The 62,049-nt window shown below is 37.6% G+C and overlaps 1 protein-coding gene across 1 annotated transcript; it reads left to right on the top strand.

Annotated features, from left to right (window-relative positions):
- Window positions 1-7,720: 7,720 nt before the first annotated feature.
- On the top strand, window positions 7,721-51,291 carry BMP5 (bone morphogenetic protein 5). Its single transcript, XM_015819889.1, has 7 exons — window positions 7,721-8,207; window positions 30,365-30,557; window positions 35,141-35,289; window positions 43,720-43,917; window positions 47,448-47,524; window positions 49,776-49,886; window positions 51,111-51,291. The coding sequence occupies exons 1-7, from the start codon at window positions 7,721-7,723 to the stop codon at window positions 51,258-51,260; spliced, it is 1,365 nt and encodes a 454-aa protein (XP_015675375.1). The 3' UTR covers window positions 51,261-51,291.
- The last annotated feature ends 10,758 nt before the right edge of the window (window positions 51,292-62,049 follow it).

Here is a 62,049-nt window from a genome sequence, read left to right as displayed (position 1 = left end):
GTTTTCTGTGTGATGGCTGCTACCAAAAAAGAGCACCTCTGAGTTGTGCAGCAAGCTTGGATCATTGATTCAATCTATTGCCTCTCCAAGCTGTCATGGGAAAAAATACAGTAATGCAACATTCCACTAAGGAAAATTTCAGGCAAAAGATAGCTGATAATGTGCTGACAAAGCACTTAATTAGCTGTCCAAGCCAGAATGGTTTCTGAAGGCAATGTTTTCTTTTTATGAAAAGCATAATAGTCAATTATGACAGAATCCAGGTTTCCAAATTATAATTCAAACTCTGGGCTCTCTCTACTGCAGAGCCTGTAATGAGTTAGGTTACCAGAAGCCTGTAATTACCTTGGTGCCTGCTAGTACTGCCATAGCAGAGTCTTTCCCCAATTCCATTACATTGGTCATTTTAAAAGCAATTTATAATGTAATTGCTTTTAACAAGCACATTGGACTGAAGCTTGGGAGAAAAACAATATGAAATTAAGGAAACCATGTTGGTTTCTGGGTATGGACTTGGTGTGCCATCACTTTGAAGAACCAGATGAATTTCAGTGTAAAGAAATACTTTTAAGTAGAAAAGGTAACATATTTTACTGTCAGCAACTAGCCACAGAATAACTATAGGTAGTCCCTGACCTACAACCACAACTGAGCTCAAAATTTCCATTGTTAAGAAAGACAGTTGTTAAGTGAGTTTTATCCTATTTTACACCTTTCTTGCCACAATTGTTAAGTTAGTAACATAGTTGTTAAGTGAATCTGGCTTCCTATTGACTTTGCTTGTCAGTAGGTCACAAAAGATGATCACATGACCCCAGGCAATGCAACCGTCATAAATACATGCCAGTTGCCAAATTTTAATCACGTGACTATGGGAACGCTGCAAAGGTTGTAAGTGTGAAAAACAAAGTCACTTCAGTCTCGTAACTTCGGATGGTCACTAAACAAATAGTTGCAAGTCTAGGACTACCTGTAATTGCTTTGAGCAGTGCAGGAAAAAATGAAGGATAGATCCAGTCTGTTAAATGGGGCCCAGATTAGTCTCACTGTAAGATGCCACCCTGTATGTATTCTAGTTCTCATTTGCTTGACGGGAACAAATCTGTTTTTAAAATTTTATTGGCCCCGATAAAGGGCATGTTTAACAAAAGGTACTTGCGCTCATTCATGAATTTCATATTCTTCCACTTGTAAAACCACTGTAAAAAGATATACTGTAATGAAATGGTTGCACTTTTTTTTGGTTGAGCATTTTGAGCTCTGTGCTGTAATTGGCCTTAGGGTTTATTACTGCATTTTAAATTCTGCATAGAAATATGAGAATGTATTCAATCAAAACACATTTACAACACACTCTACAAATAGCTAACCATAAACACACATATATACAAACAGAAGACTACCCACTCTCTTAATAATTTAGTTCTATCCTTGTGTTATTGTTTCTCATGTAGGACAAAATCCTCAGTCTAGTTCTATGTGGGGGATAAATGATTCTTTCACTGGGTTTTCGGTTCCAACCCAGGCCCAGACAAAAATATCCAGTTGAAATGAAAATGCTATAAAAAGTAGTTCTTGGTCAAGGTAGTAAGCTGTGTTGATGCAGTGGTTTGTGTGCATAGATGAATGCTGAAATGTTCAAAGTAGAATATCTTGTGCAGTGATCACGTCCCTTTATTGCACAAGACAATTAAATAATTAGGACATTTTGTGCAAAATTCAATGAACAGCTCCAATGTTTTCATTCTCTATTGCCTGGCAAACCACATTAAAGCCTCGAACTGTTCAGAAAACCAGGGAATGACTCTTTGAAACAGAAATCAAGACAGTAACAGACCAATTGATATGGCTAATAGAAACAGAAACAGCATTGCTACAAAATGATGAGTTTCACAGCTACTATTTTATTCTTGGGAGCTCAGTGAAAAGCTTTATTGGCTAAAGCAACTATTGACATTTAAGAGACTGACGTACAACAGTCTTCTGCAGACAAATGTTTTACATTTGCCACTGTGTAATTTCTGTGCTAATCAGAGCCTTATTGTAGACCAAGAAGGATTACTGAAGTCTCTTTAGGTAGGTAGACTTGCAAATCACAGTGGCATGATGATAGATTGTGTCCCTAATTGCAAGAGACGGGAGGAGAAGGGGGGAGGAGGGAGGGAGGGAGGGAGGAAGGGAAGGAGGGAGAGAGAGAGAAAGAGAGAGTGAGAGAGAGAGACAGAGAGAGAGAGAGAGAGAGAGAGAGAGAGAGAGAGAGAGAGAAAGAGAGAGAGAGAGAGAGAGAGAGAGAAATGCAATAAGGAATAAAAAAGACAAAGCCTTGAGATTTCCCCCCCCCAAGATTTATAACATCTCAGAAAACCATATCCTCTGTGAACAAATAAAGGTGATTTTTTTTTTCTCCAGTAGTTTTATCTCCCATTACAACTATTCTGTTGTATCTGAAGAAGGAATGAGCATGTGTGGGTGATACTAATTTAGTATTTGCAATATTGCTGGATCCAGAAAAACAGGATAGTGCAGCCCAATCAAGACAGCCTTTCTACTTTTGCCCGGATGCTGCATCCTGCGGGCAGACAGGTCAAGAAAAGACAGCATTCCCAGCTTCAGACAGTCATGCATCTGAAGACTCACTGTTAATTGCTTGCTTTGTTCTTGCAAAGTGATGGAAAGGTGAAGTGCATCTTTTGTGGGATCAGTTTCATACATAACTGCTTTGGCCAAAAGATCCCTGATAGGACAAGAGTTTTGTGGAAGAGGGGGGAAATTTAATATTGTTAATATTAGTAATATTTTCCCCAAATAGACAGTCCTCATCTATACACACATCCTTTTGGTCTTTTAGGGTCTTAAGGGCCTTTTGGAATGTCAAAAAGGATGGGGCCAATCTAATATCAGGTGGAAGGATGTTTCATAAGGACCTCACATGAATGCATCTTTCATCTTCCTGCCGACTTCCCCATTGACTTTGCTTGTTGGAAGCTAACGAGGAAGATAGCAAATTGTGAGCACATGATTGTGGGATGCTATGATGGTTGGAAATCCAGACCACTTACTGAACACCTGGATCATGATCACATGACTTGAGAGAGACTGTGACAGCCAGAATTTTGAGGACTGGTCATAAGGATTACTCATCCAGTGCTGTTGAACGGTTGCTGAAAGGGTGGTTGTTAACCAAGGACTGCCTGTATTCTGATTTGGAAATTGCCTTTCTACCCAAGCAAAGCAGAAGTTTTCACTGTGATTCTTCAGTGGAATGAAGAATGATAATAAGTATTTCTTTCTTTATTAGATTTATGTGCTGCCCATCTGTCTAGAGCAGGGGTGTCAAACTGCCGGCCCATGGGCCGGATGCATCATGCCGAAACAGCACTCATCCCATTGCCGGCAATGGAAAAGAAGTCACGATATGTTGCGACATGTCACATGATGTTGCGAGTTTGACACCCTTGGTCTAGAGGCACATTCCAGAAGAGTATTGCAGTTGTGTGAGTCTGTTGCAACAATCCAAAGCCCAAAAAGTTTGTTTTCTCTTTATTGCAGCACTGGTGCCTGTAAAATGCAACTCATCTCTTCAGTTACAAGCCTGATAAAATGGACTGTAGCCCATCGAAACCTATGTCCAATTTCTTCATCTTTATGACTTTGTAGTCTTTGTTGTGTATTTTCCAAAGTATTTTTTTATGAGGAGTTCAGTTCTCTCAGAAAACTGCTTTCACATCAATTTTTGCCTAAATAGAGCAAGGTTGTTCCCCCTGGCTCAATATAACATTTCTCCGTGCTGCCTCAAAACTCTGGAAATGTTTATTCCTGGTGTGCTCTTGTTTTTGTCTCTAAAGAGTTGTCATTTCACTGAAAATGGCCTTTCTTTGTGATCTTTCTCAAAAACAAGGCAGCAACAAAGCAAGAGCAGAAATCAAGTTTCTTATCCCTTGCAGGATATAGGTCTTCTGCCAAAAATAAAAATTTCTGGGCCGCTGATGTATCTAATTGTCTGGGTCTGCTTTAATTTTTTTCTGTCTTACACAGCTGGAATAATTTTGATAAGCATTGAAATCAAGACAGTTTTATTAATATGTAAGTCTGGTTTAAATCAGTGAGACCTGTTTCCAAATGGATTGGACTGAACTGTAGATCTTTTTAGCTGCTTTAATGCATCTGAGCCCATATTTGCTGCATTGAAATATCTTTTATTATTTATAGCATGGTTTTAATGTGTGCCATTGTGCCCACAGGAAAAAAAATGACAATAAAGGTTATCTATCTGTTTTCTTGGATAATTATAGCAATTTATATCGCACTTGAAATGTTGCTTGCTCATTAATGGGCTGATCTAGGCCACAGAGGTGTAATTCAGAACCTTAGCATTGACATGAGTGTTCATTTTAAGTCCATATGTATACTGCTCTCTGGATATGTTGGTTGCCAATTCCCACAAAGGCCAGCCATTATAATGACTCAGAATGATGGAACAGCATTTGGAAATACATAGGTTACTTAACCATGTCATATGATCCTCAGGTCTCTTTGAAGGAAATGTACTTGGATCTGAGAAGAATTCAACTAAGTTTCAGAAGTATTCTATTAGGCTATAATAAGAGGATATGAATGATGATAGCAAACAGTTTATGTAAATAATGTACCAGATATATTGTTCGGGAGTAGCCCTCCATAATTTTTCTCCTGGTACCTGCAAAGTCAGTAAACCCACATTAAGTGAAACTAACTGTATGAAACTTGATTTTTCTAAATGTCAAGTAGGTGAATCAGTTCCTTAAGATTATTTCTTGTTCTGGGTGGCTATATTTGTTTTCACTTATTTGGCCATGGTAGCTAAATGGAAAATCCCTTAAACCAAATTTTGAGTTTGTCATATCTTTGAACATCTCAGAAGCTCTTGGTTGGCCATAGTTGGAAGAAAGGCTTTGGGATGTATGTAATTCTAGGTCCAATCCAGCAGGGCTGTTCCTATGCTTTGATCGATGTCTTGGCACCGGTCCAGATGTGACCTTAATGTGGCTATACCAGGCAAGAGAAAGTATAAATGCATAAACATTTGTAGATAATCTTTTAGAGTTTCTCACAAGTTAAATTTTGTTATGCTTATTTTCAAAGGTTGGGATAAGTGTCTCAATTGTTGACATCCTGGGTGGGGGGACTTTTTATTATAAGTATCTTGAATTGTAAATTTCAACTATTAGAAACCAGGCACATTTCTTTAAATCTACTTAGGAGCTTGATGACTTAGTAGGCCTTTGGGTTTCTCATTATCTTCTGGGATTGGGTGGGTGAGTTCATGACACATATCTGTTTCTGTTGCAGTTTTCAAACAATGAAACCACCGTAGCTCTTTCTTTAGTGTGCTACAGATGTGACTCCTTTAACCAAAAGAATATGTTCTAGTTACTTTTAGTTTGTTCTGGCCCAATTTTGTTTCTTTGTCTGTTAATATTACCCCTTTTACCTATCTATTGGCCAATAGAGTCATTTTTAAGTAATAATAAATAAAATCCAAGTATAAAGATAGTGTGTGGACTGATAGTATTTAATTGGTTGGAGTGAGAAGAAATGAATTCATTGAGAATCTATTGCCTGTATAAAGCAATATATCACTAATGCCCCTTTGGTATGTCCTATTTGATAAAATAAAGAATGTACTTTTGTGTTGAAGGTGTGGTGAAAAGAGAAATGTCATGCAAAATGGAAAGCTGAATTCACAAGTAAAGGTTCATAACTTGATTACTGAAATATTGAGTCATAATTTCCATGCGATTAGTGCAGCACTATTTTTTTAAAAAATATATGCAATAAACAAGCCCCACAATAAAACAAACAAGCCCCATCTCTTTTCAATACAACAATCTTATATACTCAGCTGGGATGTTAACGTGATGTCCTTATTGTGGTGTCAGTTGGGCCTGCTGTTTTTCATTTTATAAAATGAAGTATTTATCCAGTTCAAAAGGTTTTCATTCTCCTGAAATAGTATAGGGTTTCCTGCTAAGCAGGGGGTTGGACTAGAAGACCTCCAAGGTCCCTTCCAACTCTATTGTTGTTGTTGTTGTTGTTGTTGATTCTGAGATCAATTATCCTGGCAAGGCTCAAGACTGCCTTGAAAGAAAAAATGAACTAAAATATATCTGAAAAATGTGGGAGGTTGCTTTTTTCAATCAATCCCCACAACAGACCAATATTTACTAAATGTAATATATCAAGAAAAGCAAACAGGAAGCAGAGAGAAGAAAGTATTATAAGGGTTTGTGGAAAAATAATCACATCACATCTACTATTTTGTAAATAAATGCTGTTTTCGGTCTAAATTTGGGCGATAAATAGGTGAAAAGCATTCACGCTTATGGTATAGAAGCACCCAGTCTGTTTCAATTGCATCTACTTTAGGCAACTGGCTCCAAAACTGTATCCTCGGTCATGTTCCTTTAATTGGAAAGATAAGCCTGCTTTTTAGGTCTCTGCTTGAAACTGTGTGACTCTGAAGTGCTTCGCTGCAGTTGGATGGGACCCTTCCAAATTAGGGAGCATGTCCCAAAAAACTCAGGGCCTCACATGCTGATCTCAGTGGAATCTTAAAGTATTTAACCTAGCCTGCAAATGGTTACATTTAAAAAGAGGATGTTCTGCAAACTGCAAACAAGCCCTATGTTCTTTCAACTCTGTAAGTACTCAGGTGAATTGCATGCTAAATTTTAAGATCGGTCTATTGACACAATTCTTTTTGGAGAGGTCATTACTCCCATCCTATTAGAGAACTCTACACTGGCTGGTTGGGGAAGGGGAGTAACTGTGTGGCAGTAGAAGGGTTAATTCATTTCCCCCCTCACTTTGCCAGTTTCAAATTACAATGAGAAGCCTCTTCTCTCCCAGCAGGGTTGTGCTTACATTAGCTTTCAGATCTCTCTTGAAGGGAGCTACTCTATTTTTGCCTGGTAGAGGTGAAAATCGCTTTTAAGGAACTGCAAAAGACTGGATGGATATTGAGAAGGGGAGGGGTCCTGGGTTTTTTTTTTCAACATATCCCTGGGTGAATTCAGAGGAAGACGGTTTTCAAGCCTGTGATGCATGTTTCAGATGGGCTGGACATTACAAATGTTAATAGGCTCAGCTGGGTGCTGGAAAAAAAAACACCAAAGGGAAATTGCACCATCACCAAGCAGTAGTTGAAGACAAGAAAGCTGGCATTCAGGAAAGGACAGCAAGGTGGAAGAAGAATTACCTAGTTGGGGATTAGGAATCAGAGCATGAGGGGACTCTGCTGATTATAGCAGTTTGACAGAAGATGATCTGTTGTTTCATCCAAAACTATCCCCAAGTCTGATCATCTCAAGTCTGATCATCATCATCAGGTTTTGAATAGGAATGCCTGCATCAACTGGTCAGCTTCTGGGAACCTGTTCCACCAGTGCAGGAGAAACAGTAGCAGCAGTAGAAAACTGGACGTCTGAATTTCAGCTTTCATAGAACTGCAGGCAGCCTGACACGTCCCATCATACTTAAGGAAGAAGTGGAAGAAAATGATCAATATGGGAAGTGCAGAAATGGCAACGCTGACATGAGGCATAGGTAATTCATCGTTCATTTATTTATTATTTTATTTTAACCTTCCCTGGTCCCAGGAACACCAGACTTCGTAAGAGACCAGAAAAAGGAAAATACAACATTATTTCAAAGTTATTTGTGCATTTTATTTTATTTTAAAATGCACCAAACTCTGTTCAAAGTTCTATTGAGCTTACTCTGGAATTACTGGCTTTTAATGGATTATGCTAAGGCAGGTATGGGGGACAACCATGTCCACTCGAGTTTTATTTATCGAAGATTGCGGAACCATGAGAGGCGAGAGATCCAAAGGGAAATTCTTTCCATCCTGGGTTTACCTCATAGACCCAGGCCATTTTCAGCTGGAAAACAAGCTTCCTCGGCACCCCTCTTTATGCTGGATCTCTACAATGCAATGACAAATGAAGAGGATCCTGAAGAGTTGGAATATTTGGTGAGGGGATCATCCCCAAGCGGAGAGGGCAAAGGGCTACGGAAGGGCTACTTGGCATCTCCAAATGGGTACTCCCGAAGAATATACATATCACGGACAAGTTCACTGCCTACACAAAGTCCCACCTTAGCTAGCCTGCACGACACCAACTTTCTGAATGATGCAGATATGGTCATGAGCTTTGTCAATTTAGGTACGTTGCCAATTTCATTTTATTTCCTTTGTCTGAAATCTGCTCTATGGTGGACGAAATAGGAGAGCAAGCGCCCTTACTTTTAAAGGCAAAAACTGGCCTCTGGAAGAGGTACAACTACAAGATGGAGTTGGGCTAATGGTAAAACAGCTACTAAGTAGGTAGCCCTGGGTAGGGGGATTTTTCTCTTACCTTTAGTATAAAGTCAGTGTCAATAACATTCCTGCCTTTTGTTTTCCTTCTTTTACTGATGTAATTAAAATGATTACATTGGCCCAAGAATCATTGCAAATAACTACAAGATTATAGAAAATAACTAGTAATTGTCTGTGCTTCAAGGATGATAGAATTGGACATTCAAACAGTTGGGGGGAATATTTCATATTTCGCAAGTTTCTCATAGGTGATTCTTGTTTGCATGTTGAATTGGGGAGAGCGCTTGCTTGTGGAATTCCCTAACATGCATGCAGAATTTGTGGCCTTTAAAGGATTTCAAGTATGTTTCAGGTATTGTGGCTTTTCCTTTCTGAAGTGAAGTTTCCAAATAATGTTGTCTATGCTATTTTATATTTGCAATTTTTATATTGGTAAAGTTTGAACACAGATTCTATTCAGGATCACTGGGTTTCATTTTATTCATTTTAAAAAACTTTCTTTTTCCCACATATTTTTAAAAAATATGAAATTAAACTCTTTAGGATAGAAACTTTCAATTTATTTTAAACATTACAATGATTTAGAGAGGAATAATTAATTATTTCATAATGCAAGAAGGTGTGAAAAGTTCATCTGTGGTAATATGGATGTTGTCAAAATATTTCTATGCCTATGAATTATGAATTTCACATTGGAGAGAAAAATCCATAAACAGTGCTGGATTGAAAGTCTTTTCAACATTTTGGCACATATTTGCCAAAGATTTCACTGAAAAGTAAACAGTCATATAAGGGGTGACTAATTCCTCTTCTGTTCCTTTCCTAGAAATATTTTCTATAAGAGTTTTAAACATCAGCATGAAACTCTAAGATATCTTTAAATGACATATACCATTTAAGCTGGTTCTAATTATGATAGGTTAGTATAATTTTAGTTGATAATTATTATGTAGAAAAATATTCAACAGAAGTTTAGCAATCAGAAATAAAATAATATTTTGCTATTAATATTTTAGGGCAGAGGTATTTTGAAAAGTACTTTTCAAAACTTAGTGAAAAGTATCCACAAATGCAATGTGATTTACGGGGACTGCATTTTTTTTTCTTTTAAAAAAACCCCAACTGCAGATGTTACCCCTTTTCTCTTACCTTTACATTTGAAATGATTTAATGTGTCCTACAGCCAGAAACTAAATTGAAATGTCTATATAAAGAATCAGTCATATTGAATGCATACTTTGTATAAGCATTTTAATAAGAGATTTAAGGTAATTCATTGACCCCTAGTTTAACAGTTAGCTTTAATTCTTAAAGTAACTGTCTTCTATTGGTCTAAAAACAGATTCAGTAAATGCATCATTAAACAGATGACTGCAATTTTTTCTCTTCAGATTGTGGTTGTTGGATTTCTATAAACAAATAGGATTCCTGTTCATGTGCATTCAACATTATCTGTGATGACAATTAAGTTTACTATAAGGTCATTTTTCCCCTTAGCCTACTAAGCTTTCTTAAATTGTATTATTAGATTATAGTAACTGTTGTGTTAAGGAATATCAGAATGCATGTTCTATACTGAAACCTGATTTTTTTAAAACTCTTGAAATGTATAGACATCATTAAAATGAAAAGCTTGCTAAAATAAACCTTTATCTGATTTATATGCCCTATTAAACTAATGTTTTATCTTTCAAAATAGATTAAAGTTAGATTGTTTCTTGCTGTCTTCATAGTTGTGCAGAATTTCAGGGCATTAAGCACCCTCTTTGTTAAGACTAGATGAATATTTTTGGTGAAACTAAGAGAAATCTTAATCCAATTAAAGTACATAAAATATCATGCCAAAGAGCAACCATTCTATTTGTATCTGATAATCAATGGCAATTATAATTAAAAGTACTACAAAGAAAAATGGCAATGATAAATGCATCTTTGGTCATATTGTGGACATTGGTGGAGGTTTACACTATCCATCATCTGCAATCACGTTGCTTTCTTCTGGAAGTACTCCTGACTCTTAAAGTGGAGGGCCATTATCAAATTACAGTACATTAATCCCCCACGAGATGATAAAGAATTTACATAAATCATTGCATCTGCCAAACTCTAACGATTTAAAAACGTCTACGCTAAAAATAACAAATGGGAGGTGTTAAGTCCTAGAAATGCTGTTTGCTGGGAGCTTGAGGTAATAAAGTTTCATCCTTGAGGGACATGTGAATTTAAGGCAGAAAAAAGAAAAATTCTCTGGAGGAAGAAAGATGGTTTCTGTCATAATAATTATGCTGGTGGAATAACTGCTGATAATGTTTGCTTGCTTTGTTAATAAAATTTAAAATGCCTGAGAGGGTATTAAAAACAGATCCCACTGGTAAAAAAAGTAAAATGAAGTTATTTAAATTTAAAGGTTTGGTTTGTCTTCAATGTTCCCTTTCTTTTTCTTTCCAAAAAGTGAAGCCAAAGCATTTTGCCATTTTCTCCACCATTCGCATTCTAATATATGGCAATATAAACTCATCTTCTCTTCCTTTTCCACGGCATTCTAATCTTGATGAAAAACATTTACTGAGAGATAATTCTTAGTGCCTTGCTTTTTTTTTTCCTGCCCAGCTCTGCTCATGTTCTTTTCCAAAACTTTTTGTTTCTGCCTTTCCCACCCGATTCCCCCATTCCTTAATTTGCAATGTTGTACTTTTTAGCTGTAGCTTTTAACTGGTTTTAATTGCTTTTAATGGTTGAAGGTTGTAGTGGTTAATTAGACAGACAGACATTTATGTCTGCAGGCATATATTTCTCATTTTTCTAAATAGACATCCAGGTTTATTCCACAAAGATAGATACATGCATAATATTGACTTGATGGCTTTCATCAATGATGAATGAAAGCTTCAGAAAAGATTGGTCTAAAATGCACCAATCAACAGATACAAGAAATCTGTCAACATTTTTTTTCTTAAATGAAACCAACTACAATATTTTCAAATACCTATTTTAATTTTAACAGGAACTTACATCAATTACTGATTCTCAGTGGTTTTTTTGTTTTTTGCTTGATTGAAGGAAACGGAACTGTTTGACAAATCCTGTTTAGATAGACAGATTATTTGTTTATGAACTGGTATATACTTGCTTTTTAACTTGAACTGCAGAAGTGGCATACCAGGTCTCTGGTCTGTTGTTGTTAGTAATCAGCTGTTATTGGATAGGAATGTATTTTAATTTATGCTACTGAGAATGTTCAGTTCTGATTGAATTTATATTAAAAACAGCTTTGCTAAGATTCAAACTACATAGATAAATCTGAACTGAGATGTGAGATTCAGATTTTTTCTCCCCATGAATAAGGAATGAAATAACATATGATTGTACAATTATTTAGAGAATTTAACGATGACCAAATATTTATTTCCATTTATTACACCAGCAAGAGAGTGGCATACTCAGTTTTGAAAGCGGTACACTCAGATTTTCTCTTAAGCGTTAGTAATTTTAGTGGGACTCACACAGACCTCCAACAACTATGAACAGTGTTGAAATAATTACAGGTTACCACACCACAAATGTTTAGTACATTATTTTGGGAGTTGATGGTAGACTTTATAAAATGAAGTATGAAATAATTAAAAAATACAGATGTATTCCTTTTTGGTTAGCGAATCCAATAAAATGGGTGTACATTTTCCTTACTGAAATAGAGCAGCTGAATCCATCTTGGTTTCATATAAAGTGAATGACACCTCCTAGGCCTTGTGGATCTAGTGACCACTTTTTAGAACAACGGGGCTTTTTTACTATCTAAATCCTGGATTTCCAACGGGGCCTTTGAGGGCCACAATGTACTTCTTGGTAAGTTTCTTACTATCCATGCAGCTCACAGCTTTGCCAGCTTTTATTTTTAATAATTCATTTTAACTGAAAACATGAATGGGAAGCTACCACACTCTCAAGAAAATAGTAGCTTTGAATATCACCTATACAGGTATTTCTATTATTGACCCTAGGGCCAGAGACTTTTTGTTCTCTTTTGGGGGGGGGGAGAAAGTGATGGGCCACTGCAGTATGAGCCTTTGGGGTGGGGAAGTTATTTCGGTATTTTGGTATTTTGCTGTGCTTTCCCTCTCTTAGACTTGCTTTAGATTTTGTCCTTATGCATTGAAGTAAAATAATGTATATTGTATTAACCCAAAGTGATGGTATGGTATGATTTGAAAATGTGATCAAGAATATATAGGTTAATACATAGTAATTCCTCCCTCCCTCCCTCCCTTCCTGCCTCTGTTTGTCTAGAGTTAAAATCTCTTTTTACATATATGAATATATATATATGTGTGTGTTATTTTAAATATATTATCTAACAATATTTGGAAATCAATTATTTGCTCTTCTCCCAGATTTAAAATAGCCTCCACATCTATTTTTCTCAAAAAAATCAGTATGTGAGGGGGACCTAAATGCGTTTTTCTGTGTGTGCATACGTATAAAAATATGCACTGTTAATAATTTTGCCACTGGGAGGTAGACAGATAAAATTCTATTTGTTGTTTCCTTTCAAAGTTGCCTTTTCAGACTAAACACAGTCTTTGGGTGGGAAGCTGTGGGTTGCATACTATACATGCTTTACTAGGAAAACAAAACCTCATAGCAACCCTGGATAGCAATTAAAGTAATCCGAAATGATCCTTTGATTGATGTGACTTTTTGTTTCTTGGAGACCCATGTAGTGTGCAATATTCCCAAGCAGCATGGCTATTCTGATATAAAGAACTCTGTGACAGCCATCTCTGGCCTTTATGAGCAAGAAGGCCAGCTGCTGGTTATTGCCTATTGTTAAAGGGAAGATAAAACATGAAAAATAGCTCTTCATTATGGAGGTGTAATTTTCCTTCTTTGCTCCCCTGGCAATTCTTCTAGCTTCAAAGCCATAGGTCGCAGTGCAAACTCTGAACTCTTTGAGCCATAGGAAATGTTCTTCTGTATAGAGCAACCATCATCATTATCATTGCCTCCTATAACCAGCATTAGAAAGAGGCATCATCGATGGATTCCTGCAAAAGGTAAAGCCATGGTATGTCCGTCCTGTTGTGGTCTGGAACTTCTAGTCTTGTATCTCCTTCTTTCTGTTTCCTAGTCTCTCCTCTCCAAGAGTTTGAACTATGGCAAGAGAGAGGTGAGAAAAAATCAAAGGAAAAGGTAGAAGTAGTCCTCGACTTACAACCACAGCTGAGCCCAAAATCTGTGTTGCTAAACAAGACAGTTAAGTGAGTTTTGCCCCATTTGAGGGCCTTTCTTGCCACAGTTGTTAAGTTAGTAACACAGTTGTTAAGTGTATCTGGCTTCCCCATTGACTTTGCTTATCAGAAGGTCACAAAAAATGATAACATGTCCCTGGGACACTGCAACCATTATAAATACATGCCAGTTGTTAAGCATTTGAAGTTTGCTCATGCGACCGCAGGGATGAGTGTCATAAGTGTGAAAAATAATCCTACGTCACTTTTTCAGTGCCATTGTAACTTTGGTCACTAAACAAATTGTTGTAAGTGGAGGATTACCTGTAGTGATGCCTATGGGACCCTCCAAAAGTTTGGTGTACTGTCACTGCCTTTAAACATCTCAAAGTGTGAGATTGCATGATTAGTATTTCTTGCTTCCCCCTCAGAATGACTACATTTTTAATCAACTTAAATTGGGTCCTACCAAACTTAAAGACAGGAACACAATATATTCTAACCAAACCTGAATAGTGTCACCAGTTAAGACAATTATCAATTATGCAAAATGATACAAACATTCAAAAAGGATCTGTGTTGTCTTGAGAAATGCTGTACTGAGGAATGATTGTTTATATAAGAAATAAACATAAACCATCTGTCCACAAATGAGTTCCAATTGTGTTCAGCTGTCAGATATGCATAACTGTTAAAGTAATTTTTTGCAATGAATTCAAGGGCGGAATTCATCCTTGGGGCCAATGGCCACCCTGTTTCTTTGTCTACCTGTTGGCATTCCAAGGTTTTGGGGAGAATGGAAGGGATATGTTGGGGAGAAATATGGGAGATCTTGGCCTTGCAGAAAGTCTCCTTGTTCCTGAAAGACTACCAGCAATAGAAAAGAAATCAAGTGATGTGAAAGAAGCCAACACTCGTGTCTTCTGTCGTGGCTGATAGGAACTCAGCTAATCGTAAATGTGGCCATTCTTCCGTTACAGACTGTCTCACTCAAATTTCATAAAATTGCTGCTTCTTTATACTTAGATTGATGAGCAAATAAACATTATTTCTCCATTTGTGGAAGCCAATGGTAGCCAACAACAACACAAGTGTATCTTTGAAGTTCAAGTTATTCAACTAAAAAGATGTTAGGAATATATGGGGAATATATCTCCAGTTTTCCAGAACTGATATATTTGAAATATCATGGCTAGTAATTTTGAACTCATTTCTCCCCTCAAAAAAAACAACAACAACAACTAATCGTGGCAAACCGTAACCAACATTTTAAATCCAATTACTGGTATTGTAGGAATGGTTTAGTGAGCTTAAACTAGTCAGCCAGTTATCTCAGGAAAGTATTGGAAAGTCAAAGTTAGAAGATAGTGGTCATGCTTGTTTATATTTCCAATATTTAGATATATTTCCTTAAAAACTGTGAATATTTCATCCCTTCTTAACATATCTAAAGAGCAGAACTGTGCACAGTTCCCAAAATATAGGCAGAATATAATAACCTGTTTGGAAGGATGCTTATGTCTAGCAAGTTTGAAATATTGAAAATTGAAAAACCAATTAAACTAATGATATGTTGTGATTGGGGGGGGTCCACAAATTAATAATAGTCTTTTGTGTGAGGAAGCACTTATTTTTTTCATCCTGACTCTGCTACAGATCAATTTCTTTGATTTACCAATTTTTTCCTTCTACCTGCAGTTGTCTACTTACAACCATTTGCAAAAGCTTCAATTAGACCTATAAATAATTCTTAAAGGAGAAAATTCAAAACAACTTGCATACATATACAAAGAAGAACAGCTGAGAAATAACTAAACTGATGAACATAGAATTTCATCTAGTTATGTATACTTCCATATCTTTAATCTCTGGCAGCTAGGTGGTGCCTTCCAGATAGGATGATCTATAATTCCTTTCATCTTTTTTAAATAAATATTTTATTAATTTTCTAATTTTACAATCATGAGTTCTTAATAAACAATGTGTTGTCTGGGTCCATTGGTAATTCAGTGGTACATATTAACTTTCTCAGTCTCGTTCCAATACTACGCCATCCAGTGCTTCCTTGAGCCTCTCTTCTTCCGGTGGTATGCATTTTTCCACAATGGGCAAATACAATTCTTGTTACTGTTAATACATATACAATTAAATATAGACATCTTCATCACATTTTTCTGGTACTATACATAATATCGATAGTATCAGTTTATAATATCTTTTCTAGCCAGAATATATCTCAATTGCATTTGTACTTAAAATCCATTTGTTCAATCAATATCCTGTTTTTCTCACATTTTAAAAAAATTAATTTCCCATCATTGTTCAAAATATCTCTATCGCTTATAATTTTCTCATAATAAATTATATTTGGGTAACCAAAAGCTTCCCTTATTCAAACCCTTTTAGAATGTTCATATTTCCCATCTCATAACAAAGTATAATATTCTAGTTACAAATCCTATCCTTCTAATTATAATAATACTTTTATTTCTAACAGTTATGTATTTTCTTAACCATATTCAAACATCTGTTTAATAGTATAATATCCCATCTAATAGGTCAAAACCTCCATTTTCTTCAGTCTTACTCTAGCTTTCCAAATCAGTGCATTTGAATCATCGAGTAATTCTTCCTCTGTTTTTGTATATATTGTTTGGAATGAGGAAGAGAATTTGATTGAAGTATTTTTGGAAGAACGCTCAACCCATTTATATTCATTAAACAGCCTCCATCCTTCTCCTTCAGTTTTTCTTTTCATTTCTTGTTTGTCAATATTCAGCATTTCTCCTAACAGCTTTATCATCCGTTTGATCAGCTTTTCTTCCTTATCCTCAAATGTGTTCTGAGATCTTGTCAAGTAAGATATCTTTTCCATTTCCAGTGTTATCACTGCATCTTCTAATTTTTCATTGGTCTGTATCTGTCTGTTAATTCCTTCCTTTAGGTCCTCCATCTTTGGATCTGTTTCTTCTAATTTTCCTTCTGTTTTCTGGGTTACTAGTTCCTTCTTTGTAGTCATTGTCTGGATTTGTAAGTTTAGGTTAGAAAATTGTTCTTTTATCTCATTTGCGTTATTTTTAGTCTCATCATGAAATAAAATAATTGTCTCTTGGATTGATTTCAACATAGAAAGAATGTCTTTCTGAGATTCATTAACATTTTCTTGTTGGTATATCAAGCTGGGGGCTTCGGAGACAAGTGTTAAATATGGTTTTTTACCATTTGAGGTTAAGTATGGAACACCCATTTTGTTTTTGTATGTAGTGTTTATAGTCCAATAGGTCCCCAACACAAATAAGCAGCCCAAGAGTCTTTTTCCCTTTTCCCAGCTGCAGTCTGCAAAAGTGAAAGTTTCCAGGAACAAGGAAGAGTCTTATCTAAATCCGGGCTTCGAGCCAACTTTCCTTTAAGCATAATAAATTGTAGTGCCATGATTCGCCACTAGATGTCATTGTCACCGTCTTCCAGCTTTCCAAATCCAAGCCTATTTTATAGACTTTCAAATAACTTTTATAAAAAAAGTCACAAAGGTACTTTTAGTCCCAAAATTTCAAAGCTATATATCAGTATTAATTCCAAATTGATCTTGTAGTTTTTTCTGTTTTCCCTCAAAGCAATTAATTTGCTGCTTTTCTTTTCCTGAGGGAGCAGGGCAAAAACTTCTCTTCCTTCTCTCATTGGGGAGGATTCTTTGCTTTGGGCATTCTTTTTTCCAGGAAAGTAGTATTAAGGTCATAAAAAGAGGATAAAGTCTTACCCAGTTCCATCCACATTGCTCAAAAATGGCTAGTTAGTGCTTATCTTCGGTTGTCAGCAGCTTCTGACTGGCCACACAAATGTAGCTAGTCTTTCCCCCACCGGTTTGGAGGGCTTCCTCGGATCCAGCGGAAGGGCCACCACCTCTCCGCGATCGATGAGGGTCCCCTCCTTCTTCGTCACCTCTCCGGGGCAACTTTCGACCCCCAGCGGTGTGAAATCAAACGTGGAAGATGCAGCCACATCTTCCTGCGTCTGTTACACTGTGATGCCTAACCGGAAGTCCCTATAATTCCTTTCATCTTAACCATGTTGGACTGTGGTGATGGTGCCCATGATGCAACATACCTGGAAGGTATCATGTTAGCGAGGGCTGATTTATTAAGTAGTGCCTCTTCCAGTTTGGGAGAGCCAGTTTGATGTAGAGGTTAAGGCACCAGACTAGATTCCAAGAGAGTATGGCTACTAGATCTAGATTGCAATAATCCAGAGAATCATGAGATGGCAGCAAATAATCACATTTTTTCTTTGTTGTCACCTAGTAGACATCAGAAATTTGCAGGCCAAATTAGTTGTTCTAATTGTCATTCATTTTTTTAAAAAGAATTAAGGAGTTTCAGGGTGGTTGGCCCTTGAGATATAGTTATATGGAGGTATTGCAGATGACACTTGGAAGCTATTGTTAAAGACTGTAGAGGTTTTTTTGCCAGACTTGTCAACTCATTTCATGACCTTTAGAACAGGCATGTCAAACTGCCAGCCCACGGGCCGGATGCATGACTCTGAAACCATGCCCACCCCATTGCTGGCAATGGGGAAAAAGGTCACGATACGTCATGCAACATCACGTGACATCGCAGGTTTGACATGCCTGTTTTAGAACAAAAGCTACTGCTGATTGTGGGGAATTGCACTACTTTTTTTAAATATTTGCATTACCATCATTTCTGTAATTAAAGTAATTATAACACAACATAACTCTCTATTTTTCTAACATTAAAGTTCCAGGTTCCTTAGTGTTATAGAAGATCTGGATTTAAAACTTCATGGGTCAGTTTAATTGACTGGCTTTCTTATTAGTATGAAAAGCATAATGTTTTATGCCTGCTAATGAAATAATTCAAGGTGGCAAAGAGAAGTAATGTCTTTTTAGTCTTGGCCTCATAGTTGATACTTGTGATATCTTCAATGCAAACCTTAATTGTGACTACTAACTGCTCAATTGTCATGCACAAATTGTTTCTGTAATTGCACTTGAAATGAGATAATGTGAAAATAGAGTACATGCTGTTTGATCTATATTATTCCCTCCACACTCACAAGCAACTAGATGATGGTGCAATGATACATCTAGTGCAGTGGTGGAGAACCTTTTAGAGACCGAGTGCCCAAACTGCAACCCAAATCCCACTTATGTATTGCTGGGTGCCGGCTGGGCGTGGCTACGGTGGAAATGGCAGACTGGGTGGGCGTGGCCAGGGTGGGCGTGGCCAACTCGATGTTGCTCTGGCGGATGGGGCAGTGGGCAGGAGGGCATCTTGCTTAGCGGGTGGGGGGACATGGGGGGAGAGGCTCCTGAGCCCCGCAGCTCTTCCGAGGGGGAGGAGGGGCTGTACCGGGATTGGGGTTCCTCGTGCCTTCTGCTGCCTGCTTGCGCTCTTCTGCCGAAGATGCCATGGCTCCGCTTGCCTGGCAGGGCAGGGGCATGCTCACGCATGTGGACGCACATAGGGCTGCTGCCTTGCTTTCCGTGCCTGCTTCTGCCGAAAGTTGCTCCCTTTATAGCCTCTTGCCTATTCCCAGACTGCACATATGCAGCTCTGCGGAAAGCTGCTCATGCGCGGAGAGGAGGAGGGAGCAGGTCGGCCCAGCAATGGCTCGCGTGCCACCAGAGACGGCTCCGCGTGCCGCCTATGGCACACGTGCCATAGGTTCGCCACCACAGATCTAGTGTATTAAGAAGGATGAATCTTGTTTAGGGACCCAAAATCAAATCAAGGGTGGTCAAATATTGCCACCCTTTAAGGCCTTTCTGAAATCACAAAAGCAAATATATTGCAGTTTAGGATTATATGTGAATTAGGAGATAGTGTAATATTGATGTGGTTATCACTTACATTTTGATAAGTTTTATTTTGACAAACAAAATCTCAGATCAGCCAATAAAATTAATTTCCTGATTTTTTAAAATATATAACCCTTCTGTCTTCATTGTTCTTATTAAGTCTTGTTAAGTCTTTGTGCTAAATTACAGAGTCAGAAAGAATTTTAGTAGGTTATAGTAGCATCTGCCCTTAATTAGCGAGCTTGTGGAATTCTTATAATGGCTAATTATTATTTGATCTTTAAGTAACCAAAGAATTGGATTCAGATATAGATATTCTTAGGATTGAACTTAATGAAACAAGCTAGTAATGACTAACGTAAGATGGTTATTTCACTGGTTTGCACCAGGAGTCTAGAACTTTTGAGAGACGTTGCACATCAAGAGTTGGGAGAACCTGTTGTGAGCATTTTTTAAAATCAGAAGACACCTTCAGTTGCAAAGCACCAGTTTACTGAATGCTAGCAATACATCTTTCCTTGCTGCAGGACACCCTGTCAGTTTCTCAAACATTTTTTTTTCTATCAAAATTTATAGAGGCCATTTGGCATCCAGAGGCATTTTTAGAAAGAGAGATGAGATTTCTGCTTAAGCCTTGCCTCATTCCAGTTATAGTTTTTTTCCCTTCTTAATTAAATTATTTTTAAAAGAGGTAAAAAGTATTGGAGTGAGAACCTTACTACAGCTTCATCCTTTCAACCCAGCCATTGAAGTTTAGAGCAAGATCCTTTCCCGTCCCAAGGTGTGGATGTGCAGGGAGAACACAGAGCAGCTACTAATGTGCTTGGCCGTCAAGGACTTGCTCTCTGAAAACCACAGGTTAAGGGATGAGGGTTGCTGTGATGTACAAAGAGAAGCTGAGATCAGAAGAGAAGGAAAAAGGGGGTCACTTCCAACAATGAAGGTCCTTGTTCAGAGTCCAATTTATGAGAGCTTCCTTGCCCTTCAAGTTCATATTTTGTTCAGCAAGCTGTGGGGTTCCCCTAACAGTCTGTGCTGAAGGATTCGATAAAACACCGGAGCACATCAGCAGGCAAAACCTGTCAGAACTGACAACTATTTTGTTTGTTTTGGTGGAGTGGTGGTTGTGGGGCCAAGTTTGGTTTTGGCTGATGATCAAAATCATTTCTGGGCAAAGCTGACACAAGGACCTTTCAGCCATAGCTGTGGTTGGCCCTCATGCCAAGTCAGAGGTTTCTTAAAATGTCACTGTTAGTCTTGTGTTTAATTTTGTAACCTTCCCAAATGTGTGTGTGGGTTCATGTGTGTGTGTGGTGTGTGTGTGTATTTGTGTGTTTGTGTGTCTTGAGTTTTTTGTATGCAAGTGGAAGATTGTATGGGCATGTATATATGTATGAATAAAAGGCAATGGAACTTTCATCATTAGCAAGTAAGGTATTACTTGGGAAAAGCAGTATATAATCCAAGTTTCTATCTTGATCAACATCTTTGGAAGCAACTGTTTCTCTCTATACCATTTTCTTAAAGATTAACTTTAAATAATTAGTCTGCTTGGGTTTTGATAAGTCAGTGCTCTGCATTCATTAAAGTCCTGATCTCATTTTAAGTCTATTTTTATCTCCTGACCATCTGACCCCTGCTGTTAATTTAATTGCATTGTCTTCTGCCATTCTTAAATGAGAGAGTTTTTTAGAAAATATTCATGGTGGAGAAGTGAAAGCTAATAATAAGAGTTACAGAGACTTAAATTCTTGTCTTAGGGATTTCTTTAGCTTTGAACCCTGGATATTTCAGTGAAAAGTGAAGTAGTCAATTGAGTGGTTTTCAGTTTTGTTGTTGAAAAGGAGAAGTACTTTCCTAGGGTGATAAAGGGGTTTCCTGTTTGTTTTGGAAGAAAGGTGTAATGGTCTCCAAAATCATTAATCAAGAAATATAATCACCACATAGCAAAATTATATTTCTTCTAAGGGACATACATCTGGAACAAGAATTCTTGCTTTTTGTTAGGACAGGCTGTTGAGCTTTATACTCCTCTGTTGCCTACTCAGACTGGACAGCAACATTTCAAGGCTTCAGGAGCTGAGCTACTGGTACTCTGTACCTGTGCTGTGATACATTTGTGCAGATGATGATGTTGTCATTGGTGAGGGACAGTTAGAACACTGATGGGTCCTTTTCCTTCTCCATACTTCACTGCCGACCTAAATGATGGGGTAGATTCAGGTCTTCCCCAAGAAAAGTCTATTCACATTACCAACTGTCTGGATCTTCAAGGAAAAAACCCCAGAAAAACTAGAGACGATAGGATTTAGACCCAGGAATCTTTATACAAACTGTTGTATAACTGAGCTAGGGTTCCTAACTGGAAAATGTAAAACTCCAAATCCAAGAAAACACAATGTATTCAGTTTTATATCACAGTGAGGATAGGAACTCTCCTCTCACAACATACCTGCACATTCTTTTTTTCTCTAAGTATTTTTCAGTATGTTATATTCTAAATACTGAGTAAATGCTATATACCAAATACTGAATGCTCCATCCAACACTGCATAAAAAGGCTGCCTTTATTCAATAAGTTATAAAGATACATTTACATCAATGAAAGTGCGGCACCATTACCCCAGGAAGATATTCAGATGCTTGAGCCGTATACTTGTACAATATGCTGGCTTTCCAGTAAGAACTAAGATGCCAAACATCAACCTGGAACAACTTCTTTCCAAATATTTCTCAGAAAGTATTTCATTTTTTAAATAGAAAAATTAAAAATTCCATGTGCTTTGGTTTTGTATGATGTTTATACAATGTATAAATGAGGCAGCTCTCAAGAGGGCAGGGGTCACATCCATGTTGTATCTACTCAATGTAAACTGAAACCAAGTGAGTGGAACATTCCTGGAACAACCACCAAATAGCAGTAATCCTATGACTTCAAATATTAGGTATTCCCAAGATCAGCATCTTAAAAATAATTAAAATATCTTCATAGCCTCATAAAAAAAATGTCCTGTAAGGTTGTCTCATAATTAGAACTAGCTTTGCACTGCTAATCAGGAAGATAGAAAAGGGCATCATGTTTTCATTAAATACTCATATCATGAGCCATTTATTTATTTTAATAGTATGGCATGGAGGTAGAGAAGTAATGCAAGACAAGAGTTATCTTCTGAGCCTGCAATTTACTAATTGCCATGTATAATATTAGCTTTAAGAATACACGAGACATTTCCACAATGTAAGTCCTGTATAGCAGATATCAACCAAAACTCACTCCTATCATGTACTGTATACTAGAATGCATTCTTTTTATTTATTACATCTTATATATCCCAACCAAGCAACTTATTTTCCCCACGAGAAACTACAACTGGTTCCCCACTTTCACAAGGTGAGGGAGATTGTGGTTCTCACACCAATGCTATGGAAGTCTTGGCTTTCAAAACCTCCCAAAGTGAAGCATAGCATTTAATTAAAAATGCATCAGTGCAATAGAACTACATATATTTTATTATAATTTTTGACTGCTGAATGACTGTTACAAACTGCTGAGAGTTTGCTGATTGTTGTAGGTATAGATCTGATGAATAAATAAAGAAAATGTGCGAGATGGTGAAAATACAACTTAATGGCCTTTGTGACTCTGGAAAAAATTAACTCTTGTTGCCCCCATATTTGGAACTCTCTGTAGAAAGTGATTGTTGTTAATGATCTAAAGGAGACTAGAACTCAGTAGATTCCGGTCTATTAAACTCAATTCCCACTGATCCTACATAGTACGCCCAAGGATGAATGATATGAACTGCATTCCAACAGGAATTATAAATGACCCATTCAAATAATTGCTTCCATTCTGTGTCTAATTTGTTGCAAATAATGATCTTTTTAGCTTCTTTTACAAGTTCTAGCATAGAACAAGCCGCCCTGAGTCATTTTATAGGAAAGATGAGGAAAAATTGAATTAATTAAATGATAGATAAATATAAGATACTGTATTCTGTTGATTGTTTATTTTATGTAGATACGATTCATCTTAAATATTTCTGTCATTCTTTAGAATAAAAAAGTCTGTTAATAAAATATGAAACCCTTGTCCCAAGCTTGCAGCAAAAAAAGGGGAGCATACAAAAGGAATAATGCATGAGGGGGGGAAGAGGAAAACAAACAGCAGTCATGTTGAAAAGTATTTCTTCTAACAATTAGTTGGAATGAATTAGAAATCGTTTAGAGATGACAAAGGCCCATCAGTAGCTGGTTTCAGCAAAGCTGATAGGGCCGATTAAACTTCCTGGCTTTCTGTTGCAAACTGGAAGAAATGGCAACGGCCGGGGACAGAGACTATGATGATTTTGAAGACTAATTTCCAAGTCCATTCACACCTGAGTCACAACTTGCACACTGTTTTGAATGGGTGTCAAAAGTTCCAGTGAGGAAATGTGTAAGTCAGAGCAGATTTTGGCTCTCGGAAGCTCAAAGGGCAGAGTTAGGAATATGATTTGAACTGGTGTTTCCAAAACAAAATTATACATGATTTACAACAGTGAATATTTCAAAGCTTTCATTGTCTCTAGACATTTTTCTAGGGAAATTTTTCAGGGAGCATCAGGAGTAGTTTACTGATCTCCAACCTCTTTGAATCTGTCATGTTCCTCTGCAGTTTTTTTAAATAGTTTTTTTTTCATTGCACCCCTTTTCCTGTCAACACAACTAAAGTCAAGTACAGCTGTGCCCCAAGCAATGTAATATAGTTTGATTTGCCTCTTGTGTTTTACTCTTAACTAGGCGGAACAATTTATTTGAACTTATGGACAATTATGGACTCACCTTACGCTCCCACTAATCAGAACCTAGAGAAAAGGACTGCCTTTCTAACAGGATATGAAGGAAATGTGGAAAAATTTGTCTTTCCAGTTTGAAACAGACCTCTTACTGTATTCTGTATTCTATACCTGTATGGTATTAATTTCCCAAAGTTTCCATGACTGAAAAGGTAGTGTTAGCTCAATTCTTTAGAGGACTTTCCATTTTGAAGGTGGAAAACAGGTCTTGTGGGCTATACGTCCCATACATCTGTGTGCATTTAGGACCTAAGAAACTAGCAGGAAATCAAAGGGCTTCTATTTAATTCAACATCCAATGCAAAATTAACTCAGGCTCCATAGCCAGAGAATTGAACTCTGAGTTCTGGAAAAGTCTGGCTACAAGACTCTAGATATGAGCCAACTAGCAAAGTTATTTCAATTTTCAAAAAATAATAAAGTAAGGTTATATGAAGTTTGAAAAGGAGTCATCTTGGGTCTGTATACAATATCCTTTCCCTGTGTGATGCTTCTTGGTGTTTTGAAGCACTATGACTTCCAGATTTCCCATCAAACTCATCTAGTGTACACCCTTTTGGGGAGAGTGGACTGGTGTTCATTTTCACACAGGAGAGAATGAACGATAATCATGTGACTATTAAATAAGGTTGTTTCTCTCCTGGGGAAAAAGAAAGGGCAATTCATTTTTGTTTCCAGGTCAAGAGAGAGAGAGAGAGAGAGACTGAAGGGGTACTCTCCCTAGAAGCTTCACTTGAGGAATCGTTGCACAGAGTCAAATTTTCACAGAGTTCTGTAAGATCATCCACTGTTAAACTGATCTCTTAAACTGGTCAAGACCATAAAGTTAAAGCATTTCTAGTCATGTCCGCTGAATGGCCCAGTGATGTTGAGTGACCACTTGTATGTGCTACGGTAACTATCCCTTTAGGATCAGGGTCAGCAACCTATAACCTGTAGGTTGGATGAGGTCCACCACCTAAAACTCATTGGTTTCATTGCTACGAAAAATATATACACATAGCCATGCAAGAGAGGGAGAGAGTGCTTACTGTCTCTTTAGGTAACCATACTCATGACAGGTTCTCTGCCTAGCACTGACGAAAACATAGATTCATAGGGCTGGGAGAGACCTCAGAGGTCTTCTAGTCCAATCCCCTGCTCAAGGCAGGAGACCTTATACCATCCTGCACAAATGGTTGTCTAGTCTGTTTTTGAAAACCTCCAGGGATGGAGCACTCACAACAACAGGAGGCAAAAAAGCAAGCTAAGAGATGGAGAAGGTAGAAAAAATAGTGGCGGTGATGGGATGGCCTCTAGAGAAGGTTGCTTGACCCTTGCTTTGGGAACACAGAAGTAGAGTGACACTAGGGAGACAAACCAGGATTTGGAGGGTTTATTAGATTTTTATCCTACCTTTATTATTTTATAAGTAACTCAAGGCAGTGAACATACCTAATACTCCCTCTTCTTCCTATTTTCCCCAAAGTAAACATCCCTGTGAGGTGGGTTGGGCTGACTAAGAGGGACTGGCCCAGGGTTACCCAGCTGACTTTCATGCCTAAGAACACACAGTCTCCTGGTTTCTAGGCCAGTACCTTCATCACTGCACCAAACTGGCTCTCGTCAAAAACGCTGGTTCCCTGCATCATTTTGAAATGGCCAATAAGCACAGTTCTGATCCTACCTACTGCTGGTCACATGACTCTGCCACTGGTGTAATGTGTGGCAAAGCATTAACAGATTTTACACATCTGGGGGTTGCTTTGGGAAGCTGCTGGCTTTTGGAGAAAAACACAATTTTATTATTGGTATACCTAAGTATAGCTCAAGATTGTCGCTGATGGTCTAGAGACAAGTTGGAGGCCCTGTCATGAAGACAGAAAAAAGATGCTGCCAGGACATGTTTTGATGGAAGAGGGGCTAGTTTAGTAGCAAGAATAAAACTTTATTTCAAAAGTTAACAAACAGGTTCCTGTAAATTAATGCTTGTTTTGATATCCACAACACTAGTGGGATTTGGAAAATATAAAGGATTATAAATAAAATGAATAGTACATGTTTACAAATATGTTTGTCAGAATTACTTAACTTTGTGGGGTGAAATGGTTTTTTTATTTTATACTGTACACACACATACACATTTTCATGAAAGAATGATCAAGAGAGCCTCTTGTTTCTTCCTAATATTTTTTTGTTGGGGTCTAACATCTTTAGGCTTTTTTTTCTCTTTTGAATGCATGAATAAAGAAAGAAAGAAATCTACCCAGAATCGCTTGATAGTGAGATGAGTGGCATATAAATTTAATTAATAAATAAAATGCAATAAAAAGTAAATTAAAATACAGGCAGCACCAGCACAAGCCATTATCAGAAAATACTAAGAATAAGGAAGTTTGTAAAAAAAACAGGACTTCATAATGCTCAGGGTGTAGATAAGTCTCTGTCAAGGATTATTTAAGAGAAGAAACACAGGGCATACACACAGTTGATTGGGTTTTAAGTAGCTGAACAAGCATACGATGAAGTTACATGAACTGAGAGTTCAAAGGGTCATTTTGTTTAGCAGCTATTTATCTACCATGTCTTGGGGTATTTTAAAACAGTAGGAACTATTCTCTGTCAACTTCTTCAGAGAAGTATATATTCTGACTAGTAAAAAATGTATATGCTTTAATGGCACAATTTCTCAAAGACATGGATGTAAAAAAATACATTTTTCAGCAGTAATCTTGGAAAGCAAACAGGTAAATTTTTTAATATCCATTAAAAAATATTATGGAAGGTTTTAACTTCTTGAATGTAAAACAACTTATGGAGGTTGATTTTACTAATAGGCCCTCTTAGTTTCATTTTAGCAACGAACTAATAAACATTTTAAAATACGGATTCAGCCGAGTTCTATATATGTTTATTTTGAAGAGTGTTCCAAGCAAAAGCTTAACTAGGGATGGAGACATAGGAAGCGTTTTGGTTTACTCAGTTTCTTATTTTTCCATCACCGTAGCCACTAGAGCCTCCCAAGATTGCACAACTGTGGCATGCGGCCAGACATGAGCAGTGTAATTTCCTGCTGATATTTTGTGAGTAAACACACTGAAATGGTTGTGTCCAGCTGCAGGTAGCATTAAAACACCAAGGGAGCAAGACAAGAAGACAGACTAGGTCAAAACGTTCTGCTTCAGTTCCTCCAGTAATGTAATTATGATCTTGCCCTGCCTGTTTGGCACTTGTCTGTTCAAATAATAAAAGTTTTGGTCAATGATCAGCTGCCCTCCCCGGAAGAATATTTTTCCAGTATTGTTAGGAATGCATGTAGTGGAGCGAAGAATCACTTGCTGGCATGCTACAAGAGTATAGAGGACTACAACTTTGTCTGGTTGACCCAGATGTGGATTTTGATAGTTGCAACTGTGCCAAAGAACAAAGCTACATCAAGCCAACCTCAAGAGTTTTAAAGAATTTATATCGGAGGCCTTAAGCTCCAATCTCATAGTCATTGTCCAAAGCCTGCAGTGGTGCTTTGGAGAGAAAGGGTCAGAGTGCTGTAGGCAACCTTCGCACACCTTCTTACAGAGGAAGGGTGGTCGATAGCTTGCCAATCTCAGTTCGACACATTAGGTCCTCCATTGGACTAGGAGAAAGGTATGATTTGGAACCAAAGCAGAGTAGGACAGAAGGTGACTGTGTGTCAGGGTGCCAATGTGACTGGAACCACTGTTGTGGTCTGCCCACTTTGGTAGTTGGAAGAAAAGGGGCTACCTCAATGGATGGGGCTAGGATAGCTCTGACCCTGCCTTGTGTCAGGATGGCTGAGATGTTTTGACCAACAGAAACAGCAGATATGTTATATTGTTATCAGCATTAAAAACATTTGATGAGTGGAGCTCTCTGGAGGTATGGGACCACTTTGAGGTTGGGGTTGGGATGTTGCCTGCAATTGTTTTGCAATAGTTTTTTTTTAAAAAAATAAATTTATATTTGATGGCATTCTGGGTTACTCTATTTTCTCTCTGGAGACTTTGATACCATTGTTCACGGGTATTTGAGATGGAGACCTTTGGTTTATATTGTACTTAACAAAATTCCCAATTGCTTTAAAAGCATTTTGAGTTTACTTTTGATGGATCGTGCACTTATTCTTAGATTATTTTATCCCACCCTTATTTTTTTTTCTAAATAATTCAGGGTGTTTACTTGGAACATAAAAATGTGATTAAACAGCAAACTCCATGACAATTCAAACACTGCTTCCTCATCCATGTTCTCTTCAGAGATTGTTGGATTCAAAGCAGGTATATGAAGACAGGTTTTTATTTTTTCTCCTAATCCTGGTAATTCAGTGTAATTCAAATTAACATGTAAAACATGTGTCTTGGGGAGAGTTAGGAAATAAATCTCTATGTGCTGTGACTAATTTGCATTGCAAGTAGTTGCAATCAGTATAAATGAGATTGTGGCATTCAGGATCAGAGGATTAATAAGAAAATAATTCTGTTCTAGAATGGGATTCAGTCTGGTGGGCTCTAGTGCCCTTATTAGTTTGCAGGTTATTGTAGTGTTACAGATAATACTCAGAGCTCATACTTTTTGGAACTATCCATACTGAATGAAATAAACATACCACTTTTTCATTCTGATGAATTCCTTTTTCTAACCCTCTGTGGAAGTTCAGGTTTTCTTCTGCACCCTTGGAGGATGCCTGAAGAACCAAGAGATCAGGGAAGAGCCGGTCTTGGATAATGATAGAAGATAAAGATAGGAATAGGTACCAAGACTGATGCCTCAGTCTGTTGTTCCCAGTAACACAACAGAGAATCCCTGGAGCCTCTGCCCTTTGAGGGTATAAGAACTAGAGTCTTTCCATTTATCTCTGACTTATCTATCACCTACCTCCTTTGATATTTCTAGCCTCTGCTTTCAATTATCAGCCAGCTGAAGAGCACTTAGTAATTTCAAGACAAAACTCTTGGAACCTCTGACCTCTGCTTGTCAGATAACCCAAGTATTTCGTGAAAATATACCATCATTTCATTGGTTTGAAGCTGTAAACATGTGTGCTTTGTTCTCTGTCAGCTTACAGTAACCTCCACCACCTAAAAGTGCTTGGTTTACTTTCCTGCTTCTGCAGGGGATGTAGAGATTTAAGTAAGCTGCACCAAGACCTTGTATCTCTCTTAATAGGAAGCAGTGACATTTGTGAAGTGTTATGTGTATGGATTAATTAGGCGTTGCATTCGCAATCCCAGATCCATTAATACCCAGGGTGTTAGCAACAAGGATTTAATTCTTGACGAGAGAATGGGTAGAGCCAGGATTCAGAGCAGAGTGGGTGGAATGTTTTTTTTTTTTTAAATGATATTAAGCCTTTTTTGGGGGGTCTAAATGACTATTTTTATGTATTTTGTACCTCACAATGATCGGAAACCAAGCTTCCAATTTCCAGCAATTGCGGTCAGTAGTCAGCACTGGGAGCTACAGAAAAGAGGCTTAGAGGCCCCATATGGTTTGGGGACCTCAAGTTAACCACTCCTCCTGTAAATGAGTCACCAGTCCTGCCATTATGATGAACAACAGATGCAGCAAGAATTACTTCTTCAAAACAATTCAGAGAGTTTGTGACTAATATTTTTGTCTAATGAGCATCCTGCTGTAGATAGAAGTAGCTATGCAAACAAGGTTTACAATATGGTTTCATTTGCAGAGCAAGTGTAGCTGGGAATACGAATACCACCGCATGAGAATGGAACAAGTATCCATGTAATATATTATGACTTCAGCCAAGGCCTGGCCAGCTTCGTTTCCTCAAATGCTGTCCAAGCATCCATGCCAAGATCATCTGCTAGTAATTCCTGCTCATATAGAAAGATGAACCAACCCAATTTCATAATTTTTTTTCTAACATGTGGAGATTCTTTTTTTGCCCACAGCTTTATTACTTTTAAATATATAGTCTATTTTTTGTTCTTTTTGCAGAATGATTTCCTTTCGGAGTTGTTGCAGGCTCTATCCCCTTTGACCTTGTGACTTCTAGCTTGTTGAATGTCTCTCATAGTTTAAATTAAAACCTGTAATGAGTGCTGCATGAACTTGGCACGTGGATTGTTAACCTTTTCATTTCATTTTATTTTCATAGTGGAAAGAGACAAGGATTTTTCTCACCAACGACGGCACTACAAGGAATTCCGATTTGATTTGACTCAGATCCCTCATGGAGAAGCAGTGACAGCAGCAGAATTTCGGATTTACAAGGATCGGAGTTACAGTCGATTTGAGAATGAAACAATTAAGATTAGCATTTATCAGATCATCAAGGAATATCCAAACAGGTCACTTTTTCTTCCAGTTGTACTTCACATTAATTCTTCCAATTTAGGAACAAGGGATTGTTTTCTTTCTGTTAAGGAATCAAACCATTCAACAAAAGTGGCTTGGAAGTTAAAAAAAAAAAACCAGTTGAAGGTGGTTTGAAATGTTTTGCTTGAGCTGACTGTTCAATAAATAACTCAGGGTAGCTAGCTGACTTGTTTTACACAGCTGTTGCTGGTATTCTTGCAGATTATAGTAGCAAAGGTAAATTTTCGATTTTGTTTGGATTTTAAGTGCTGTGATTTGGTGACATTGTGTCTTTTTAAGTAAAAGAACATACATGCATTAAGCCTCTGCAAGGTTTACACATTTTGTTGCACTGACTTTAGTGTTGCCATGTTACTGCTGTGCTCTTTGTAACCCTTGGAGGACAGCTACCCAAAATGGGTGGACAGAAAGTAGGAAAAAGTCCCCCAAGTTGGGCCTTGATTGAGAGCATTTCCCAGGCACTCAGATTCTGGTCCTTGTACAAGGATGTCAGGTGTCAATGTTAGCCCAAACCGTGCACTCTGATCAAAAGATACTCAGCATTTGCTTATCATATAAATGGAATGGAATGTTAAAGAGAGAAGCATGCTTCTGAAATTCTGAAACCACAAAATATTTGTATTATAATTTAAAAGGACACAGTCCTTTTGCAGATCTCACTCCCCATCCCCTATGAACTCTGTCTAGAAAAATAATTAAAGAGATAAAACACATGCTACTATATTCCTTGGATAATTTTTTTTGGGGGGTGGTATTCCTTTGCCTGGAAACTGTGTTTTGTCTTCCATTATTGCATCCTTCACCTTTTAATTTAGTATGTTGGATTTTGTGCATGCTCCTCTTGATATATTTCTATCAGGAAAAATGAAAGATTTTTACATTGCAGAATGTAATGTCTGGGAGGCAACAGATGAAGATTTTTAGAGAAGACTATTATGTAGGTGCATGGAAGCAATGGTATATAGGTGTTTTCAAACAGCTGTCGATGTTGATTCTTCAACCATCTAGGTAGAAAAAAAAAGAACAGTTAAGAGCAGACAGAAATAAAATGAAGTATAGAAAGAGAACACTGATTTAGTGCTCAGGCTCATATAGATAAGAATGGCCATTCTATCTCTAATGGATGTCGACCATTTTCAGTATGAACATTGTTTCAGTCTGAAACTCACAGCTCTGACTCTCCACCAAGAGTCCATGCCATAAAAATATTTACCTTGAATATCAAAGATGCCTTAAGATGAATGAAAAATGGTTTTACCTGTGAATTTTCCTTTAAGATCTCTGATCTTAGGTAGAAAGAAGTCCATCCTATTCATTTAGCTATTGGTGTTGTTTTTCTATGAATTGAATATAGCCTTTGCCCATTCCAGTATTTGAGAGGCTGCCACAAAGAAGAGGGGGTCAAATTATTCTCCAAAGCACCAGAAGGCAGGACAAGAAACAATGGTTGGAAACTGATCAAAGAGAGAAGCAACCTGGAATTAAGGAGAAAGTTCCTAACAGTGAGGACAATTAACCAGTGGAACAGCTTGCCTCGCTCCATCACTGGAGATTTTTAAGAAGAGACTGGACAGTCACTTGTCTGAGATAGTATAGGTTCTCCTGTTTGAGTGGGGGGCTGGACTAGAAGACCTCCAAGGTCCCTTCCAGATTCTATTCTATTCTATTCTATTCTATTCTATTCTATTCTATTCTATTCTATTCTAGTGTTAGAAATCCCCTCTTTACATATGCAAGTACTTTTATTTGCTTTATATCTAGTCCTGCCATATCTAGTCCTTGTTGGATGAGAGCTTTTCCCCTTTATATGGAAGAACAAGAAAAAAAAGTCTGAAATTAAATGGTGGCAGAGAATATCAGATCATAAAGATGCTCATTTTTCAAGGAAAAAATGGCTTCTGAATAGGATAGAATTTAGTGCAGCAACTTGTAGGCATTTTATTTACTTACAACTAGAATAGATAATAACCACAGTAGCTATTTAAAGGGCTTGTCCTGGCTAAGCACTTCCTATCAACAAAGCCCCAAAGTACTTTTTATGGTTGCCAGAGGAGATCTACTATAGATATAGATGCTCTATTTAGAATTTGAAGGATCATTTAGAGTTTTTAGTGTGGTTTGTGGGTTGTTACATCACCTTATATTCTGACCTTTCACACATCTGACTCTCAGCTATTACTCACCTTTAATTATTTTCCCCCTCTTAATCATGTTGGTATCCTATCTTTGCTTTTTGCTCATTCCAGGTAGCTGCTAGTGAGATGTTCCTTTTTCCCATCTCAGGTGCTTTGTTGGGTTTTCTCCAATTCAGAGAGTTTCTGCATGTTTTATTTTTTCATTAGGAGGCTTGGAATTTCATTCCTATGCTCAGGGTGCTAGAAACTTGCTTCTCTCTTGCCCCCTGTCTCTAACAGAAATATCTAAATCTGTAGGGTAAAATTGTTTGAAAAATAGTAAAACACCACCCACAGGAAAGCTGTTAAGTTCCCCTTACAAGCATCATTGCTACTATCAAATTCACAGATGACTTACAGGTAGTCTTCTACTTACAACCACAATTGAGCCCAACACTTCCATTCCTAAGCAAGACAGTTGTTAAGTGAGTAAATGCCCTATTCTACTTTTTTTTTGCCACGGTTGTTAAGCGAATCACTGAAGTTATTAAGTAAATTGTGTAGCCGTTAAGCGAATCTGCTTCCCCCATTGTCTTTGCTTGTCAGAAACTCCCTAAGAAAGTTGCAAACGACAGTCCCAAGGATGCCAGGATGCCGCAGCCGTCGTAAATACATACTGCTTGCCAAGCGGGCAAAGTTGGATCATGTGACTGTTGGGGATGCTGCAATGGCCATAAGTGTGAAAACTGGTCATCAATCACTTTTTTCCAGTGCTGTTATAACTTTGAATGGTCATTAAACAAATGGTTGTAAGTCGAGGACTAACTGTACTAGATCTAGGGTACAAATATCTGGACATTAGATGACAGGAAAGGATATAGATAGAAGATCTAACGCCGCAGCCTGGATCTGATTGATTCCAAGATCTACTGATTGAGGGAGATTGTGCTGAGGTTCCCTTTTGTGTGCCTGTCCTTTCAGCGGTTCATAGCTGATGAGTAACTTCAGCCCCTGCTCAGTTCTTCCTTAGCAGAGCTCTTTATCTTTACAAAGTTTAGTCTGGACAGCTGATCAAATAGGGGGTGCTGTTAAAGACAGTATTGTAGAAGAGAGCACGTGATTCAGCTTACCTCCTCCATAGGGGAATGATCCAATTGACATGGAACATTTATTCTTCTAAACATCTACATAGTGTGTAAATTCAGGTCAGCCCTGATCAAAGCCTCTATCATCTGCAAACTATCTTGGCCACTCTATCCACCCAACCCCACAAGTCTGGAAAAAGAAAATAGGATATTGGTTTGGATGGAGAACAGAGCGGTGGTTCCTAATACCGGCATGTCTGTTTTCAGCCTCTCCCTGGAGTCTTTTTCTCCTAGTGGTTGGAAGGTTGAACAACTCATCTCTTGTCCTGCTGTCCAGTGAGGTTGCCAGAAGGAAAATTCACAGGTATCCAATTTTCCAATTTCATCATGTAAACGATTAGTTAAGTTAATCATTATAGATGAGCAAATGCAAGGATTGCATGCACAATTTACAGGACTAGTTTTGAGAAATACTTGCTGCCCTGAACCATGAACAAAGCAAGCCAAGTTTAATTTAGCTGCAACAAGGGGTATACTATATGGCTCAGCTGTATTTATTTTCAGAGAACCAAGAGCTACATTTACTTTCTTAATCTGTCCGCAGTATATAGGACTCTTGTGTTTGAGTTGGGATATGAAGCCATGAATGAACTTTAAGATGAGATTTACTACATGCATGGTCCTCAACATGAGTAATTTTTAATGCAAATATTCCATTAGGAAGAAGTGGGTAAAGTCATAATCTTGGGCATGCTTTCCAGAAAGATCTGTGAATTACATATCTAAAATATTCAAGCCACTGAAACAAGTTTCAAAATATTTTTCCTTTTAAAATATTTAGAATGGATGGATTTTTGGTCTGGTTTTCACAGAATTCTTCAGAAAATCAAAGTAATATATGGCTTTCCCTCTCCATGCACAAATTGTGAAAAAATACTTCAAAATACTATCAGTCTATTCTAAAGCCTAATCTTTACATGTTTTCTCATTATTGTCTATACTTTGCATGCAACTATTGGAATTTCTGTTACTTCTGCAACACTTACATGTTCATAGAATTGAACTGTGGGAGGTGAAATCACATAGTATATCAAACCAATAGAAATAAAAAAAATAAAAATTATAAATGTCTGGGATTATTAATGCCAACAGAAAATTATTTTGGAGAAATTAATTTGAAGCGCTAGAATTTAATTAGTTTATGGATCACTGCCTTTCATTTCCAACATGTGAAGTTATGTGCATGTAGATTGTCTACCTTGCTGTGCCACAGCCAGAATCAATGTTTTACTGGCAAAGTTAATTGCAATGACATAAATATGATGCATTTTTATTTACTCATTGTTTCTATACTAGGGATGCGGACCTGTTCCTATTAGATACAAAACGAGCTCAAGCTCCTGATATTGGCTGGCTTGTGTTTGATATCACTGTCACCAGTAACCACTGGGTGATTGACCCACAAAATAATTTAGGTTTGCAGCTCTGTGCAGAGATGGCAGATGGTAAGTTATATGTATGTGTCACATTTCACAAGAATCTTTTTGGAATTATTATGCTGTTTACATGCACACAAACTGCACAAAACTCAAAAACAGTTTGGATCCTCTGTGGGAACATTTTGATCAATGACATCCATTGAATAGACTCTGCGGGTGCTATGAAAATACTTTTACACATAGGTACATAGCTGGTATTAGGCCCAAGAGACAGGAAAAAGATGTTGATAGTATAGCAACCTTTATATTTAATGCTGTTCTCTGTAGTCAGGCTAGCTGAAGTGGTCTCAGAAATAGAAAATTCCAGAATGGTGCTTTTGGAAAATTTAACGTACATATGGGACCCTTTTCAATGCTAGGTTTAGGACTTCCCAGCCTCCACGATTACCAAGATGCTGCCTCATTTTATCATTGATGTGACACACGTGGGCCTAGATTGGAGATGTCCAACTTCAGCAACTTTAAGACCAATGGACTTCAACTCCCAGAATTCCCCAGCCAGCCAGTCCACAAGTTTTAAAGTTGCCAAGGTTGGACACCCCTGGCCTAGATAGTGCTATGGGCAGAAGGAAGAGAATCTAGGTTTATGGGCAGAGTCATTTATTTCATTGTCATGGGCAAACCACTTGTGTTGCTGATGGAAGGAAGAAGTGACATTAAATTTGCTTAGTTTTTAGCACCATGGAAATACTTGGTTTTACTCAGGCATTCAGAATAGTCTGGCCATTGGTCCTTCTAAAATTGTCTATTATTGTATTATGGCTATTGCTATTTTAATCTTTTAAACGATCATTTATTTTTATTTCATATGAGTGTTTTATCCTGTGTGATTTATGGATTAAAGCAGATCCTGAGATCTATAGGATAATAAGTAGGTGTAAATATTTAAGAAAAATGAATTGATAAACAAATTAAACAAATTTTCTATTAGTGATTAAATAACATTACATTAGAAACACAGAACCAGATTCTACTGAGATATGTCTAACGCATGCAAAATTACATAATGCTGATTTGCACAAGCATGTACTCAGGCTCCATACAATGTAATCTGCGCCTTGGTTTGCCATACTAGTATAATTCTGATTAACTTGCAATGTGCCAATAACAAAACCCAGGAACTAATCCCAACATCCTAGATCAGGAGTCCCCAACCCCTGGTCCGTGGACCGGTACCGGGCTGCGGCATGCCAGCAACCGATCCACACGAAGAAGCAAAGCCCCATCCGTGAGATGTAGGCAGCACACAAAACCATGTACTCTCTGGTCTGTGGAAAAACTTTTTTACACGGAACCGGTCCCTGGTGCCCAAAAGGTTGGGGACATCTGCCCTAGACCACGGGTGTGTCTAGACTACGGGTGCGACTGTTTTCGCATTGACGGAGCTGGGGTGGGCACGGCCTCCACATGATGCAACTGGCCTGCAGGCCGGCAGTTTGTCACCCTTGCCCTAGACCTTATTCTACTTAGTTGATTATGAGGATGGATTGAAACCTCTTGTTGAATTAAAATATGTTCTTTTTGGATCTCCACTGGGTCTGTGATTTTTAATTTTAAAAGAGTTTGATGGGATAAAAAAGATTGTTTAAATTTGCAAAATGTTGGAAAAATATAGAAAATAAAACTGCAGTATGAAAAATATACCTACTCATCATAACTTAGCATTTCCTTCTTGATGAAAAAAAACAAAGAGGCAACATCATAATGAAATCCATTTTTTCCTTTGAAAATGGAATTTGGTATCATAGGCATCATTTCTGCATGAAATATGGCTGATTTTCTGCTATTTTATATTGAATTGTAGGTCTAAAGAGCAACATAACATATATGGAGTATGTCAGCATATAACATTGCTTCCCTAGGGCTGTGCTAAATTAAGAAAGGATCAGGCATTTTCTAATTCTCTTTTCTAAATGTCTGCTTATATCTTTGTAGTGGTCTACTGGGTTCTATTATAGTTTACATTTTAGGCTGAAGGCAGTTGTGATTTTACAGGAGAAACCATCACATCCAATTAATACAGAAGGTGAGAGATCAGCTAATGAATGGAAGTGTTAAAATGTAGGCAGATATAGAAACCATCTTAAGAAGCCTCTTGTATTATTTTGATATGGTCCCATTGTTTTAGCACCCATGCTGTAATGTATGGTTTTTTTAAAAAGGAAATCTGATTTTTATGCTACATTTTCTATGTTTCCATTTCCTCCTAGATTGTAGGGTTAAACACATTCAAATGTTAGATTAATTTCTAATAATTAATAATGGATTTATTTCTTAAAATAGCTGTAGGCTCCAGATTTAATTTGTATAGCCAGGACCCAAAGGAAATTAGGCAGTGAGAAATGTACACATTTTTCTAAAAGGATGCAAGGGATAGACAGGAATCTGATTATGAGCTTGGTCGTTGTTGAGGAGCTAGGCTGTCCCTATTATTTTCTTATAAAAATCACTACTGTATGTTTTTATAATGAGAATCTCACATGTATTGGTATGATTTTCCTGGGTGTAAAAGCATTTATTTTATTTTATTTATTTATTTATTTATTATTTTTTATTTTATTATTTTATTTTATTTTATTTTATTTTATTTTATTATTTTATTTTATTTTATTTTATTTTATTTTATTATTTTATTTTATTTTATTTTATTTTATTTTATTTTATTTTATTTTATTTTATTTTATTTTATTTTATTTTATTTTATTTATTTTTTTATTTTCCGTCCATCTCACCACAAAGTTGCTCTGGGTGGATAGAAAAGGTAGGGCATTCATTGGAAAAATGGTATTTGGAAGAAGAAGTAATTCTTCCTAGAGATCCAGTCTAAATGTTCCTTCTCTTGGTCCATCCCCCACTAATCCTTCACCTTAAAACAAACAATAAAAAGAAAACTACATCTAATTATAGATATTAGCTTGTTGGATCAGATTTGGCTCTGAGTTTCAAAGTATGTGACCTGTATTTATGACATGGGAATTTAAGATTGTCAGGATGGTCATTTCGCATAAGTGACTTTTGGTATCTTCTATAATCTTTCAATTTCTATCTCTCAAAATAACATTCACAAGGACAGGCTTTATATCAGTTCAATGATGGCTAAGTGATGAAAATACTATAAGTCACTAGGGGGAAAATAGCTAAAATTGTATCAGTTTCCCTGGAGAATGTTCTTACTACGAGTTTTTAGTTTTCCCTCTGGCCTCTCACTCAGTAGTGATTTACGTGCAAGGCACCACCTTAAGATATTTGTGGATTGTTAAGTCTGACAGCTGAGTCTTGTTGTTTGTTTTATTTGGTTTATAGTTTTCTATTTCTGCATACTAATAATTAATCTTATGGTGTTTTTTTTTTAAAAAAACTACCAATGTATGCAACATTTTGAGTCTATTCACCATATCCTACCAAGCTGGCATTCTATCTTTCTCATTTATTATACATAGCAAATTACTTTCCAGCCCTGTTAAATATATTTCTACATGTGGGTCCTCATTTAGCAACCACTCATTCAGTTTGAATTTGCAACCACACTGAAAGAGTGGTACTTACGATCAATCCTCAAAATTCTGGCCATGGCAGCACCCTCGCAATCATGTGATTAGCCCAGATTTCCAGGCATCATAGTGTCCTGTGGTCATACGATTGCAATTTGCAACCTTCTCTGCTAGCTTCCCATAACCAAAGTCAATAGGGAAGTTAGCAGGTAGTTGAAAATTGTAATTACGTGAGGTCCTTGCTTAACAATCCATGGTGATTCACTTAACAACAATAACTGAGGACTACTAGAATTACCATTGTTAAGCAGCATAGCATCTACTTCACAACTGCATCGCTTAGCAATGGAAATTCTGGTCTCAAGTACTTTTTTAAAGCCACCTCAGTGGTGGGATTCATCCAGTTTGCACCGGTTCAGTAGAACCGGTAGCTAATTTTTTGTTGCCCGGGCCCAGAATGGACTTTCAGAAGCGGCATCCACACAGAGAACCGGTTGTTCACATATTTGAATCCCACCACTGAGCAATCTGTGTATAAAATCATGTGTAAACATTCAAAGACATAGCCCAAGATATTCTGATTTTTTGAGTATAGAGGACAGAATAAGAATGCTGTATTCCATATAACAAATAATTATGGGAATATGAGACCTAATTTGATAACATACACTAGAAAGTTTAGTGTGTTTGATAAAAAAAACCAAGATAGAACACTTCAAATACAGAAGGGAGCAACATTTCAACTATGAAAAAAGTATATCTGTTTCAAAGAGTTGCACCTTTTTTTGCTTCTGTAATAAAATAATTATGAAGGGATCATATTTATTCTCTGTGCTGTCATATTTTTATGATTATTACAATGAAGTCCAATTGGAATCAAAAGAAACCTTATAACACTTCATTCACAGTGGTACCATATTATATTGAAAAGTTGGTTCTAATATTTCAAGAATACATTTTGTGAAATGATTGCAATGTTTTTATGTTTTGAACAATATGTCTTGCTGTACTGAAGGAATGTGTACAGTAAAACATTCTGAAATGTTCATAAATCTTTCAGAAAGATTACATTACGTGGCTTTTGAAATATCATTGTCAACATGTACGGATAAAACCGCAAAACAACCCTAACACATTAATATAATGTAATTCTGACTTCAGAGAGGAAAAAAATCCTCCTTTTTAAAAAAATATATATATATATCCAGTTTTGGCAATCATTATGATTAGCCTTCCTTTTTTTAAAAAATCCAAAGTGAATTAATTCTCAGTATGGGTTCATGTGTGAGACTTTGAGCTAGGCATAGAAATGAGGTATGGTTTCATGCAATACTAATTTCATATGGAAATTTGAGATATGAGGAGGTACAACGTCCAATCCATACAATCTGTCCTTCCACCCACTTTAGGTGGAATATATTTTACTATATTCACTTAGGCATGTGCTTGTCTGTGTATGTGAAAATAAATCCCAACAACTGTAGATGAAAGTAAATTCAGAATTATACAACTTGGACTGACAAACTTTACAGCAAAACTACTAAAGTATTTAATCCAGAATTATTCCATTGATTGCAAAGTCCCACAAAATCTTCCCACTCCTCCTTTCCACTCATCTACATGTTTCTGGCTTTTAATATCTGAAGAGCTTTTCAGTCATGGGAAGCCATAGATTGTATCAGTAGCTCTTGCTCTTCTGGACTTCATCTCAAATGTGCAAGATACAACCATTTTTGCTGTGCTAATTCTTTGTAATGGAGAATTCCAACCATATATACAGGTGGTTGAAGTGTTCCTGTCCTAAATCGGGGACCTTTCGGTGAACAGTGCTTTAATTTGGATTCTTGTACTAAACAGGAGCTTGGATTTTCAGCCATAAGTAGTCTCTTCCAACTGAGGAATACATTTAAAAGGGTAGACTAATAATTCACAATAAGGTGTGTATTGACTGGACTATGCAAAGTGAGATTGGAATCCCTACATTAGCTATGCCCAAGGACTTGCTCTTGGTCAGAAGGAAATTGAACTTTCTGAATAACGGTTTCCTAATCACAAATGCTTCTGAAAGAAACCTTGGGCTAAAAGATATTTGCTGTGCAAGAGTCTATCCTTTGAAACACAAGAAGGGATGTCCCTTGGGCACATGGTTCTAGTTGCCCAGCTCTTTGGAAACTGCCCTTAATCTATTAATAAAGGCTTCTATTATGAAATTTGAGATCTTTGAAATAACTTTGGATTAAATTGGATTAGTTTTGCTATAAGCTTTGATTCTAAATTGTGCGATTCTGAATGTACTCTCATCCATAGTAGGGGTGGGCCCTTTTATGACCTGTAGACTTCAACTCCCAGAATTCCTGAGTTAGGTATGCTCAGTTGAAATCCACAGGCCGTAAAGTTGTCCCCTCCATCTATAATTATACTCTGATTTCTCATTAGATTACACAAATCTTTCACCTTCAGATCGTATCTACAGTTGTTGGGATTTTTCCCCGCATTCATAGAAATGCACATTCAAAATTAAAATAAAAGCCTTGGATATAACTGTAAAGTGAGGAATTTAAAAAAAACATCTCTGCCTACCTTGGCTTTTCAAAAGACAACTAAACACAAGATAGAGAGCCATATAAATTGCTTTATGTTGAGTGGCTCTTTAAGAGTATCTCTACATATCTCAAGGATTTATGTAAACTATTACTTGTAGTATCTTTGTTGTTATCCTATTGCTAACCCACTATTATTTTAAAGGGAGTTTACATTACATTAAAGGCTTTTTATTCCTTATTTTTGCTTATCGCACAATATATACTTCAATAAATTTAGAGTACTTAAAATTTCTCATGTATTTACTCTATTTTCTAAGAACTCTTCCAGGAAGATGTTGATTTTTTTAATAGCAGTGTTAGGCAACCCCTCATCTGTGGATTCCTAGAACTCAAAATTGTTTTACTAATAAGAATGCCACTGAGTAATCACAGTGTAGTTTTCCACTGGTTTTCTGTATGGAAATGTGTGTTGACCAGTGTACCAATTATGACTTTTTAAAACTGGACCTGCACCAAAAAGTAGCCAAAAATTAATGTAATTATTCAATGTCTAAGCATCCAGCACACAGTCCCGCACACCAACCTTTATCTTCCATCATTTGCAGAATTTCCCTTGTTCCCTCAAATTAACAATTGTCTGAATTATGTGCTCAGTTATTCTGCTCCTAAATTTAATTTTCATTTTAAAAAAATCCTTTTCCAGTTCTCTGTCATTAGATACTGTACATCTTAACCCAATTTAAAGTGCTACATCTGAATAAACACACTGTAAAAGTGTTTATATACTGAAGTGGGTCAATTCAAGGTATGGTATTTGGCTGAGACTTCTAATCTCTCTCTGTCTCCCTGCAAAAAGACTGCCAGGAAAGAACTGAATTAATGCATTTGTTACAGTGGAAGTAGAATGGAAACTGCTTTAACCGCAAATCAAACTGCCTCTTTCATTGATGCCCATGATAAACATTTCTCTCAAACATACAAGCCCTGGCAAAGAGCCACCATAAGTCTGCCTTTAAAAAGGGAAGCATAGGGCTAAGTTGAATAAAGCTTGCTCCTAGGATGATTAGTTCTTTCTGTAGCAAGAACAAAATAACAGAACAGAATAGAGGAATAATGGAGTTGGAAGGGACCTTGGAGGACATCTAGTCCAACCTCCTGCTCGAGCAGGAAACTCTATATCATTTCAGACAAATGGTTGTCTGATTTTTTCTTAAAAACCTCCAGTATTGGAGCACCCACAATTTCTGGAGGCACGTTCTTCCACTGATTAATTGTTCTCACTGTCAAAAAAATTCTCCTTAGTTCTAGGCTGGTTCTTTCCTTGATTATGTTCCATCCATTGCTTCTTATCCTGCCTTCAGGTGCTTTGGAGAGTAAGTTAAACCCCTCTTCTTTGTGGCAGCCTCTGAGATATTGTTATCATGTCCCCTTCGTCCTTCTCTTCATTAAACTAGACATACCCAATTAAGAAGAAGCTTGAGAGAATGACATAGCTGAAAAGGCATAGGCTTTTTCATCCATAGTTGTCCTTTCTTCAATCCAATAATAGTTCAGAAGAATTCTACTGCAAATTGCTGCTCCTAGAACAGCTCAGTTCAGCATTTCTTTACTAACACACTACTACTTAAAGTCTGGCCCATGGTAATTCTTCTCCCTGTACAGCTGCATAGCTTCATATGGCACTGTCTCACTTTCTGAAGGTTATGCATAATATGGAGAGACAAACAACTCTTCAAGATGCCAGAATAAATTTTGTTAAAAGCCTGGGGGTTGTTTGTTCAACATTCAGATGGATGCAACTTCATCGTCTAATTCGGACTTTCCCTTTTCAACTTTTTCTTCTGATACTCCACACTTCCACCCCTCTGCCCCCCCCCCACATGCAAAGAAGGGGAGTCTCTAATCCAACAAAGTGGCTATTCAGTCTCAACTAAACAAATATAATAAAGAAATATGCACATCCCTTGGGATTAAAATCAGAGTCAATCATGTCATATTTCACCCTCTATTATATATTATTCCTTGAAAGACTGAGGCCTCAGCTGTACCTGAACTTCAGAGTCCTGACAAAAATGAGTAATGCCTGGGAATTATTTATGTCTTGAAATGTAAATATATACACTACCTCCATTTCTCATTTCTCTTGGGGTCGTTTTGGACATACAGGATTCTCAAAGTATTTTCCCCAGTTTCTAAAAACAGGATGATCTGAGCTTTTTGCTTGGCTAATGTCTTTGTCCTCATAATAATGTGGAACTATAGCAGAGACATTATATACTTCTGGTACTTTAATATCAAAAAAATATGCTATTCTATAGACCCACACCTTATCTAGAATATTATCCATCAGCTAAGTGGATTTTGTTTAATGGTAGCTAATTTTATATCTCTTTATTTTGTAGGTCGCAGTATCAGTGTGAAAGCAGCTGGTCTTATAGGCAGGCATGGTCCTCAGTCAAAGCAACCATTCATGGTTGCCTTCTTTAAAGCAAGCGAAGTCCTTTTTCGATCTGTCCGAGCTGCTAACCATAAGAAAAAAAACCAGAATCGCAGCAAGTCCAGCAGCTCACAAAATACTTCAAGAATGTCAAGTGTTGCAGGTAAGAGTGATGAGGTACCCTATTTTATGGAACACTGTCCTATTTAAGAGGCAATCGGAGTAATTTTCTTCAGAGAAGTTCTATTTCTAGAATTAGTTTAATTAATAGTTCAGATGCCTAGAGTCAACTGAACCTCTCTTTGGAAACCAAGTTACATTTCCACCTATGTTATTCCAATTCATCCGGTAGAATTGAACATATGATAAAAAAAATTAAGTATTGCATTATGTAACGAAAGTTGCCCACATCCTTTTTGATTTCTGTATATATTGTTTGCATGTGTTGGCTGTTTCTGTATATATTGTTTGCATGTGTTGGCTGTTTAAAAGACAGGATGGCTGGCATAAAAAAAAATTCATAAAAAATTTAATTTAATTTAATTTCTGGCATCGGATGTGATTAAATACTCCTCCATAAAAACAAGTCATTTTTCCAAAAAGAAAGCTTAGAATATCAGGAGTATTCTGCCCCAGCAGAATACTCCTGCTGGGGCAGAATCCTATTTCTGGGAAATAGGATTTCATTTATCTGCAGCAGGGCATGTCAACACACACGGTACCATTTAACTGTAACCTGAAATATATAATACAGCTCCATCCTAACTCACCTTTCTGGTGAGGCTTTCATTGCAGAAGTTATTTTGAAAGAATGTACCTAGGTTGCATCTTCATGCGACGCCTTAAGGCACATGATTTAAGTAAAATGCATAGGCATGTTGTAGCAGCATATCTTACATTTATTTCTCAAATGGCTTGAATACTTTAGGGTCTTCAGATTGTTTCTGGAAAAATTCTAGGCACAAGCCAGTAAAAGTTGGATATTTAAATCCCACTGATTTATGTTGAAGAGATGGAAAAATGAATTATTTTATACAGTAGGTAACAATGTTTCACGGTCATGTGATCCTATTCCTCATTCTTTGTATTTATATTCTACCTTTCCTCAAGTGGCAAACATAGAAGATTGTCCTAATTTTATATTTGCAATAAACAACATTGTGAGGTGCTTTGGGATGAAACAGAGTGCCTGGTTCAAGGTCACTCAGTAAGCTGCATGTTTGAGCATGGATATCTCCAGTCCAATGAATACTATATTACATTAGGTCTATGCAGAGGAGAAACTCTGTGTCTGGTGTTTATTTTCAAAGAAGAGAACTTACACAAGAATTCAAATATCCTGTTTAGTTAATGATACTGGCATATATAAGAAGTTTATATGAGAGTCATTCTTCTGCTAACATATTTGTAAATAAAGTTAAAAAAAAAATTAGTTCACAAAAAAATAAGAAAGGGCAAGCTGCTTGTTTACAAACACTACCTACAGTGATGGCACCACCTAATTGGTGGCTCCATGCCAGTAGGATCAATGTGAACATATTGTCCGGCCCTCTCACATGTAAAAAAAACATACTCATTTCTATTATATATATGGAGACACAAACATCCTTACCACAGCTTGCATACCAACAATGTTACTAGTGCTGTAATAGAATATACACTACAATAAGTCTATTAGGAAAATCTGACAAATACATTCTAATCACACATTCCATCATGTAGTACACAATCTTCAGCTGCCGTTGTCATAAAAACATCTTCCAGGTGAATTCTGAATCTTGTGCAAATCATAGCCATGCCTTCAGACAGAGGAGGGGACATATTGCTCACAAGCAGACTGTACTGTTTAAATACCTCCCCCCCAAAAAAATCAGATTTAAACAAATCAGTAGAATTTCATTATATTAGATATTCTCTTGTGGCTACTGGCCTATTTCTCTTCTCTTGTAATACCCTACAAAGGACAACAGGTGACAATGCCATGCTTCTTTCCAAGTTGCATTGTTACCAGAATTGCGGCCATTTTCATTAAATAACCACACCCGACCCTACATTTCTTCCTTAACAAATGGAGCAAAAATCACATCTGTGTTGAAATGGTAAAATTTAATGTGATTTCCTCCCAGTGTGTGTTTATGATGGGAGCCCAGCAGTATAATCATTATTAAATCTCTATGTATTCTGTGATACTATATTTACACTCAAGTCTTTTTTTTTTATTAACCCTCTTTTCTGCTGATCGATCTCAAACACGCTTTGCTTGCCTATGGGTATTTTGACAAGTTTCAACTTTGATTTCTTTCTCTTCCCCTCAAAGAGACTTTCCCCCTCTTTCTGCTCCATAAAGATTTATGTAAAGGGCTGGAGGGCAGTTGCCAACTCCTGTTCCTAAATTATTTGGAGGCAAACTTTATTCATCCATAATATCCCATGGTTTTGATTCCTAGCAGAATAAGCAAATGGAGCACTGAAGGCAAAATCAGTGAAATTGGAACTTTCACCCCAGATTCTATAGAGTAAATGTCACCCTAGCCATTTACATGAAATGTAATATAATGTCCCACACTTCCCTCATCTGAAAAGCAGAAAGGCAAGAAGGAGTATGGATTTCAGTTTAATAATTTTACATTCAGAATAACCCTGCAGTCTAAATGCATTTCATTTTTCTTGAGATGGGATGCTAGCTCTATATTATGTATGCTGGAATCTTGTGCATTTTTTTTCTCACAGCTAGACAACAGCCATCTCTTTCCAAATTGTGTTTAGTCTTTTTAGGACTGTGGGAAAATGGAAAGTGATACTTTGGGCCATTTCTGGATACTTTTATTTTTTGGGGGGGATGCCCAAAGGACTCGTGGGGAGATGGGGTTTTGAAGAGCTTCTGGGTGAGCAGTGTGTGTAGAACGATATTATTCCACTGCTATGAATATTATTCAGTTTTTCCAAAAAGCAACCGGTAGCTGCAGAGCTGCATGTTTTCTCTGAATCTATCTTCTATACAGGGGAGGTAGGAATAATCTGAACATTTGAGAAGACAAAAAAGGAACAGAAAGCCACAAAAAGTGGCACTCAATGGATACAATAGATAGTGTGTAGAAAGCAATTTTATATTTAATGTATATCACATCTATGAACACTCATCTTCCTTGGAAATAATGCAGAGACAGAGGAAGAATTCCATTCTGTCTTCTTTGTCTAAATTCATCTGATTTAAAAGTAAGGTGGAAATCAAGTCAGGCCATGAAATTATTGAAAAACGGTCATCCATTAAATGAGGAAAATGTGCACCATTTTACATTCTATAGAAGATGTGCAGACTTCAATTCCCAGAATTCCTCAGCCAGCAAAGTTAAATCCACACATCGCAAAGAAGCCGAAATTGAGAATCATTGCTAGAATGTTTATATCATCTGCCCCAGCTATAATTCCTGTGAAAGGGCCAGGAAAGGAATGGGTAGGATTGGTGTGACGTAGATCATAGATCCAATCCATCAGTTATTCAAAAGAAACAAGACAGGACAAAACTCTTACGAATCAATTCCAGCCTTGAGCAGAATGGCACAACGCATGTTTTATATAGAACAGTAATATCTCTTGAAAGAAAGAGTGAATGATTAAAACCTGAACAAATAACATATGCTTAATGAATGCTTACAATAAGCAATTGTGCAATGTGCTTTTCCCCCCTTGCAGATTATAACACAAGTGAACAGAAGCAAGCCTGCAGAAAACACGAACTCTATGTGAGCTTTCGAGACCTTGGGTGGCAGGTAGAGATGATATTCCATTTTCCGTTCTCCTCCTTTTCCTTCTCCTCATCTACAAATCTACCCTTAGGTTAGGCAAGGTTATGCAAAGAGCAGGAAAAGTTAAGAAGATAAGGAGGAAGAAAAGGAAAAGAAAACCTAATTACATCTGGTTCGTACTTCCTTCCCATCTTTTTACCTCCCATACATACACACGCAATTCTCACTACATGTTATGGTTCTCCTGACAAATTCAGCTCTCACTTCGAAAGGGTAAAGTCTGGGGATTGTCCTACAGTTTAGACCAGACATGTCAAACACAAGGCCCGGGAACCGGATGTGGCCTGCGAACTGGTTTCATGTGGCCCGCGAAGCCATCCTGGAAAAAGTGAGGGAACGGCCCCCGCTCCCTTGGCCCTGGCCCAGGCCGGCCGAGAGGGAGCCAATGTATAATTTTGTGGTGGCCATCTAGGCTGAAACGCATTCAGTTTTAGTTCCACAAGGCCGTCTGGAAACAGCGAGGAACCGGCCCCTGCCGTGTTGGTCCCGCCCCCTGGATGCATGCTGGGGAGGTGTCACCCTTTGTGAAGAATGAAGAAATGCACCATCACCTGGAAGTGGCCAGAAAATGGTCCTCACCTACTTCACCTATCTAGCTTGATGGGCTCCAGGGGAGGGGTTTCAGCAGGCAAAGAGGCTCCTCCAGTGGACCATGCCTTGGCATTTGCCCCAGTCCCACCCCCTTCTGCCAGAGACCCTCAGATCTGTCCCACTCCTGCCCAGGCCCCCATAGGCACCCTTGACGCAAATGATGTAGAACTGGGCACGCCCACCCAGTAGGCTGCACCCACTCCATCCATGCCCACCCAGTAGGCTGCACCCACTCTGGCCACACCCACCCGGCCTCCCAAGGGCAACCGCAGTGCTGATGCAGCCCTCAGTGAAATTGAGTTTGACACCCCTGGTTTAGACATTACCATGTTAAAAGAGGACAGGAGACTCTGCTCTTTGGGTGCTGAGTCTGCAGAGGAAAAGCAGCAAACAGAGAAAGGAAAACTGAAACTACCCTCCTCGGCCACTTCTTTTCTCTTAAACATTGTACCTTACTCTGTGCTCCATAGCAGTTCAGCAGTACCCGGCTTTCATAGGCTAATGATTTTCATCACATTTATTTACTTACATTTCATATTTTTTAACCCCCCCGCCCCTGTCTCCCTCAAAGATGAGCACTGGGCAGTGTTATTGTTGTTGTTCAGTCACTAAGTCATATCTGACTCTTCGCGACCCCATGGATCACAGCACACCAGGCCTCCCTGGTCCACTGTCTCCTGGATTTTTCCCAAATTCATGTTCATTATCTAACCATTTCATCCTCTGCCTTCTTCTTCTCCTTTTGCCTTCAATTTACAATGCAATATAATTCATAAATAAAACAACATGTAAACATTAACATTAAAATTAAATTAGGATTAAAAAATAATAATAATAATAGATTAATGACAATTAAACCTCGAATGGATAAAAATCCTAAAAGGGCCATTTAACATTGGTTATTACAAGATGGGAGGGCTGTCATGGGACTAACCAGCCCCACAGTTGTATGGTCCTCTGTGCCCCCCATGGAAGGCCGCAAAACTAAGATTTATTATGCTAGTTTGGCTTATAGCGATGGGTGAGTCCAGCCTGGTTTACATACTCAGGTTTATGGTTTGAATTATCTTTAAGCCAAACAATTGAAGTTTAGAAACAAACTCCGGCAAAAACATATCGTAACATACAGAAATTTAACATATGAGGTCAACTACTGTTGCTGAATATGTATGTTAACATTGAAACAGGTGGAAGTGCTAACTGGCCTAGGCTGATCTTGAAAAAGCAAAATGGGTTCAAATCTGGTTAGTTCTTGGATGGAAAGCCATCTGAAATTATGAAGGCTTTAAGCTAGGCTGGGATGTTGACTAAATACTTCAGATGAAGGCCATGAAAAGTCACTTTCTGCTTATTGCTAAGAAAACCACATGGACAGCCTGAGAGAGTTTACATATTTACATATGACATATTTATGTAAACATATGACGTTTACATATGTCAGGTCTTGCAGAGTAGCACATCTTGAGGAGACAGTGCTGAAAATTATAGCCCATGTCTGAAAGTATGTGGAATGTCAACTTTCAGGCATTTTTCAGGTGTGTGTTTGTTTGTTTGTTTTTTACCAAAACTGAGGGATCACTGAGAGGGAAAATTTGCATTTAAACATTTTATTTTTATTTTTTAGGATTGGATTATAGCTCCAGAGGGTTATGCTGCATTTTATTGTGATGGAGAATGTTCATTTCCTCTCAATGCTCACATGAACGCCACAAATCATGCCATAGTACAGACGCTGGTATGTTTCCATCTGTTTTTATAAATAATAAATGAATGTATAATTTTTAGAAATATTTTATAAATAATAAATGCAAATATTTACTTATCAATCAGTCAGTCAATCAGTTAGTCAATCAGTCAGTCAAAGAGATTCAGTGGAACTTCATTTTCAAGAAATACAGCATCCTATACATACAGAGAAGAACATTTTAAATATCTATTTGGCCCTATTTTTAAAATGTCTTTTCCTTCCTCAGGGGCTTTAAAGAAAAAGAAGTAATATTTGGAAGTATTGCATACTGTACTAACATTTCATTTCAAGTACAAACCAAGAATAGTACTGTATTTCTGAAAGGCCAGCTGTCAGCAGTGATGCTTTGGGAAGCTTTACAATTGTATTTTTATACTTTCCACTTTTTTGGCGGGGGGAGGGGGTTCCTATAATTTTTCAGGGCCAAGCTACCCCTGACTCCATTTTTTTCATCCAGCACAGTCTTTGGATGGATTTCCTGTTTAAATATGAAAAATGCATTATTTTTCTGAGGGAAATGGGCAGTTTAGAAATATGAAATATAAATAAATGAAATAAGTAAATTATTTCTCCTCCTCCTCCTTTAAATCAATCCATTACATGATAAAACACCATTCATGGAACGTGATGGACTGGTCCAGTGAGATTGGTAGATTTTTTTTTTCACTTTCCAGTCTAGAACTATGAAAGAGAGATTTGTTCAAAGCCATCTTCCATGCCTAAGGAAAGTCCACAACCTGGTCTTCCCACTACTCATCCAGTTCCTTAACTATTACAGCATACAGTCTTTCTCTCTTTCTCTCCCTACATACAACATACAGACATACACATTATACACTCAAGCCTCTATCTCTGTATTATGTTTAACTGTGTGTGTGTGTGTGTGTGTGTGTGTGTGTGTGTGTGTAAATGGCTGGCAGGGGAATTCTGGGAGTTGATGTCCACGAGTCTTAAAGTTGCCACGATTGGATACTCCTGCTCTAAACCTTTAAGTAGCCACAGGACAAACTGGTGTTTGTTGATATTCTTATTAGAAGCATGATCTATTTTTCACTGCAAAGTATTAAAATCAGAAGCATTTTAGCAATATGACTATGACTCTCCTAGCCAAAAATAAATAAATACTGTGTGTTATTGCTGATTATAGGATTCATTACAACAGATTATTGAATGAGTAAAATCACATTGTATCTTCTTGTCTTTGACTTTCAGGTCCACTTGATGTTTCCTGATCACGTCCCAAAGCCTTGTTGTGCTCCAACCAAACTGAATGCCATCTCTGTCCTCTATTTTGACGACAGTTCCAATGTTATTTTGAAAAAGTATAGGAACATGGTGGTACGATCATGTGGTTGCCACTAGGATTCAATTGCAAAAAACAGAGCCCCGCAAAGAGGAAGTTATTTTTTTATGTTTCTTTTTTTGGGGGGTAGAGGAATTGGAGTGACCCTTTCACAATATTTCTCCAAGAAGAGGATCATTCTTCATTCCAACAGAATCCTGGAGCTAAAGTTCTTCCTATATGGTGGCCATCACACCACAACTGGGCTGCAACCGAGTGGTTGCCACTCCCCCCCATCCTCTAGGTACAGCTTCATTCGCAAGCATTTGGAGAAGGAAATGTGGCTATCACAAACATCAAGAAAACCATAAAAAAAATTAAGAGAAACCTCTGCAAAGGGTTTTTTTTTTTTTAGGGTGATAAGAAAATTAAAAGACAAAAAAAAAAGATACAAGAAATTTAGATTTTAGATCTAGAATGTAGAATAGGGCCAAGAGTTTTCTTTTTCTTTTTTTTAATGGAGAAAATAAAGATATTAGGTAACTTAATCCCACTGATGTCACCTCTCTTCTCATGTACAGTACAATGTACATAGTAGCTTTTATTTATTTAAAGGTATATCATTTCTTTTATATGAATGTCATTTCAAATACTTTATTATATAGGTTTATCTTAGTAAGTAGTAGAACATTGAAGACAAATTTTTGGTACCCGTACTGAGATTTATTTCATTTTATAAAATAAAGCTTTTGTATACTCTCTCTCCACTCTCCCTCCCTCCTCTCCTTCCTCTCAAGGTAAAAAAAATCCAGAACTCCTGTGACTATTTTATATTGTTAAAGGAAATTGAATACATTTGGCTACATTGTGCCAATGAAAACTTTGGCGAGCTATTTATTTAGAGAAAGCACTGAGAACATTTTTTTAAAATGCTTAGCTAAACACAATTTTCCTTTTAGAAGTTCTGCCCCATTAGGTAAAGTAAGTTGAACTGTGTTTAAATAAACAAATGGTAGCTAAATGCAGTGGGCTGAAAGATTGCGCACAATTGTTGGGGCTATTTTCTCTAGAATAATAGTGTAACCCTAGGAACCATAATCTCCTTCCCTTCGCTTGTGGGTTGCAGCTCTTCCTGGAGGCATGAAACTTTGGGCCTTCTGCCAGTTGCCCATGCCCAAAATTTAGTTCTGACTTTGTGCAATGGAAGGGGGGAGGAAATAGAGTACAACCTTCTTACCTCAGATAGGTGTGATTGGTCCATCATCTCTAACACTGCTGCAAAACGTGTTAACCTTCCTAGACTGAAACCGGCATATGAAACAGCCTCCTCTCTAAGCAAGAGATCATGAGATGGGAATTTCCACTGGGCATTATGGAATTTAAGCAAAAGTTCCATTAACCTATTCCATGAACATTACTACTCTATCCATAACTTCTCAGAAGTAAGTTCCATAGAGTTCCATGGGATCTGCTGCTGGATAGAGCTGAGCTTGGTTGAAAACAGACGACATTGTTGCTTGGACGTGCACTGTATTTCTCTCCTTTAAGCAATATTTAATCTTACGGTATGGTATAAGGAAAGCATAAAATAATGTGCTCTGCTGTTATCACATTTAATAAGATTCCAATGGTATGGAATAGGGGAAATACAGAATAATGTGCTCAGGTGTTATGACATTTTGGAGAAATGAATTTATCTCTTTTTTTAACAACTTCTGAAACAATGATATATATTTTTAATTTTGTTACATTAAATCTGTTGAAATACTATACTTTGTGCTTTAGAGAGATATAAGGCATCCATTGCCTTTGATTTTAATTTGTCCATGAAGTTGCCAAGAACGCAACTTGATGTGTGGACATCTTTATCCTAATTTATCACAGCTTTAAACTGTAGTACTTATATTTCTGTAGTACATATAGCCGGTTAACGTCTTCTCAAACCCCAAGATGAGTGGCTTATACATTTGATAAATAAATAAATTCCTACAGGTATCTCTTCTAAATTGCTGTTTTGTCAGCTCTCCCAAGTAAATTAGACAAGAAACAGGACTAGATCCTACTCTAATTAATCAATTCAATCTATTGTAAAACTACATTAACAGAATCTTGCAAGTCTGAAGGTATAAACTTGCCACTGCCCCTTTTAACTGCTTGATCCATTAGGCGGATCCTTACTAAGTTTCTTTCTCTGACCATTAAGCCACTGGAGACTCCTGCCTCTCTTATCTCATTCCTAGGCAGCGTCTCTTCCCCCTTTTCCAGTGTCATTCACACATTCCATTACATGCTTTAGGAAATATTTAAAATTAATTTTGGGAAATGTTTAGAAAGAAAATGAATTTGTTTAGGACTTAAATAGGAGGTTATGGTATTTGGAGCTGAATTTATGTTAAATAAAGGTTGAAGTGTATTTTGGGTACATTAAATAATATATTTTGGAATAAAGGTGTACCATTTTAAGTACATGAAATGGAAGATTATATTATGTTCTGTTGAAATATAAGTCTATATTTTATAACCTAATAAACCTGAAATACTAGCTGGTTTGCTATGCCTTTTCTCAAGGATTACATTATCTTGATTAGAAATATTGTGTTCACTTGAAACAACCCTTTATTAAAAATACAGAGTTGTAGCCTAAGATTTGCTTCCTGTCATAAAAGGAGCATTGCATTGAAGAAAACTTGCTCAGAAAAAATACAGATATGCTATATACCTACATGCACTGAAATTTAGATTTAAACATAAAAAAATATTGACAATTGTTCTATTGCAAAGGAGAGAACATTGACACAGATATTTTTACATGTTCCATTGTGGAGAGTCCAGTTGCAAGCTGCATGGGTCTAGGTATGCTTCTTACAGTAACTGATATAACATGCTTCATGGATCTTTCCATTCTGAGGAAAAAAATACATCGTAAAAAAACTCTGTTGCCTAAGATCAATGCACTGAGTCCAGTTTTAATCAGTTTAAACTTTCCAATTCCTCATTAACCACTGGAGCTACTTAATATACTCCCCAAAGAGCTAACTAAGCATGTAGCAAATTAAGGGAAAGCATGTAGCACTATTTCAAAGCTAATTGTTTTTAGGGGGTAACTCCCAATTGATTTGAGTTGTTTAGACTGCCAACTTATTTGGGGGAATGAGAGACCATTAGAAAAGTATTGGATACAATGGAAGGGGAGGGGAGAGGAGGCTATATAGTTGTACAGTTTTGGTCCCACCCATAATTATTGTGACATTGGACTTAGAAAATGGGGTATTTTTCCAGGATCTTAAGTGGAGGAAAAATCTTGTTCAGAATTTCCTGTCCCCAAAATCCTGGACTTCTTTTAGTATTCTCCTCAGCTCTTAGACTACATTTCTTAGTATATAAGAAATAAAAAGATTTCCTATTTTTTAATTCTTAGGTTTCTTGGATAAATTGCTAAATTAGGCAAGTACTAGTTAGTAAAATATTTTTCATAGATGAAAGAACACCTGAATGTACTATTTCATCTATAAACTCTACCCTATGAAGCAGAATGAAATGTCAGGAAAGTTTTAACTTTTTCCTTTTCTTGTTTTATCTCTCTCTCTGCTTCCGCAAAGTCATTATTTCTTGAAATTCACAGAATGTATCATGCATTTGCAGAGCAACATATGGAAGCTGATAAACTCACAACAAGGGTGATATAAATAATAGTACAAGTCTCTCTAGAGTTTAGCAATGGAGACATGAACATCTGTCTCCAGCTGTGCAGCTATTTCTGAATTACATAGATCAAGCCAGGTTGGACAGAAATGGTAATTATTTTTGTTACTGACTGGAAGATCAAAGATTAGTTTCAAAAAGTAAGGACAAGGGGACTGGTATCTAATGGAAAGATTTATACAATATGTAATTTAATGTACGATTTTCACATGAACCTCGTGCTAATGCATAGAAATGACAGCGAAAACAAACACTTTGATACAAGATTAATTATCACTAGTGAAAAGTACATTTTGACTCTCTCAATAATCCTCAGCAGCTGTAATACTCCAATATTATCCTTGCAAAGAATCTAGTTGTAGAGAGGCTAGATGTTCTGGTTGTATCATTGAACAAATTATTTCATTCTAAAAATAAAATTAATATATCTGTTTCACTGAAATTAGCAGTTGGGGCACACACAATTTTGTATGATGATCTGTGCATTTTAATGCAAGAGCTGGTATTCTGTAGGGATAATTAATCCCTTTTTCTAATAAACTTCAGCATCAGTAGAACGGTAGAGTTTAGGTATTTTCTGAACCAACTGGGATTCCATCAAATGCTTCCTTTATATATATATATATAAAATAGCATTAAATTTCTTTAATATGAGATTAAAGCATGTTGGGGAAACAGCAAATTAATATCATCATGAAACAGGAATCATAATACTAATGATTTAGGTGCTGAAGTATAAGACAAAATAGTCAGGCCTCTCCTGCCCAAGTGAGAGTAAACTTGCTCTCATTTTAATCTTTAGCTGATGAAATGGCAAGCAAGGCTGACAAAGTGTCCAGTGCTATCCACAGAAATAAAGGAAGAAGGATTTTCCTTGAGAATTCTGATTTTTGTGTACTCTGCTTTGCTGTTTATTCATGCTTCTAAGGTATTTTTCCTTCATATGTGAAGAAGTCTATTAATGAATGTTGCCTACATAAATTAATGGATTGGCAGGCTAATGGAGAATCCAGGAAAAAACAAAGCAGTTCCATAGTGCTGAATAAATCTTGCATCCTCATCTTATTCAATAGTTGGCCAAGCAGCTTGGATAGACTGCCACTCACTTCGTTTGATTTTGTGACTACTCATCGACATACCAACCTGCTGCTCTTTTGAGCTGGGATTCACTTCATATATACATGAAGTAGATCCCACTGAGACAATTTAACAGAATTGTCATATTGAAGAAGCGCACCCTTTCCAAACCAAAGGGGTGGGGGGAAAAACATGGCTGTTATCACTCAGCTAAATGTGTTTCAGTTTTGGAGCATCCTTTGCTGGATATGAATTATTAAGTTATGCGGATGTACCAAGTGCAGAATCCAATTAATCTACCAACAAAGTTTATTTTTCCGTTCCCTGTAACTATGCGAAAACTTCAAGTTTTGAAATATGTTTCTTCATGCAGCTGTCAAGGGGGGGTTCTGTTAATGAAGACTATCATTATTCAGGAATGTTTATGGTCACTGGCCTTTAAGAAAGGTTCCTCAAAGGGCAGGATGTGAATGGTTTTGGGGGAAAGAAAACACAACTCACCCACCCGCACATGCAGATCCCCCCCCCAATTTACAGTTAAGAATTTTCTGGGTTTTATCATTTAAACTTTAACCAGTAGTGCTAGCTAGTCATTGATTTTTATACTTATTAAATTCCATCAGATGGAAGCATTTGAAACTGAAATTTGTTTCCATTTATTTTAACAGGACTGAGATACAGTCTTTCTCTATTTTCTCTATTTATGACATGCTTAGCACATCAGACCTTTCCTAAGAGGTGAACTCAGGCATCCAGTTAAATTTAATAATAATAATAATAATAATAATAATAATAATAATAATAATAATAATAATAATAATAATAATAATAATAATAATGTTGTCAATTCTTATTGATCTTGTCATATATGTTCCTTGATGCAGCAAGAGGAGAACAATTGTCTGTCTTTTAACATTACTTCAAAATCATTTGAAATTTACACAGAAAAAACACATCTTCCTGCTTTGCCTAGTTGAAGCATTGGTTCAAAATGCATTGGACCCAGGTTTTGATTTATTTCTAATGATGGTTGTGAATAGTGAAGGTCTTTGTCTATTTCCCTTGTTCTGTAGACCTCAGCCTCACAGAAATCCTGTAATCTCTCTCTCCATCCCATTTCAGCTTTCTGTTTCATAATTTGAAGCCTCCAAGGCAGCAAACAACATGTGAAAAATAAACTTTAACTACGTATTAGGACAGGGGTAGGCAACCTTGGCTCTTTTATGACCAGTGGACTTCAACTCCCAGAATTCCTGAGCCAGCCATAATGGCTCAGGAATTCTGGGAGTTGAAGTCCATGAGTCATAAAAGAGCCAAGGTTGCCTACCCCTGTGTAGGGTTGAAAAGGATCTAATCATTCTTTGAACAGACCCACTGAAATGAATAGGTATTTACTTACCATAAATGCCTATTGATTTCAATGACTCTGTTTTAAACATGACTAAATTTTGTTCTCAATATAATAATATTATAGCATCAAAAAGGGCAGAGGGCGGGTATAATGAAATACAAGCAGATCGTTTTAATCTGAAGGCAACAAGCAGTAACTTCGAATCAAAAGTCTACATGCAGCCTTGAGGTCATATAAACCCTTCCATTGTTCAATTAGCACTAATTTTTGATACGTTCATTCAGCTTAGGACTTTTTAAATCAACGGTTGAGGTGGGAGCAGAGGAAAGTATGGAAGAAGAAAAAGGTTTTTTTTTTAAAAAAAATAATAAATCCAAAAGATTTGGGAAAATATTTGCCATGTACTCCAGATGCAGTCACTATTTGCTTTCGCTTCATTCATTTGTCTCACTTACAACCACCCTATACACCCAGCACAGTTGTGTGGCTAGATCTTTTCGTAACATTGATCTTCCATCTATTTCAAGTAACGCTTTCCACTCACGCAACTGGAAGAAACCCAGTATACGTCTAGAATGCTGCATGTCTAGCAGAATCAGAAAGACTTTTTTCTAAAAAAAAAAAAAAATCTGCCATGTGCACTTATATATGTGGCTCTGTGATGCTGAGCTCAAATTGCCCTTCCTGGATCTAGATCAAACACAATTGGGTAACGTCTACTGGTATTTCTGTTTATTGCCACATGGCCACGTGATGATGTCATTTTATGTTTCTTCCTTCTATGAGAAACCACTTCCAGGACTTTCTTTGAACCGAACAGACCCTTCCCCAATAGGGCCCAAGAAGCTCATTGCAGATCTTTACAATTAATAAAGTCATGGAACTTTATTAATCCCATTCTCACCCTGGTCTCATGTCTTTATCCTGGGTGGGTGAGCAAGCATCAAACATCATGGGATATTTTTCCCTGGCAGGAAAAGAACAATCCCATTTATGAGGCTAGGATATAAGCACAGAGCCACCAAACTTTGAAAGTATATATCCCAAAGTCTTCTCCCCATTTTAATCGGACTTCCTAATATGATTAAGTACCAGTGAATAGCAAGAATTATGGCTGCCATGTTGACTTTCGGTGTACATCCTTCCTTGTTTCCAAAATGATAAATGGACAAATGACATAAAGCAAGATTGGTGATGTGGATGATACACTGAAATGATTGAAGCCCTGGAACCTAGGAGAGATTTGCAAAACTTACAGTTGTCTCTGTTTTCAGAGAAAACAACCCCCTTTTCTCCCCTTGTAACTCTCATGGCTGTGGGGAAAGATTTGACAAACAGAGCCCCCCGTTTATTTTTAATGCACGCTTAGAGTATCTTGGATTGCAAAGAAAACAAATGATGCGGTTTTATATGAGGCACAGCTAGATGGTTTATGAGTACGATAAGAAAGGGGCAATTGTAATTTGTCAGGCGCGCAACCAGGGAAGGGAAACATAAGGCCGGAGAGTTTGCAGAAGGTAAAAGGGGGCATGTTTAAATAATCATCTTTTGAAAGTTACGTTGATATACAAAGAGCTGGGGGTAAGCTAGGAACCATTTCATGACTCTGAATGACAAATCAGACTCCAGGCATAAAGAGTCTTATACATCCAGGACCCAAAATTGTGTGGACCTTCAACCCCTTCTTTTAATGGCTTCAGAACCACTCAGCATAAGTACTGTGGGGAAAGATGTACACACACACACAAATACAGAATACAGAATAACAGAGTTGGAAGGGACCTTGGAGGTCTTCTAATCCAACCCCCTGCTCAAGCAGGAGACCCTATACCAGTTCAGACAAATAGCTGTCCAATCTCTTCTTAAAAACAGCTTCTGGAGGCAAACCATTCCACTGATTGTTTGTTCTTACTGACAGTTGCACTGATTAATTATCAAATTCAATTAAATTCAATTAAATGAAATCAATCGTTCAATTAAGTGTTGTAAAGGAAGCAAAATAGAAAAAATAAAATAGTAAAATGAAAAAAATGTCCCTAAATTTTCACTAAAAATGGGGGAAAAGAAGTCCCTGTCTGCTTCACATCATTATCATCACATCTGTGGCCTTTGTTTCTCTATTATTAAATGTGAGCCTGTCATGGAATTTCGAGAAGATTTAGGAATGACAGAGCTATTAAGAAAGAACTTGGAGAACTGCTTGCATAGACTAGTGGTGGAAGCAAATGTGAGAAAGAAACTCAAAAGAAACTCAAAAGAAACCCACCTTGACTTTGTTAATGCAACAGGGGGAAGAGAGACACAGACTTACAAAAGTCTGTTATAAAGCAGCATTCCTGCAATCCCTAGAGAGTCTGTCTCTTGCCCACCCTGTAGTCATCAAAAGTTTCTGCATAATTTGTCTACTGTCTCAAAAAAGATGTGATTTGGAGCACAATATGGATTCAACAGAGAGTTGTTTACAAAGGATGTACAAAAGAGCCCATCAGGTTACAGGTAGCCTTTGACATACGACCAATCACAGATTAAAATTTATGAAGGACTTCCCCAGGGTTTCCAAAGTCCTGATGGCCACCCTGCGGTCACATAACTGCATTTCAAACACTCAGAAACTGGCCTGCAGTTATGACCATTTTCACTATCCCACAGTCACAGGACCACGTGTTACAACGATCTTGCTGAAAACCGGAATTAATTTTCAGTTTTCAGCAAAATCAGCTCATGATGAATCATTAGTTTGTTTAACAACCACAGTGTTCACTTAACAACCGCTGCAATAAAAGATCATAAAATCAGCTTGGTCATATAGGTGATCTAATTGAGACCATGAAAGTTGAGGACTACCTGTACAACATTTTGAATGCTCTGCTCCATAGAACCCAACCTCTGAAATTTCCAAAACTAGGAACAAAACAGGCCAACTGAGCAGGGTTATGTACAGAGTTGAGCAATTCTGGACAAAATGGTTTTAAAATGGCCACTCAGTGTCCTGCCATTTGGAGGTGGGCAATATAGGAGAACTGCAGTGTAAGCCCTAAAGTTGGTTTCATATTAACTAAAGTGTAGGTACTCCTCAAATTACAATCACAATTGAGCACAAACATATGTTGCTAAGCAAGACAGTTGTTAAGTGAGTTTTGTCCCATTTACGATTTTCGTTGCCTCGGTTGTTAAGTGAACCACTGCAATTGTTAGGTTATCAACACAGTTGTTAAGTGAATCTGGCTTCCCCATTGACTTTGCTTGTCAGAAGTTTGCAAAAGGTGGTCACATGACCCTGGGACATGGCAACCGTCATAAATATGAGCCAATTGCCAAGTGTCCGGGTTTTGGTCAGGTGACTGTGGGGATGCTGCAATGGTCATATGTGTGAAAAACGGTCATAAGTCACTTTTTTCAGTGCTGTTGTAACTTTGGTCATTAAACAAATGCTTGTAAGTTGAGGACCACCTGTATTAAGATCACTCCTTTCCCCAAACTAGCTTCCAAACCAGGAAATTCTGGCCTTGCCAGCAAATCTTCCCTTAGGATTTTCCACTAGGCATCACTGCCTTTTGCTCTTGCCCTCCCTCCAAAATTCTGGCGGTTTCTCCAGCCTTCCAATGATTGTTCCCTCTTCTTTGTTCTGAGCATGAGAAGTTTCCTTTAGCAAGGGGATGCAGAGAAAGGTGCCATTCATTCTGGAGGGCTGGTGGGCCATGTGCTCCATCTCTCTGGAAAGTGAAGAGAGTTCAAAGGAAATCTGAAAGAGGTGGCACAAGGCCCTCCTGTTCAAAGAGAAGGAAAACAGCCCACATTCCCTAGACAAACACCACCCCTGTGAAAACCTACAAGTATTTGGACTTTGGCCAAGATCTCTTTTGAACAGCGGCCCTGGTGGAGCGTTTCTGTTAGTAAACAATCCCACCGAGTGATGCCTCCCAACCCTGTCTCTGGTGGCAACATGTCAGTGATGCCATTTCTAACACCACCAGTTTCCCCTGTGTGATCAATTCCTTCTGTTTGCTTACGTGAATCTCAAAATGTTCCCTTCAGCTCTTGGGGGGGTCTCTCACCGCAGAAGCAAGTTTAGTATCATGTTATGCATCTCCTAAAACCCAGAGTTAGATACTGGAAAGTAAAAACTAGAAAGCACTCTAGCTCAGTGATGGCGAACCTTTTAGAGACTGAGTGCCCAAAAGCTGGCCCTGCCCCCACCCCCACCCCACCTGCCCACAGGGCCACTCACCACCTCCAAGGCTCGCTGCAGATTGCCCAGGCAGCCCAATAGTGCCATTGCGCCACATCCTCTGCCTGCGCCCCACAGCATCAACTGTGCACGATGGGGCATGAGGGCAGAGTCTTGTCTATATGCTGCCTGGCTGCCATGTCCTTGGCTGCGCTGCTCCACATGGGCCACACTCGGGGGGTGACTCTCCTCCAGGGGGGCTGCTGATGAGGATGGGATCGCGGGGGAGGCAAGGCTGGGGCAACAGCACGTGTGCCCACAGAGAGGGCTCTGAGTGCCGCCTCTGGCACGCGTGCCATAGGTTCGCCACCACTGCTCTAGCTATTCATAAAAAGGGGGTGGCAATGGAAACAAACAAAACATTACAATGCATGTCACACTGAAGCACTAGTAAAGATAAGATGAGAAATATAATATCAAGTGCAATTTCCTGGGATAAAGAGTTCCACAGCCTATATGCCTCCGCTGAAGTTTGGTAGCCTCATTTTTCCGTTCTCTTCACCAGTACCAC

Source organism: Protobothrops mucrosquamatus, unplaced genomic scaffold (genome assembly GCF_001527695.2).
Source record: "Protobothrops mucrosquamatus isolate PMUCROS unplaced genomic scaffold, P.Mucros_1.0 scaffold1011, whole genome shotgun sequence".
Lineage (NCBI taxonomy): Eukaryota > Metazoa > Chordata > Lepidosauria > Squamata > Viperidae > Protobothrops > Protobothrops mucrosquamatus.
Note: the sequence above shows the minus strand (reverse complement) of the source record. Positions and strands in the feature narration are given on the sequence as shown.

Bases quoted from the DNA above. Each gene is read 5' to 3' on its own strand.
- BMP5 (XM_015819889.1), top strand. From the start codon at position 7,721: ATGCACCAAACTCTGTTCAAAGTTCTATTGAGCTTACTCTGGAATTAC. The intron at 30,558-35,140 runs GTCACTTTTTCT...TTTCTATACTAG, and splicing joins ATCAAGGAATATCCAAACAG to GGATGCGGACCTGTTCCTAT. The intron at 49,887-51,110 runs GTATGTTTCCAT...TTTGACTTTCAG, and splicing joins ATGCCATAGTACAGACGCTG to GTCCACTTGATGTTTCCTGA.